Source organism: Brassica napus, chromosome A1, assembly GCF_020379485.1.
Source record: "Brassica napus cultivar Da-Ae chromosome A1, Da-Ae, whole genome shotgun sequence".
In the NCBI taxonomy this organism is placed as follows: domain Eukaryota; kingdom Viridiplantae; phylum Streptophyta; class Magnoliopsida; order Brassicales; family Brassicaceae; genus Brassica; species Brassica napus.
This window is the reverse complement of record NC_063434.1, coordinates 2,597,413-2,658,360: the sequence shown is the minus strand read 5'-3', so window position 1 is coordinate 2,658,360 and position 60,948 is coordinate 2,597,413. Positions and strand designations below refer to the sequence as shown.

Sequence of the window (60,948 nt, the reverse complement as noted above, 5' to 3'; positions counted from 1 at the left end):
TTATTGGCTAATCAAAGCATTCCTCATTGATAATCAGATCATGCCGATAATGGACAAGAAGGAGGCTGATATGCTGATGGAGAGCCTCGCCTTATGCTTTAAAAATTCATGGACAAAGGAACGCAGTGTGAGCTACGTAAGGAAGAAGTATGGTCGACTCTTTAAAGAAGACATCATCAAACGCGGGTTTGACATCTTGACCAAGAACAAGATTCGTGATCCCAAATACGGAGAGGTCTGTTCCTTTCTGTTAATGCTTATATTTGATAAATCACATCATTTGTGATTTTGAATTCTGATCATCAGGGAAATATCAACATCATCTCGCTGGTGGAGAAAGACATTCTTATGGAAAGTTTGGACTTTTGCCTGAAACATTCTTTTAGTAAGGCAAATAGTGTGAGCTATGTAACAAAGACTCATGCTGGCCTCTTTGAAGAAGACAAGATCAAACAGATGTTTGACATAATGAACAAGATCAAAATGCGTAATCTTCATTACCAAGGAGAGGTATGTTTGATAATCACATTCTTTCTTTCTTTCTTTCTGTTACAGTTTATGTTGATAATAATCATATGGATATTGATAATCACTCTAATCAGGCAATGTCGAAGAAAGATGTTCTCATTCAAAGCTTGGTCTTCTGCTTTAAGCAGTACTTCACTGAGGCAGAGACACTCAACTACATTGCAAAGTATCACGGTGGTCTCTTTGAAGAATGTATGATCAAACGGGTCTTTGCTACAATCAGCAGCAATACCAAAAACCGTGATCCTCACTATGAAGCAGACGTTGCGGCACGTTCTAGCTTCAGAAAGTTGCTGACACAGGAACATGCGTGGACCCAAAAGGAGAAGATGAAACTGATCGAAGATCGTCTTAGTCTCCTCTGTCAAGAGACTAGGGATTTGGTTGGGAACTTCTCAAGGCTGGAGAAAGAAATACTGGGCTTCTTTATCACAAAATTCCCTGAAGAAGTAGGTGACCCTTATGCTCGCGGTGGGATTCATCGTATGTGTTTCCACTGTCACTGCTTTCACTGCTACCAAAGATTCTTCACAATTTTTGAGAGCTTCAAAGGTGATTGACAAGGTGTTGCACGAACTTGACATCGCTGAAGGTAACCAAGAAATAACATTGGAGATTGAAAAAGAGGAAGAGGTTGTTGAGGTGGAGAAGGGTGGTGGAAGAAAAACACAATCGGGTAAAAGGAAGGCTCGTGGAAGGAAGTGAATGAGACTAGGTTTGTCTTTTATTCTCACACTGTTTTTTTAGCATTTATATGCATTCTAATACTTACACATCTCTTGTATATAAAGGACAATCAAGTTGTATATAAAGGGAAAAGGAATATTAATTCAGATTTTTGAACAAAACTTTTCAAAACCGATTGTAATAAACCAAATTATAACCAAATCGAATTAAACCAAACGAAACAGAGTTGACTGAGTTCAGTTATAATTTAATCAAAACTAAACCAACCCGACACTGAACCGAATGCCCCACCCGAACCGAACCAGACATTGAACCGAAATGCCTTTCTTGCGTATATATAAATCGAAGGTTCTTGTTTGTTTACTCGGCGAAGAAAGAAGGCAACTCGCCGCTGTATTTAAGACAGAGAAGTAAAAATGTTGAGGCGAGTGATCGGTAACATCGCCGTCCGGCGTCAGCTTCAACGAGCTCTATCCAGTAAAGCCGGTGGAGGAAGTGGAAAGCCAAGCGACGTTTCAGCTGCGGAGGACTCTATGCTCCTCCGTTCCCTAAAGGAACATTACCTCGAAGTCTCCAAGATGACTCCTCTGTTCCTCTTCTAAAGATTGAACCTTTTGGTTAAAATCCAGCGCCTTCCTTCACCGTTGGAGATTATGAAAGGATCCCTTGAGGGAACTGGCGCCGTTCTGAAGAAATCTGTTGGAAAAGAAGAGATCAGTCTCTTTGTGATGCGGTTTGCTCATGGAGGTGATGATGATGGGATTAACCACCTGTTCCTCCACGTTGGGGATTCACTCTGTTTCCATGAGGCCGAAGCTTGAGGATTTGGAGTTGTCTGATGATCCTGCTCGTTACACTGGCCCTTCTTTCGAGTAACTTCTCTTCAGACTTCTCTCGTAACAACGTTGTTCATTAGAATTGATTTAAAAGTTTATAGTTATTCCGTTTATGAATATAGAGATATGGACTAGTAGTACTAGTAGACTAAAGAAGAATCTGTGTTTGGGAACTTTTAAGATTGTCAGTACTAAGCAAGCTTATGTGATTCATTTCTGTTTTAAGCTGTCTTGTCTTCAGAATTATGTGGATGTGAACAGGCTAACTATGTTAACATTGGTAGTTTGCTCATTTTCTGGTGGTTTGAGGAATATGAACTTAGAATGGTGGTAGACGTGTTCTATATAAAGCATAAGTAGATGTATCAGTTCAGTTTGTTGTATCATGAATCTTCGTCGAATCAAGGATTTACTCTTTGGCTTGTTCTTTCTCAGTTTTAAAACAAGGATTTGTGTCTGCTTTTGAGCATTGTGTTTATAAAACACGGAGCTCACAGTTGATAGCAAAGCTTTTTTTTTTTACTGACAAACAAATGCTGGTAAATTGTTTTGACAGGGAGCTGGATGAGAAGATGAGAGATGTATTCCATAGCTTCCTAGAGGAGCGAGGTGTGAACGAGAGTCTCTTCCCGTTTCTTCAAGCGTTGCTTTATGTTAAGGATCATCGCAAGTTCGCAATTTGCTGCGGTGGTTCAAATCAGTTGGCACTTATCTTTTCAGTCTGTTGGTAGGTTTCTGCAGTATTTCTTTCATAGGCTGTTGCGTCGTCTATGTGTTTTATTTGGTCTTCTCCCTTGTGTTAAAGCTGGTTTAAAAAGTTTTTTTGTTTTGTTTATGCAATAAATCTCGTTGAGGACTTGAGCGTTCAAATGGTTCTGGCTTTTATTTTGCTGTGGATTTACCTCACATAGCCATTGTACTTGACTGATGTTTATGACTTATGCGGATGTTGTATTGTCTCGAAGGAAAATGTTATGTGGTTTTTCGTGTTCTGAAGGTCATCATATATCTAATTGTAACCTTTGTTGTTATAAAATTTTAGTGATATGTTTGCGTCCTGGTTGTGTGCCTATCTGTTCATTTGGTTTCTGAGTGAGATGCCTTTGCTTCTAATGTGGCAGGAAAGTGATAGTGAAGAAGACATTCTTGAGGAAGGTGATGATGATGATGATTTGGAGGAAGAGCATGAGACGCAAGTTCATCCAGAAGCAGAGCCTGAGGTGAAGTAAGGCGCCTGAAGTTCCTGCACCACCTAAGGAGGCAGAGAGGCAGCTTTCCAAGAAAGAGAGGAAACAGAAGGAACAAGCTGAGTTTGAGGCTTTGTCTAGTAGGTTTTTTGGAGTTGCACCCAACAATGGTCAAGGAAACTGTCAAGGTATCTATCACACAATTCTCCTCTACATTATTCATGCGAGCTTGCGTAACTTAATCACACAAATCTGCTCTACACTGGCTTTATTATTACTTGCTGAGAAAATCACTGGCTAATACTGATAACAGTTTCTTCTGCAAACACCTGACAGATAAGCAAGAAAAGAAAGAAGTCAATGGAGAGGGAGAGAAAACAACCGGAGAATCAAAGGCCTCGAAGAAGAATAAACAGGAGGTAAAAAATCTCAGGATAAAGTAAAGAACAACTCAGTTGCTGCTGCTGCAGGTGAGCAGTAGGAGGCTTCTTCTTCAATGTATATCAGTCTGGTGTATGTAAAATTTATATATATATATTCGAAATCATTTAATTCTTAAGTGTATCTTCTAAGTTGAAAAATTTGTATATGTATGTCTTAACCAAAGAGCCATTAACAATCTGAGAAACATGAATGAACTGTATTAAGAGACTCGACCAGTATTTTATTTATTTCCATTCCCTCTCTCCATCTCTTATTCTTCATTTTTTGACATTTGCCTTTTATTTATATATATATATATATATTTATTTATTTATTTGCTTTTTATAATACATTGAAATTTATTTGCTTTTTATAATACATAGATATGTATTTGTTTCCACTCATTCTTCCTAGATAGAAACCACGATGATAATGGATTGGTAATCATAAGAGTTCGACTTCTTGGATATGAATAAAAATGAGTGGGAGGCAAAAAGGAGAAAGAAGAAGTTCCTTAATATCGGCTCACTTTGTCCAGCATCATCACAAATGCCACACTCTATGGCTCCACCAATTTACCTTTAATTCTTCTGCAGATATATTTCTACTTTGCTTTACACTAATATATGATGTAACATTATCTCACTATTTATAAGTTAAAAGTTTATTTTGGTTTTGTTTCCTAATGAAAACGAAAGCAATGAATTCTTTTCTCACCAAACATTCCATTTAGGCAATAATTAGGCACAAATGGCAAACCCATCATTTTGTTTTACTTAAATTTATACCCACAAAACCCATTTGAGGAATTCGATAGAAACAAAAAAAAATATAATAGTTAATTATTTTACTTGTGCCTCTATTTCTATTTCATTTTCCTTGGTTGCTGTATCTATCGTCCATTACTTAATGGTTTCATAGCTCGGTGTTTTCTAGGTGTTGATGTTCAAGTCAGATGAAAAGTGAAGAATTTTTTTGGGATAAAATTCTCTTTCAAAGTTTTATACTGTAAACATGAAGAATTTGTGAAGATATAGGGAGAGATCATGAAGCATTAGATGGTATATGATTAAGGAGAATTTGAAACAATTCAATTTATGTTTCTTAGTCATCGGTATCTTTGCTGAGTGTTAATGCTATGCTGGTTAAGTTTTAACCCGTAAATTTGAACTGTAAAAAATCAGTAAAAATGAAGGTAGCATAGACTTAACCTAAATAAAACTAAGGTAAAGCCAAAAAATTTAAAGTTCCAATTTAGTTGAAAACCTTTATTCATATATTTATTCAAATATCCCTTGACAGAACTGTATTTTATAATGTTTCTTTATAAATTACCTTTAATTTTACTTACAAAAGGAGTTATTACCTTTATGTAGAAATGCAAGAAAATAGGAAAGAGGGAATCATTTAATTATAGCTATATAGTGCCAAAGTCACATAGTGATTCTTCTCCAATCAAATCTGAAATCTCTGTCAACAATGACAAGTTTGCACAAAACCCTCTTCACACATAATCCCACTACTTTAGACCAATGTAAGTTGTTGTTTTTCCTTGCTCTTAATTAATTTCTTTAATCATTCAAATTAATTGTGGTGTTATGTGAATTTTTCAGTGATGATGTGCCATACGGGGAAAGATAGCTCATGGAAAAAACTAGAGAACATAGAAGAAGAAGGTCCAGCAACGGTGGCGCTTGAAGTGAAGACGGCGTTACCACCGGAGACACCGACGGAGACGATGGAGTTTCTAGGGAGATCATGGAGCATTTCAGCCGTGGAACTCACAAAAGCTTTCTTCAACAATTCGGCTGCCGACACTAACTCTTTTCTTCTCTCTACTATTGTCAATACCAATAAAGAAGTTAGAGAAGATGAAGAAGATTCTACTTCCATGGCTTCTTCTCGTGACCTTGTAAGTCATCTCTTCCTACATTCTAAACCGGTTCGGCTGGTCTGGTTCGGTATGATGATGTTTTACTTCTATGAGAAATTGCACTAGAGGCAATAAAAAATATGACAATTAAAAATGACAATTTGAACTTTTTCCACAATACAAACAAAATAGATGGAAATAATATTCGTGTGATTTTTTAATATGTGATGGATGATTATATATACATAATATGTTTTTTAATGTGAATATCCAATGATTATATATACATAATATATTTTAATGATTTTTTGTTTAGAAAAGATAATTTCTTTAATATGTGTGTAAAGAATCAAACATTCATCTATTATGAAACAGAGGGAGTATCAAACAGGTTAAAGATATTACGACGATACTACATCTCTACTAGTACTAAGTATTTTTGTTTTAAATAAATGTATACAGTCAATAAAATTTCACCTAAAATAATTCTAGTATTGTTTTTGATTTGCTAGAGAGGAATTAATTTTTTTTTTTTGAACGTTCTAGAGAGGAATCTCATTAATATGTTACAGTTTACTAACTAAAGGTAGAAATCTTATTTTAATAAAAAGGCCTCAGAGGTTGATTATTTGTGTCTGGTCAAAAGTAACTAAACTTTGCGCATGGACATTTTTATGCGAATTTTGTATATGATTTTTGGGTGGTTGTTGTGTGTTTTAGTTTAGTAAAGAAGAAAATCGATTGTACTTAAAAGTATGACTTTGGTTACACTCTCATTACTTGAACATAAAATTTACACTAGTCAATTATTTTTCAGCTCCTGCCACACATAGGAAACAAGACCAGTCCTCCAATTTCTCCAAGAACCGGCAGAGAAATGAAGGTAAGATCTATTAAACCGGTTTTTGTTCGGTTTATCTTTTGTCTTAAATCAATCATGTCTTTATTAAAAGAAGTCCACGTAAAGAAGGAAAAAAGCTGGTTGGTTTCTGAACTTTGGTATATAAAAAAATTAACCGAGAGAAAAGAGACGGCATTATAATAGTTATGCCATGATGGATACATGCACTTGTTAACTCAATCCATTTTCTTTTCTTTTTGATATGGTAAAGCTGAATATTATGAGCTGACTATCTTTATTTCAAAATAACTTGAACTGAAATGAAACTGATATAGTCTAATAAAATAAAATTTTGAGGAAATTAAATATAATATTAATATAAACGAGTTCCCAAATCCCAACTAATGGATATGTAACACACAATAAGATTACAATAATGTATATATTAATGAACCTTATATACAAGTTTTAATATGAGTGATGCAGCATTTGTACAAGAGCATGGTAAGAGGAAGAACAATGGGAAGAAGACTCAAGGATCAGAAGGAGAAGAAGAAACAAGAAACCAGAACTCGCAACGCTGAGATTCACGCCGCAGTCTCTGTCGCGGGAGTAGCTGCTGCCGTAGCCGCGAACGCTGCATCTAACGCGGTTGCAGCCGCAGAACATACGGTTGAATCAACAGCAGTGGCTGCTGCGGTCGCGTCTGCAGCCGCTCTCATTGCTTCACACTGCATCGAAATGGCGGGAGAGATTGGAGCGGGTTATAACCAGATAGAAACAGCTGTTAGCTCTGCGACCAACGCTAGGACTAACGGAGACGTCATGGCTTTAACGGCTAGTGCTGCAACAGGTAGTAACTATTATTATATCACATATTATTTTCTTATTACCATGGAAGTTTTATCTTATGGTTCATAATCTCCTATAAGTCCGAAGTAAACTTTTAAAAATCCTAATTCAAAATATATAGCATATTTTACGGCTAAATTATTCAAATGATGAAAATGAACTCCGTGTGCCTGGTTTTGAATCAATATCATGGTTTGGTTCGTTATGGATAGTTTTCGCTAATTTTGAGGCTTATTGAGAGATTTTAGCGTTACGAGGAGCTGCGATTCTAAGAGCAAGAATGGAAAGGAATAATGAGAACAAAGCAATGTTATATGCAACAAAGGAGAACGTAGAAAGGGAAGAGAGAAATGTATTTGGAGCGATGACTTTTGTCTCTAGAGGAGAAGAGCTTCTCAAACGTACCCGCAAAGGTAACTTGTTATCCAAGAAATCCATTTTGATCATGTCAAGAAGCTAACGAAAAATATTTGGTGACAGGGGACCTTCATTGGAAGCAAGTATCTTTTAACATCAACTCGAACTGGCAAGTAAGTTCCTTTGCTTGGAAGATTGTTTCATCAAGATTTGATATATATACATTTTATGTTAGTGTTACGAAAAATAAAAACATTTTATGTTCTTTCTTCTTATATATAGACTCTTTCATTTTGAGATAGGTGGTACTTAAAATGAAGAGCAAACATGTGGGTGGAACTTTCACAAAGACGAAGAAATGTAAGTGTTAAATTTGGGTTTATCGATCATTGACTTTTAACTTAAAACTAGTGAACGATAAATGGACCGGTCATTACCTATATATTAGTTAATTATTTTTTCAACTACCGATGTTAAATTGATTTCATCCATTAACAGAAGCTAATAAGAAACTGGTTTCTAGCGAAAACCGGTAATCATTTTTTTTTCACCTTATTTAGAAACCTATCATTTTTGGTTGGGTGCTTTTGGATGCAGGCGTTGTCAATGGAGTATGCCGAGATATACCGGAATGGGCTTATAGAGGAGGAAGAGTAGAAAAAATGGTCGAGAGCAGAGCCTACTTTGGGGTAAAAACCGTTGAAAGGGTGATTGAATTCGAATGTGTAAACAAAAAAGAGAAGCAGATGTGGATAGAAGGGATTCAGCAGCTTCTTAGCTCACTAGAAACTGGTTCTATTGTGTTCACTGGAAAACATTAGGTGGTTTGAATCGGAAGGACTAAACTATGTTTGAAAAATTACATCATGTGATGAAGATTGAACTTTTCTGTTTCGCGTGTGTTGAGGAAAGCATGTATCCTTGTGTCCTGTGTGATTTGTCAAAATCTTTTGTTTCTTGTGTAATCAAATAAAATAATTGTGAAGTGGTCTAGTGGTTTGTATCCGGTTCAACGGTTCAATATTAACATTCCGGATCTAATTGTTACGACTAAGTTAATATCATTTGAGTGTTCCCACAGCAACAAACACGTTTTGGAAAAACGTCTGATTCTATTTTGTTATGCTCCATCTTCTATAAAGTATCCTTTTCATATGATTGTATCTTGAAAATTCTGATATATTGTCATCGTAGATGTCAAACAAACATATAACCATAACCATCATGTTGCTGGTTGAAAGGAATCGATCTTTAGGTCTCAAAACAGCGAAATAAGCATGAAGGATTTATTCATCTTTAATAAAAGAACTTCTACATAATTGACTTGTGGATGCTCGACGACAAACATTGCTTTGGACACAACATAATGGCATACTTTTCAATGGCGTAAAAAGACATGTATGGCTATGCAGCTACTTTTCAATTGGTCGTGTGTTTATAATGGAATATCTTTTTGTGTATATTGTGTCCTACGTTAAAGTCATATTCCTATTTTGGTTACGTAGACATATATCAATTACAGTGGCCAGGATCGACCAAGTAGGTATTGCTTGTAACCATCACCGGCACAAATTATTCAAAAGAGGACCACATAACGTGTTCGATATAGATCTTATGATTATCTTTTCCTGGGTCCTTTAAAATATTACACAATACACATTCAAGTTTATTGATCACAAAGATACATACGTACAATGTAGATCATGAAAGTAAGAAATAAATAAACATTTGTTCGTATGGTCAAGTAAATGGTAAGAAAAACAAGATCCATGCGGTACATGAAAGTGCTCCTCAATATGTTTAGTAGTTTTGGGCCTAGAGGTCGAAGGCTATTCCAATTTTATTCAAGGACTGTGGCTACATTATCGGTTTGGAGTTAGCCAGTGAGATAATCGACTACAAAGAAAACAGTAATAATAAGTTCGTCTCAATGGCTTTATTTTGGTAGCATTCTTTCGAGCTTTTGAGTCTCTATGTGTATATGTAGAGGTTGATGATGAATCTTTGTAAGAGTATTGGGGAGCTTAAGAAGTAGTGGATTGCTGTCAGTTTAGCCAAAATTAAAATTAGGCTTTTATTCCGAGTGTGCTTTGCAATTTATCTTGATTCGGTACGTGCACGCCAAAGTATCATAATAATCGAGAGTGAGGTTGAGTTCAAGACTTGAATTTAATTGATCTTGGTAACATATGATATCAGAACCCCGTGAACTGAAAAATGTTTTTCAAACTTCTTGAACAAACTATTCGACCATAAAATCTATAGATATTGAGAATGGATCTAGAAATCTATCGATGACTATGGTTAGAAATCTCTTAAACATCGTTATTTTAAGATAATTCTCTTAAATAGCATTTTTAAATTTTCATCACTAAAATAGCTTTAAAAATAACTAAAATAGTTTTTTTTTATTTAGAAATTTTTAATATATTTTGTTTTAATATTTGAATTTTCACCCTCAAAACTCCACTCTTTAACTATAAACCATAAATCTAGAATAATTAACCTTATGATATAAATGTATATTCATTTTTTAATAAAACTTTTGTTGGTCATTTTCCTACTTGCATGTTATTTTTGTGAAAATAAACTAAAAATGTATATAATAGGGAATTTCTCATTTAAATTTTCAAAAATGTTTTTATTATATATATATATATATATATTAATATCATAATATGAAAGTAAATTTGTAAAATCTACAAACAAATACCAAAAATTTTCATATAAAAGAATTTCAGAAGAGATTTGTAAGCTATATAATTAAAATATATAAATGAAAGATTTTTTAATATTCTTGATCGAGTGATCTTAAAATTATATTTGGGGAATAACATAGTGAAGACTACAATTTTTTTTTTTGCTTTAAAAGAAAAAGAAGACTACAATTTTTTAATGAATAATGTTAATATATAAAGTACACAATGATTACCAGGTATATACGAATGACAGTCTATATATTCTAATATTACTCCAATGACGTAAATGGAATGTCATTTACTCATTTGACACCATTTTTATATCATTTGTATGCAGTGTATAAACGAATTGCATTATTTCTAACGTGTTATCCTTTTTTTTCTAACCTGTTATCCTACATCAAACACCATTAAAAATTCAACCTATATACACAATTTTATATGTGTTCTGTAACTTGTAACAAAGCATGCAGAGGTAATTTAAGCTTAAGGGAAATGTAGTCAGATTGATTATCAAGTTTTAGTTTGCATTTCGCTAGTTTTTCTGGTATATTGTATTTTTCTTGCGTCGACTAGTCAAATTGTACTTTAACTATGACCAAAACTTTATATTATAATCCCTTGTTAACAGGGGCGGACCCACCTAGAAAGTGGGTGTGGCACGTGCCACATACTACTGTCTATATATGTCTTATGAAACATAGTACATTGAGCATTGTATAGCTAAAATGGTCCCAAAGTGTGAAGGGTGCCACACCCACCCTGGGTTCGAATCCTCTGTGATGCTTGTCTTTTTTTCAATTTTTCTACATTTTTAGCTACTATTGCATAAAATATCTTCTTCTTATTTTACTACCTAAAACTATTCTTTTTATTACTGTTTTATTTACTTTTTTAAAGGGGAAAATTTTAATTCTACCACAAACTTGAAATCACTTTCTAAATTTATTTTTAAAAGATGAATAATTTCATAAACCTTAAATGGCTGATGAAAAATGACTAAACTAACTTTACTAAATCATTTATAAAAATAAACTCCACCCCACCCCTTAAATACCAAATTTTAAGCAATAATACATAAATCCAAATGTTAAAGTATTTTTATTAAAAGTATTTTTTTTAAATGATATCAATCTTATTATATTTCAATCAATTTTAAATATTAATTTTTCAAAATAAAATTCATAATTTATTAAAATTCAAATTTAAAAATTATTTTATTAAGTTTATTTTTCAATACTTAAGATAAAAATAAAAACTAAAATAAATAAAATTTATAATAAAATTACTATGTGCATATACAATTTGATGATATGATTGAAAATGAATATTTAAAATTACAAAAAAAAAATTATGTTATTTATTCTGAGAAAGTTAATGAATAATGTCTTGTAAAACTATAATTTAATTTAATAATTAAATTATATTTAACAAAAAATAAATTTATATATTGTGCCCCATATTAAGTTATTTTCTGGATCCGCCCCTGCTTGTTAATATGGTGGCAGGGTGCAATAATTGAATCACGTGAGACCGTGTCTGGTCGCGGTTGGGACACGTGTTAACCATAGTAAAAAACGCGTCAAAGAGTTGTCAAGGACTCGAACAATGCAACTCAACAAGACAGCTGGATTATCTTGTCCGTACAACTTTTCTTTTCTTCTTCTTCAACTTTTGTCGACTTCTTCACTCTTTTTTTACACGATAGTCCTTTTTAATTAATTCATAATAGTATATCGTAGCTAGCATTCACTCAATTCATTTCAATTTTGGGCTGTTAAAACCTGATTCCAGATCATAGAATTTCAGTGGATGGGAAGGAAAAACAAAAGAAAAAGCTGACGTCGACAAATAAATATCAAGAAAAAACTATGTGGATTGTAGACGACGATGGCAAAATAGTACACAAAAGACAATGACTGGTGACGACAAGTTTTTTAATTATAAGCATATGAAGTAATATAACAATACTTGGTCCAGGTTTTAAATTCTACCAAAAATATGAACCGGAGTTCTTGCAGCAGCATGTAAACAACTGAATATGTGTTTAAAGCCTTTTGCATTTGTTAGAAAGTCGCAATAAAAGAACTCAAACTCTAATATCTGATCAATATCATCAGAATTATTCTTTCAACCTAAAGATCTTCATGAATTAAATCATCGCTTCTCTAGTTCTATGCAGGTTCCATGTAACGTTTGTGTCGATTTAAGTGTGTATTTGTGTGGAGCATATATGCAGGTCAATCAATTTGGTCGAATTAAATGCTATTATGATAGAATACTCTTAAAGTCTTCATTCATGGTATACATATAGTATCTGGCTAGATTATTATTAGTATAGAGTAAAAGTGTGAGAATTTTTTTTGTAGTTATTCTAATTCCCTCTAGCTTTTATTAGTCGAAAAAGAAAAAAAAATGTTATATTCATTCGTTTTCATAAAAAATAACCATTTTTGTTTTGTCTTTTCTTATTTTTGATAATATTTTCCTTCTCCTTTTCTGAAAAGAAATTAGAATAACACATAAAAATAAAGTATAATTAAATTGAATAGTTAATTTTCCTTCCTATTACTAGGGCTGGGCAAATAAACCGAACCCGAAAATTCGAACCGGACCCGATCCGATAAAAATGAATCCGAACCCGACCCGAACCCGACATAAATACCGAATGGATCCTGTTTTTTGGTATTTTGGGTTATGGGTATTATCCGAACCGAACCCGTACCTAAATGGATATCCGATAGAACCCGAAACATTTAAAATCACAAAAAGAACTTCTACCAAATATGATCTTAATTCTTAATATGTATCCAAAATACTTTAAGATATTATTGAACTTCTAAAATAATTATATGTTACATGAAGATTGATGGTGGAATGTGGCGGTTGATGCCTGAAGTTTTTAGATTTTGGTTTTGTTTTTATTGAATAATATTTCTCATTTCATGAGAACTTATTTTTTGTTTTATGATTTCATTTATCTGGTTTTCTTTCTATCACTAACTATGTTTATCTTTTGCTTGATTTTCAATGATCACGTTTGATGTTTTTTCTTATTTTTGAATCGATTTTACTTATGTTTTGGCTATTAAAATATGTACAAATCATGTATTTTAAATCCGAAGAACCGATTTCATTTATGTTTTAGTTACAAAATAGGTACAAATCAGGTATTTTTAAACTGAAGAACCGACTGGGACCCGAACCCGAAAGTACAATGGGTTATACCGGTTCTTTGAAGATTTACTAACCCCGACCCGAACCCGATAGAACCCGAACCGGTCCCGAACCGAACTTTTATATAACCCGAATGGGGTTGATTTTGATAAACCCGAAAAACCGAAACCCGAATGGATAAAACCGAAACCCGATTGGGACCCCGAATGCCCATGCCTACCTATTACTTACTTTTATCTCCTATAAATTACTCTATGTTACTGTACCTCTAATTATTCTCCCCCCGGTCAAACTCATAGTAAAATAGGTTTAAAAATAGAACATTCCTACTTTAAATTTAAACACCACAGTCATAATGACATGCCATGATGTGATGATTTTAATAATTTTTAAGAGATTAACAATGTTGAGTGTGCACAACACTTTTAGAAGACCTATATCATCAAAAGAATTTGGGTATTTCATTAACATTATAGATTTCTTATCATATTTACATAGATTTACTTTTTTAAATGTAAAAATACATTCATAAAGCTCAATTTTATTTTATTTTCAAAGCTATCTTACAACTACTTATTCAATGCATTAGTTTTATTGTAGAGAAAAAATCACTTGCTTAAAACTCACTGAAAATAACTTAACCGTTGTCATGTTATTATTTAAACAAGTTAAAGATTACTGGTTTTTGAGTTAACATGCATGCTTCTGTGACTTTATAAAAAATATTTAGCAAACTTTTTATGTTCACAATTGAAATAAGAAAAAAAGCTTTGGCTGAGAGATTTAAGTACTAAGTGAAGACCAAAGACATATAACGACATTATATATATGTATGCGTGTTTTATAAGCTATCGTGCATATTGGTTGATCATCGTACGTCTAAACTAATATGTTCAGAATTTGTATGGAGTACATTTTCATGGATATATACGGCTACAGCCTTCTCTTTCATTACATTCTGAACAAATTATCATACAAATAAACATTCGTGCAAAACTGCAAATATAGCTCTAGACAGACGAACTGATATTTTCTCAGCAATATAAGCAACAAAAAGCTTGAGAAGTCCGCCTTATCACTATTTGATATTTTCGACAGTGTTGATGATGTAATAATGGAGCAACTTTTAAAAAAAAACGAAGGCCCTTTTAGAACCCCACCACCGAAGGAGATATAGAAAACGACAACTTCAAAATATAATCTTTTGATTAGATCCATACTGCAATGATGGTATCTATATCGCATGATAAAAATTGACCTTTGGTGGTATTTGATTAACATATTAAACATTCGTCTCTAGCCGACACACAATATGTAATTTAGTGCTTCAGAATACGGATTACATTAATTAAAAAAAGCAAGGTGTTCCCACTGTATAGGTCGATCAGTGTAAGCTTGATGGTAACGTTCATGAAGTTTATTTATTTTGGATGGAACGGATTCATCAGCGGTTCAAGAAACGTGACATAATGCATGCAGTACTTGTTACTTAATTAGTTAGGAATTTATTAGTACGTCCTAGCCTAGGTTGCCGACTTAACCAATTCATTTATTATATTTATAGTAAAATATTTTGTGGATTAACAATGACAAATACTTAAAAGACAAACTCTTTCTACTTATGAGTTCTGTGAATCCAGTAGACTGCTGACTGACTATGTACTCTACCGTAGATTCGAATCCTTGCACGTTGCAAGTCGTACAAGTTAATACATTGAAGACAATCCGAGTCTTATTGTAATTCTTCTTCTTTTTTAGCGAATAATAAGACCAAATGTAGCTGCAGAAGAAAAGTCTAGGAACCTCTAAGTGTCACATCACAAAAGAAAAAAGTAAAAGCAAAAGATTAGAAAACACCGTCTCGTGTTTTGCGTTATAATTGAAAAGATTTTTAAAAAAACTTTCAACCAAAAATAAAACTATAGTTACATTACATTACATCCACACCAACCTGTCTCGTAGGTAAGCATGGGGCCATCTCTTTCCACCACATATAAACGAGAGTATGCAAAAATGTTATATATATATGAAAACTCTATATATATAAGTTAATTCTAAACATTGAAAGAAATCATTGAGAGATTTGGAAACATCCAAAAAAAACTAGACTTAGAAATTTCACCAAATAGTGATACAAACAAGAACAATCTTTTAACTCTTTATAACAATTCCTCCCTCATTCCGCGTCAGATATTCTTGAGTTTTATTAGATTCTTTCTTTTTATAGCAAACTCAAATCTCATTACAATTAAAAAAAAAGGTAAAAGCAGAAGAGTCCAGCTCTTTCCGACAGCTCGTGGAACACGACTTAACAATGGTGGATTCTTCTTCACTTGGTTCCGACAAGGAGAAGAAGGGAGGAAGTAAGCAGCCCGTGTATCGTGGAGTACGCATGAGGAGCTGGGGAAAATGGGTATCTGAGATTCGTGAGCCACGTAAGAAATCAAGAATCTGGCTCGGGACTTTTCAGACGGCGGAGATGGCCATGCGCGCTCACGACGTGGCGGCTCTGAGCATCAAAGGCTCTTCCGCCATTCTCAACTTCCCCGAGCTATCTGATTCTCTACCACGACCCGTTTCGCTCAGCCCTCGTGACGTCAGAGCTGCGGCGACCAAAGCGGCTCTCATGGACTTCGGTACGAAGCAGGTACGTCACGTGAGGGCTGAGAGCGAGAGTAACGAAACGGCGACGTCTGATAAAGGGTCAGAGAGCGAGAGTAACGCGTCGAGTAAAAGGTCGGAGAGTGAGAGTAGTGAAACGGCGTCGTCGTGTGTGACGAGCATTGACGAGGAAAGTAGAGTGTCGGACGATTTGGAGAAAATAGTCGAGCTGCCGAGTTTAGGAACGAGTCTAGACGAGTCGAACGAGTTCGTGTTTTATGACACGTTGGAGGATTTGGTGTTCATGCCGTCATGGCTACGCGGTGGTCCGGGAGATGATTTTACGTATAATAATAATGATTCTCCGTTGAACTCTGTTTTCGATGAAAGCTTTTCTTGGTAACAATTTTCCCTGTAAAATAAAAAAAAATTGTGTATTTTTTTCTCTTTTTGTTTTGTTGGTTTAGTTTCCATGGGAATCTCTATGTTCTTTTTTTCACATTGCGTGATGAGAGATATCTCTAAGATGGTCAGGTAGTGCTGTGGCATTGATAAATGATAATGTTGGTAGTTATGCTCCTTGTTTAGTCGGTGAAATGAATGATGATGAAATGTAAGTGTTTATATTATTCGAGTTTAGCCGAAATAATGACAGTAGTGTTTGTGTTTTTTAAACCTTCCAATTTTTTATATTCTTGCAAGATCAATATAAAATTCTACTATTTGAAAACAGTAACGTGGCCCGCGCTCATCCATCTTTGATACGCCATGTTTTCTAATTTTTGACATTCCCATTACGCAACAATTTAAACTTTGACATTTAATTAGCTGGAAGAAGTGAACCGTAAGGTACTTGATTATTGGAAAAACTAACTGATGTATGAGTGATGCATTATCTAGAATATGTATCTTTTAAAAACAGAGGGAGTATAATTTATACTTTGAGCACAATTAAATACATATCAAACATGTGCTACAAAATGAAACGTAACTTGTTGGGTAGGGGGAGGGTGGGTAGGGGGTTGGTATACTAAATTTATCTTAAAAAAAACTTAATTAACTAAATTTTCTTTTTTTTGAAAAAGGGCATTCATTAACTAATTAGTTAATTAGTTAAGCTATAACCATTATTAGGCTTCTGATCATGGGTCGAAACACCATTTTCAGTTGTGTTTATGTGATTTTCCCCCTAAATGATTTCTAAACTAAATATCTTTAAACTAAAGATTGTTTGTAAAACATCTCTGTAAGGTCCAAACATAGTTTCTTTTCATTTTGATATTATTATTACCTTTTCTAATATTAATGTAGGTTGTGTTTCATTTTATAAAACATCATATTATATAACATGCAGTCGCAAACGTGCACAAACAACAACCAAGATACAAATCCTATAACTTCTTGTTCTTATTTTTTTTTCTTAAGTTTGACAATGTAAGGTGATCCAATGATATCAAAGAAACACAAGTTTACTAATTGTCTCCTCCTACCAAAACGTTGTTACTCTGATATTTAAATGACAGTCAAATACCCACCGAACAAGCATAATGAATACAAAATAACGAATTGTAAAACGTTTCCACTATAATTTACCTAACATGGATATAAATTTGTAAAGTAGAGACAATTTGTTAAAAAGTAGAATAGAGTAACATTAACTAGGGCCAACAACTATATTGAGCGTACCAAAGTACACATAGACGTGAATATACCCATAACTAAAGACGTTCATGATCATCAATAATGTTTGTGGGTTGAAGTTCAAGAATCATGATATTAATATAGAAAATATCATACGAGTTAGAATTAAGCTAATGGTCGCAAGAACATTGATTTGATCAATGCGTATGATCGCTAATTATAATTTATATGGAAAGAGATTCTCTAATAAATTGGTTTCAAATGGTTTATAGAAATACTCACCTGGTAAACCGGCAGTGAGTTTATAAAGGAAACAGACGTCTAGAGTTTTGGATGGTTCCATGAATACGTGAAGGGAAACGCCCACGTGCATGTTTGATTTGTGGAAGGCAAATAAAATCTGCAGATTGTCCCATGACAAAATAATTAAGATTCATCGTGGAGAACCAAAAGAAGATAAGGACAGAAATAAATTCAAATCTTGATTGGTCCAGTTATCACTCGCATTGTCGTGTTCCCAATTAAATCTCAATTTTTTTTGTTTCATTTTCTGTCCTTTTAGAAAAGCAAGGTCGCATCATTGGCCGATGATAGTACTAAACAAGATAGGAGCTTAAATACCCACCGTCTTAGTAGCTATAGCAAGCATTTTAAGTGTGCATTTACGACTCTAGTTGATCCTTATATAATTCTGTTGGATCCAACTACGTTTGTTTTCTAAAAGATATTGTTGATTATGCAAAGTAAACTTTTAAAAAATATATTAGTCGGAACCTTGACTCTGGATGCTAGGAAATCAAAAGAAAAAGGACCTTTTACATGGTGTAATTGAAATGGGAACCTCTTTTTATATTTCTTCCAATTAATTGGTTGATCACTAGGTTTTTCTTCATCGAATTGATATATCTTGCATTGTATCTTGCATGAATTATTGCACATATATTGATATATATATCATCGTCGGCATGGGTTAGTAGGCCACGTGCTAAATCAGAATCCATCTTTTATGCGGCAATCTAATTTTTGCTATGATCGTCGCATGAAATTATTGGATTTTGGCTTTTAATTACTTTTTCTAGTAAAAACCCATGTACATTGTGTTTCTATTCATTGAAAGCGAAATCTTAACAATAATTTTCCCCATATTCAACTGTTGTGTCGGTGTTATTATTATTATTGTTTTTTTCTATTGGGTACTATATAATTTAGTATAGTATTTCTGCATGACGGCATGTAGAGATTGGTGAATCTTTATTTACAAAACGCCGTAAAACTAGTGTATGATATTAGAAGAGTTTATAATGATCCTTTTTTTGCTAAGTTAATTATCCAGAGGTATCAGGGTAATATACTGATATGATGGTACGATACAAAAGAAAAACAATAATTTCCATATCTATTATTTAAAATCTCAAATAACATTTTTCCTCAAAAAATTATTTAAATGTGACCAAACAATAAATAAAAATATTAGATTCTTTGTTTTTCCTAACAAATATCTTTTTTTTTCATTGATCATAAAATAAACTTATTCTTCGTTAAATTTAGAATAAAAATCATTCCTTCTAATTTTTATTTTTATTTTATTCATTTTTTTTCTATTAGTTTCATGTGTTTATGAGATAGTTGCCGGTTGAACCATATACAACATTGGATGCACACCTCTCTTCACGTTGTTTCAGCTAGTGATATCTTTCTTTTTTTAACACTGACTGTATTTCTTAATCTGAAGGTTAAAAACACACACATATTTCCCTAACATCACACACAACTCTTAAAAAATAATTGGAAGGAAAAAAATACCGAAAAAAAAAATACAAGAGAAAGAATATCAGCAGGTGCCAAAAACAGAGCATGAATAAGAAAACATGCTAAAGACTCGACAACCAACAGGTTAGTTGCGTCATGTCAGGACATAGATACTCCATTGGCAGTGGATTTCAACCAGCGAGGACCCCCATTCGCCAAATAAGATTGGTAGCAATGGTCTATTGTAACACTGATAACAATGCTTATAGCGACACTATTCTCGTCGAGAGAAACAAGTTCTAAACTACAATTCTCAAAAGAATTTAGCTTATCTTAATATCATTTTCCCTCTTTTATGTACATTATATTTTGGTTTGGACAGATAGTAACACTATTACCATTTATTAAAGTTATGGCCTGGTAAGGTGGTGTTTAAGCCGCCGAAACCAAATCCTTCACCTAATTTGTAGAAATTAGAAACTATGGGGGTGATTGGTTGGACTTTATCTCCCTACTTTAGCTTTATTTATTTTTAAATCACTAAATTTTACCAATCATGCTTTAGTTTTACTTTTAAAAATTAAAGTCTACATCAAGTTTTTATTTAATTTTACCAATCATGCTTTAACTTTATTTTTAAAGCTACAGCAAAAAAAACAAAACAAAACTTTTTATTATGTATTTTAGGCAAAAATGCTACATCATATTTTTATAGGCTGTAGAATCTGTAAAATGTAAAAAAAATACTATAATATCAAATAAATTATATAATCATAATAAAAAACTTTTATAAATATTTTAGTTTTGAATTTGAGTGTTTTTTTTAATTATTAAAATATTTAAATAATATAAATATTATTTACATATCACTTTTTAAATTACAATAAATTTTGATAATTTATTAAAAAATATTAATATAAATTATTTTAATTCATATAAAATAATAATTTTATATATACAACACATATTTTATATATTTTATTTTAAAATATCTACAGCCTATAACTTAAAGCTACAACAAATTTAACTACAACAAAAGTCTCTGCAGAAAAAATCTACAGTAACAACTTTACAGCTACAACTAATTTATCTACAGCTAAACATCTACAACTAAATTTTTTAAGCCACAGTCGAACCAATCATCACCTATATCGAAGAAGTAACAATAAGATGAGCTTGCTAAGACGCGAATATGGGCTAAGCTTACAGTTTTAAAAAGGCAGCTGCGTCAAGGGCCCGATATTTAGATTTCTATTTGATTAAATTGTAAAAGAATCATAAGCAAATATGGGCCGTGCTTATAGTCTTTGACTTCTTACGTGAGCTTCTTTGTAACTATTTTATCTGATGCTTTATTAAACGGGTCTTCAGATTTTACTTTCTTTGATTGCTTTCCGTTTACTTTCGTTTCTTCTTATTTGCAAATTCGAAAAGAGAGCTGACCAATGAAAAATTATGGGAAATTAATTAATCAATTCAGATAATATCTGCCAAAAGTTAGCCCTAAGGCGTACGTACGTTGAACCATTTATTGGAGCCACTCGAGTGATAAATGAAAAACGCCCAGCAAAGATTCAAGTTCCTACGACATTCACCTAACACAAAATTTTAGAAAATTTTGAACTAACCTGTTTTTCATTTATGATTATGATAGTATATATATACTGTGATGAATAAAGAGAAGCCCTAGCTGATAATGTTTGTGCTGTGTTTTTTACTTTTTACTGTTTTGATTTCACATACCGACAAATTTGGTAAAACTAATAAAAAATAATTATGCCCACTAATAAAGGCGCATCTTCATAGACTTCATTATATGTAGAACAATAGTAACATTATGTGTAAATAAGTTTGTTAACTGTGTACAACAAAACTAATTGTTATGTCAAATAATATAAACACCAAATATGTATTATTTGAAGGGAGCTAGTTTTAGTCATACACCTTTCCGTAGCACGAATTTATGATATGTTCTATGAATTTATAGTATTAATCAGTGGTAATCACGAATAAAATAAACAATACTAGACATTTTTGGTCAAATACACTGTTTAGTTTTCAACGCTAGCTTATTTTCCTTCAATCAGAGGATAGGAAACCAATATTTTGTCTAATTTGTTAATTTCAGCAGCTGACCAAAATACTATGCACTTGACAAAATGGCACATACTTTCTTTTTTGTTCGTTTGTTAACTATATAAATCTGTAGAAAATATTAATAAATAAACATCCGTTGACCCAACAACATTCATCACTAAGAGAATAACTTGATAAAGAAGGCAATAAGTATGTATTAAACAATAAATATGGAGCTTTGTTTGTGGGGAAACCTGATTTTGTCCGCCACACAACTGACCAAAATCAATTAAATAACATTATTTAGTACTCTTGGTTAATTACATTGTAGGAATCAATTGGGGCATGAAGGGACATTGCGCAATAAAAAAAAGAGCGTTGCATATAAAACAACGAGTTCTAAAATGCAACTCATCTCATGCACCATGACGCTTTAGTGATGCCATTTTTAGGGTTTAGTGCCTCATAGACAAATTTTGTATTTCGAATGCTTTTTTTTTAAAAAGTTTTCAATTACTAAAGGAAGCATTGGACCCTATATATACACTAAAGGAAATATGTTTTTCCCTTTTCATTATTATCTTCTTAGATGACCATATATCTGTGATATAGTGATCATTGACTCGTGACATGAATATCTATGAAGTCCCAAAAGGGTGCTCAGAATGTTAATAAGTATAGCTACGAGCCTAGATTGAGCTAACTGCATCTTTGTCTGTGCCAGATCGATTAGTCAAGGTTAATTTTAAAGTTTCTTATTTAGTGTTGTATTGGGACGTGGGTCGTATCTTTTGCTATCATTTGCGAACAGCAAACTAAATATCTGTTTTTTATAATAAAAAATAGAGTTGAGTAGTTACTCTGTTTACAGATTTGACTGTAAATTTCTCATTTATATTTTGGTGAAAGCAAGTTAATAGTAACAACGCTTAAGGTGCTGAGTTGACATTTCATATGAACATATTTTAACCTAGAAAATCAAGATAAATAGAATGATGTTATTCACTAGCATTTTAATGAAGAGGATGAGATAACCGATAATGATTAAAAGAAGTGATTATTCTTAAGACTAGAGACACATAACAGATGTGACAAACAAATGTGGCAAACATATGGACCCAAATTGCAGTTTTATTTTATAAGGAATCTCTTAGTAGTTGTCATGGGGCTTTGTACTATATAATTTAAAATCTGACATTTTTCATTTTCCCAATTGGGTATATGGACTAGGAATATACCATGTTCTCAAAACAAATATAAAGCACAATTATATAGCTAGCGACCAAAAGAAAATGTATATCTCTTTTTTTCCTTCTTGTTTTTGATGACAAACAATAAATCGGATATGCTGAACAATCACCGATAATCCTTACTAATAAAAGGAACCTTTTGAGGCTCCATAGAGCGTCCACATCAGCAAAAAAAACTTCTCTCAAAAGATGACACGTGGCATAAAATATAGTTTTACACTTTAATATTACTAATTTTGCAAATTATAAATAATATGTAAACATACATCATAAAAAATAGAAAAACTACATTAAACATATGTAAGATTACCATTTTTCACTTGAAAAAAAGACGGCTTATCTCCATAATGTAACATTACCATTTTATAAAAAAAAAAAACATTATATATAATTTTGAAAATAATAAATATATGTAAACATACAACATAAAAAATGGAAATACTACATTAAACATATGTAAGATTACCATTTTACATTTTTAATTTAAAAAATAATAATATGTAAGCATACAACATAAAAAATAGAAAAACTACATTAAACATATGTAAGATTACCATTTTTAACTAAAAAGAGACGGTTTATCTCCATAATGTAAAATTAATATTTTGTAAAAAAAAACATTATATATAATTTCGAAAAGAATAAATAATATATAAACATACAACATAAAAAAATGAAAATACTACATTAAAAATATGTAATATTACCATTTTACATTTAAAAATAACAATAATATGTAAACATACAACATAAAAAAATAGAAAAACTACATTAAACATATGTAAGATTTTCATTTTTCACTAAAAAAAGCGGCTTATCTCCATAATGTAACATTACCATTTTATAAAAAAAGAAAAAAAACATAAATATAACTATTTGACTATTTGTCCAACTTCTTCTATTAAACATTGCCGTTTTACATTAAAAATGTAAAAATACATTAAGATTTAAACATCTATCTTAAAATATAAAATATAGATATTAACTAAATATAAAGTATAAGAAAAAGAAAATACTCAATATATAGAAAAATAAATAATAAGTAAATTTTATAAATATATAAATATACGAATTATATATACAATAATAAGTACATGCACAATTTTTAAAAAATGGAAAGAGTACATTAAATATTAAACATCAATCTTAAAATGTAAAATATAGATATTAAGTAAATAGAAAGTATAAGAAAAAAAATACACAACTTAAAAACAATGGAAAAAGTATATTAAGATTTAAACATCTATCTTCAAATATAAAATATAGATATTACGCAAATAGAAAGTATAAGAAAAGGAAATACACAATTTAAAAAATGGAAAAAGTACATTAGTATTTAAACATCTATCTTAAAATGTAAATCTATCTTAAATTATAAAATTATTAGTAAATAGAAAGTATAAGAAATAGAAATACACAATATAAAGAAAAATAAATAATAAGTAAATATATAATATAAGAAAATACCCAATTTAAAAAATGGAAAATTACATTAAGATTTAAAAATATATCTTAAAATTTAAAATATAGATATTACGTAAATAGAAAGTATAACAAATGGAAATATACAATTTAAAAAAAAAGGGAAAACCTACATTAAGATTTAAACATATATCTTAAAATGTAAATCAATCTTAAAATATAAAATTATTAGTAAATAGAAAGTATAAGAAATAGAAATACACAATATAAAGAAAAGTAAATATATAATATAAGTAAATACCAAATTTTAAAAATGGGAAATTACATTAAGATTTAAAAATATATTTAAAAATTTAAAATATAGATATTATGTAAATAGAAAGTATAACAAATGGAAATATACAATTTAAAAAAAATGGAAAACGTACATTAAGATTTAAACATCTATCTTAAAATGTAAAATATAGATATTAAGTAAATGAAAAGTACAAGAAATGGAAATACATATACACGAAAATAAATAATAAGCAAATAATGTAAATATATAATATATGAATTATATATGTAATAATAAGTAAATACACAATTTTTTTAAAAATGGAAAAAGATCATCAAGCATTAAACATCTATTTTAAAATGTAAAATATATAATATAAGTAAATACACAATTTAAAAAATGGAAAAGTACATTAATATTTAAATATCTATTTTAAAATATAAAATATAGATATTACGTAAATAAAAATATATGAAATGGAAATAAACATTTTTAAAAATGAAAAAAGTACATTAAGATTTAAGCATATATCTTAAAATGTACTTCTATCTTAAAATGGTAGTAAATCATATAAAAATGGAAATACCACATTAAACAAAAAAAAATGTATAGTTTTTCATCAAGAAAGTCCCTATAAATCTCATTATTCTATCCACATCAACCTCACACTATTAAGGAAAATTTCAAAGCACTCGAGCAAAAAATGGTTTCACCATCAACTCTTGCCGTCCCAGAAACCTTTAATGACCTTGAATGAGATTTTTTTATAACAACAAACTTTTTGTTAGGTGGATTCATTATTGAGAAACCCGCAACTTCCAAAAGCCAAACTTATTCATGGGAATTGAATTGCTTTTCATAGACTCAAAGGTATTCTTACAAATTTAAATTAATCTAATCCATAATTTTATTGTTAATATTCATACTAACTCTTTCATGATCAAACTATTTCAGTTAATAACCATTCAAGCGTTTATCCCGAAACACTTCTTTCCTCGCCGAATCAGGTATTGGTTCATGTTGGTTTAGTATTGTTTTTGGTTTACTAACCGGTTTAGGATGGTCCTATTGTAAATATAATTTAAGTTGGTTTAGCATATATTATGTTTAAAATAACTTAAATTAAATAATAATAATATCATGCTTAAAATATAATTTTAGAGAGCTTTCAAATATAGTTTACAGAACATTATAGGTGATGAATTTAATTTATTAAATTCGTTTATTACTTAAACCTAAGTTTTTTAAAAAACATATTGAGTTATAAATATCAATGATGGATTGGTGAGTATAACATGAAGACAAAAATATAAATATCTGATTTTCAAGATAAGAAATTCAGCTTTTATTCAGATACTCAATATATAATATTTTAAATTATTTTTTAAAAATATACATAATTTATATATATAGATTAATCTTCCAAACTTAAACTATTATATTATATATGAATAATTGTTTTAAATAAAAATAATTTCTGATTTAAAATAAAAATAAAAACAATAAATTGTTATTTTCAAATAATGGATGTAATTTACATTATACTATCATTTAACAAGTATTAGATACGTTTTGATATATCATTATTTTCTATTTCCAGAACACAATAAATTGTTAAACATCAATATCATCTACGTTAAGTATACGAACAACACAAATTCAAACATCACAAAAAATATTTACATAACCATTATAATACAATAATTTAATCAAAAAATACAATTAAAAAAATTAAAAAGAATAGTTATATACTTAATATTTGAAAATAAAAGATATTTTTGCTAAAATTGTACTTACCTGGCCAAGGAGATCGACCATCTTTTTACGGATCGATCGAATGTTGAGCATGTGGTTGATCCGAAAATATACTGCAGTTTAATAAAATCTCTAAAACATTTATTCCAACACTCAAAAGATAGTTTTGCTAAATATGATAACTAGATAGCCAATAAAATTATAAAAAAATATTTAAATAGTAAAAAATATGTTAATTTAACGTGTTAAAATTTAAAAATAAATTTTAATTATGACATGCATTTAACATTTATATAAATATATATCATAGCCTAAATATAAATAATTTAACAACTTAAATTAGAAAAAAATAAAAATCCCGGGCGTAGCCCGGGTTAATCCCTAGTTACATATAAATAACACCTTTTATCATTATATATCGTGAGAACAAGTGTAAATTAATATTAAGTTAGTTTACTATTTTTGAAAAAATGTTAGATCAATCAAAAGATATTTACCAAATTCAATAAAACATGCATGCTAGAGATTATTATTTTTTGTAAAAGTCATGTGGCATAATGTAGATATGGAAGAAATAGTTTATCTATAATTTATATTCTATTAACAAGAAAATATATGATGGTGATGACACTAACTCAAATTATTCTGATACATGTCAATTTAGACACTTAATTACACTATCACAAACTATTTTGATACATACCACCAAACTTATTAACTGAAATGATATAATAAATGATCATGACGTATATAACAACCTACTGATTTGCTAATGGATATGGCCTAGCTATGGGTTCTTTTTGCATAATATTGTTGACAACAATAAAATCAAATGTACGAATGAATGACATTTTCATGGTGTAATATTTTTTTCTTTGTTAAACATGGTGTAATATAGTTCTTTACTTAGGTGACTGGTTATCTTTAGGCGTTAATTTCAGAAATTAATTATCTTCCTACGAATTTTCCAAAACGTTTGAATAAACCCAATACTCGTACAATATAACGTTTAACACATCGTAACAAAAGTTGATTTACCCTACAATCACATTCATGCATCTGACGGGAAAAATATATAAACGTTGACAAAAAGAAGAAGAAATTCACATTTACACGTTTATTTAGTTTTATTAGTGCCAAAGTATTTTCATTCATACTTGAAAAGTTTTCAACGTTAGTGTTAACTTACTACTCATCGTTCCCCACCTGCCCAATTTAAACAAATGTGTATCTCATAATAACCTCTGTAACTTCAAATCATCTAAAAACATATTTAAAATCAAATTCTTCTAAAAATTTATATTGAATACAGCTTTCCCCAATGTTTCTGCCACCAATAACTGCAAACGTACAAAACAATTGAGAGAAATTAATATCTACAAAAATATATCAACATACACATCAAAACTTATGTTAAACTGATTTTACACATCTTACCCTCAGCCATAGTTATCCTCCCAGCTTTTGGGCTCATGGTTAACTGTTTGCCTATTTTAAGTATTCTAAAATCCAGATATGGGTGTCTTTATAGAGTAGTGTGATTTTTAAGCTATGGCAGAAACGTTAACTGCGCGAGCAACAATTGGGCACCCTACGAGCGTTCTAGGCTTCAAGAAGATCTCCTTCAAGTCTGTTTTTTGTGTGTTTAAAGCTATCTCTTTAGATGCAAGCTTTCATGATTTGTTTTGCTTTTTATATATATATTTTTTTTAAACAATTTTTTGTTCCTGATTCAATATATTTCTTATGGCGGACAATTTAGTTAAGAAAGCCTTATATGTTTGTTCGGTTTCAGATTTCCACTCGATTGAGGGTTGATATAATTCAGTGTTTAACCAAATAAAAAATCCCTCCTTTCCCATGTCTACGCCTATTCATAAAAATTAATAATTAAATCAACCTGAATAAACATGCATTATTTATAATAAGTTCCCTTAAGCGAGGCCCTATAAATACCTCATATGTGTTTCACCAAACATTCACTTATAACCCTCCATTTCCTTTCTTGAATTTGTCCTGTGCCCTCTTTTCAATACATTGAAATCCACTAAAACTCTTTATTTATATATAAAACCATTCTTCCAGGATGGCTTCGTTGATCACAGCCAAAGCAATTATGATGAGTCATCATCATGTTTTGTCCTCAACTAGAATCACTACACTTTGTTCCGACAAAGCCATCGACAACCAACAAAGAAAAACAAAACTCCATATCTCTCACCGATTTTTCTCCCGCCGAACAATATCTGCAGCTGTAATCAACTCAGCGTCGCCTGTGCCGAAGAAAGAGACGGTGGAAGATGAGAGACGGTGTCATGTTGCGTGGACAAGTGTACAACAAGAGAAGTGGGAGGGTGAGCTTACTGTCCAAGGAAAGATCCCCACTTGGCTGGTTTGTCTTTTATCTTCATATTATATCCTCCAAATATATTTTAGCTCTATTCGTGGAATTTCATACAAATATGTATCGTGCACACAATACACACTCACACTGGCACATGAATATGTATATATTACAAGACAAAACTATTTTTTCTTCTATATAATTGCATGTAAATTTATTTATATTCTGTATAGTCTTATAGTACATGATTTCATTACTAAGAAGTCTAAAGGATTAGATTAATCAATATGTTTGAATAGATATATTACGGTGCTAAGGCATGGTTGGTAGTTGGTACACGTCTACGAGCGATACTCGTGACCATTGTTGCAATCTATAAACAGCGTACATTCAGTCATGTTCAAGTTAGACACCAACAAGTAACAATGTGTTAGCAAAAACTTGTAATATAATCAATATATTTATATTTATACATAATTAACGTCGACTTTTGTATATATTTAATTTGACATAAAGCGTTCAGAATCTTTTCCTTTTTTAGTTCTTATAAATCAGATAAGATGGTAAAAATGAGACAATTAATGATTATAAGGTAACATGCAGAATGGTACGTATCTAAGAAACGGACCGGGCCTATGGAACATCGGAGACCACGACTTCCGACATCTCTTCGACGGCTACTCCACACTAGTCAAGCTCGAATTCGACGACGGTCGTATATTCTCCGGCCACCGTCTCCTCGAATCCGACGCCTACAAAGCCGCCAAGAAACACAAGAAGCTCTGTTACCGCGAATTCTCTGAGACACCAAAACCGTCGAGAAGCAACTTCAAGAACCCTTTCTCCGGGGTCGGAGAGATCGTCAAACTATTCTCAGGCGAGTCTTTGACGGACAACGCCAACACCGGAGTGATCCGTCTCGGTGACGGACGTGTCATGTGTCTCACGGAGACTCAAAAAGGATCGATTCTTGTCGACCATGATACGTTAGAGACTATAGGGAAGTTCAAATACGACGACGGGTTGTGCGATCACATGATCCACTCGGCGCATCCCATCGTGACGGAGACGGAGATGTGGACGTTGATACCTGATCTTGTTAAGCCTGGTTACCGGGTCGTGAGGATGGAGGCAGGGTCGAATAAAAGGGAGGTTGTGGGCCGGGTTAAGTGTCGGTCCGGGTCGTGGGGACCCGGGTGGGTTCACTCGTTTGCGGTAACGGAGAATTATGTTTTGATACCGGAAATGCCCCTGAGGTATTCGGTGAGGAATTTGCTTAGAGCTGAGCCGACGCCGCTTTACAAGTTTGAGTGGTGTCCTAACGACGGAGCTTTTGTTCATGTCATGTCCAAACTCACTGGAGAAATCGTAAGTGAACGTTTTAATAAGTCACTGGATTGTTTTTCTTACCTTTTTTTTCATTCAGTTTTGGATTATGTTGGTTATAGTACATATTTAGTTAAGTTTAATCAAAAGGATAGTGTTCATGTATACTTAATCCTGCATTATTGGTACTTAGATGACGAATGTGGTAAGTGGCGTAACATGTACGGTTGCTTGATGTCATAATGAGCATATATAATCAGAGTCACGATTTTAGGGAAACATTGATTACTTTTGTTCTTATTACTATATGCAATGTTGTTCTATATTACTAAGCCAACTTTCAACGATTACTTTTGCCTTAGACTACAAAATCTTTTAGGTTTTACATGTGTTTAAGTGATACATATCATCTAAAAGGTCTTTTCTTCTTCTATCTCTTTATACTTTAGCCAAGAGTTTAGAATTTAGAGTGAGATCAAAGGGCTATTATTGGAGAGAAACATCCATATATTAGAACGTTTAAACGTTATTGATTTATTTCAGAAAACCAATAGAAATACATGTGATATAATTGATTTTTTATATTTACTTACATTTTTTACATGAAACTAAAGCATAATATGAATATGATATTCATTCGTGACCTAGGTGGCAAGCGTGGAGGTACCTGCATACGTAACGTTTCACTTCATAAACGCATACGAAGAAGATGAAACTGGGGAAGGAAAAGCGACGGTCATCATTGCAGATTGTTGCGAACACAACGCAGATACGCGGATACTCGATATGCTCCGTCTCCACACATTACGTTCCTCACATGGTGACGACGTCTTACCCGACGCTAGGTTGTATATATGCGTCAACTTTTTAATTACCATACGGTCCATACCTACATTTTTACTTTTGATAATAGCTGAATATGTTGATGTAATCTTATGCATTATTAACATATATACATGTGTTTAGGATTGGGAGATTCAGGATACCGTTGGATGGAAGCAAGTACGGGAAACTGGAGACGGCAGTGGAGGCGGAGAAGCATGGGAGGGCGATGGATATGTGCAGCATCAACCCTTTGTATTTGGGTCTAAAGTATCGTTACGTTTATGCGTGTGGTGCTAAACGACCTTGTAACTTCCCCAATGCTCTCACCAAGGTAACCTATATAGTATATACATAGACTATAGCAACACAAGTTTTTACTGATATTCTTCTAGTTTCTTTTTCTTATATATATGCGTTGTTGATCAAGATTTGTGAGTAGTAACTAAAAGCATCTTCATCTCTTAAATAACATATTAGCTATTGTATGAGACAGGTTGATATTGTGGAGAAGAAAGTGAAGATCTGGCACGAACATGGCATTATACCATCCGAGCCATTCTTTGTGCCTCGTCCAGGCGCAACCCATGAAGATGATGGTTAGTTCAAAATACATAGGTTTCGTTGTCTTTCTTTGATTTTTTTTTCTAAGATGGGTTTTGTGTTGTGAAAGGAGTGGTGATATCGATAGTAAGTGAAGAAAATGGAGGCAGCTATGCGATATTGCTTGATGGAAGCTCCTTTGAAGAAATAGCAAGAGCCAAGTTTCCTTATGGTCTTCCTTATGGCTTACATGGTTGCTGGATCCCCAAGCACTGAACACTACAAACTCAACAAAGATACCTTCATTATACAAAACACAGAGATGCGTAATATTTATTTGTAGAAATTTGTATAATTACTATATTATACATGTGCAGGTTTTTAAAATTGTTGTTGTACCTTGTGTTATATTGTTCTTACATCCCATATATGTAATATTTATTTATACAAATTTGTATAATTACTACATTATACATGTGAAGGTTTTGTAAATTGTTGTTGTCCATTGTATCATTTTTTTCATCTGATATATGTAATATACGAAATCAAATAAAAGTAACCGTTGGGGTGGACAAAGTAATTTAAACTGCAATTCAATTATTATTTACATCATTCAACTATAAATTAGTATATCCAATGGGTTGACACACTATATGACAATTTGCTCAGTTTTCAATTTCCCTTGCTCACAAGTCACAACATGTTACAACACAATGATGACAGCCACTTCTCTTCTATGCAGATAAAACATTGTTACACTGGTGCAGATGTGGAGCCACAACTATCCCCACCCAGTGAATCGGATACCATCACCGTCACATGTCTAGGAGCTGCTTCCGGTTCATTGTTTCCACCTATCCATTAATTAGCAAATAACATGATCTTCATTTTCATGGAAATTGGTTTTGAAGAGTAAGAAATAAAAACGAAAGGACTCTCTCTTTGACAATCAACGAGAAGGAAGCAGAGGATACACACGTCAAAAATAAATCAACTTTAGCTATAACTCAACGAAGGTGATTCTACATTCTACAACTTCATGCCTAAGGTGATTCTAAGGAAATTGGTTCAGTATGCTGGCCAATGGATTATTCCACAAGTGTCACAAGGTTTTCATGATTCAAATTAGAAGTACATTTCGAAACAGGCAGTGAAACACACAAGAACATATGAAATTCGGAACCTTTTCATATGATTTTCCCGGAACTAATATCTTAACAGACCTATAACAAAGCTTTGCAGAATAACCACAAGCACATGCAAGGAGTAAACTAGCGTAACTAACCTGATTGAACCGAAGTAGCCACTGATGAAGTTGCCGCTCCTCTCTTCATTTTTGGCTGCAAATATAAACAGTTTGTAAATGAATTTGACTTTTAGAAAACTTCAATATCTAGCAACAACTCTATAAAAAACAAGTTTGTAAAGTCAATAGGACTGTTGTAGCCTAGGTGAGTAGGCTTCACAAATAGGTATAAACGATTCTTTGCAGGTAAAGGACTAAGACTAAAATAATGAGCAGACTGGTTTTCAGTACCTTGGTGTTTTCTTCCATATATTTCACGACCTGAGAGATGCTTCCACAATGTCCATGAAACAGCGTGTAAGCCCACAAAAGAAGCTTCCTTGGGATGCTTAAATCAATGACTTCGACTCCTTCTGTGCCTGGAAGAAGTTTCCCCGCTGTTGCTAACCGAGGCAGTGCGAAATAGAGGTTTATTTCAGAAGGAAGTGTCACTGACGCAGTTTCTCGGAAGTAACTGTAACAACCTTTAAGCAAAGAATTAGCCATCTCCAGATTCTCCTCCGAGACTTTATTGGCAATGAGTACGTTCTTGATCTTCGACAGAACAGGTCCCCATTTTGCCTCCAGCATTTGAGATTCTGAGGGATTCTCAAACGAAGAATTCCAGAATCCTGACTTGAGATCAACACAGAGCACCCGTCTGTTTTCCAGAAAATCAAATGATGGATTTATTGCTTGACTTTCCGCTGAGGATACCAAGGGGGTTATTGATGCCAAGCTTGTTATCAGAGCTCGACACCAAGCAAGAGAAGCATGTCTACCAACTTTAGCTGAAAAGCTATTAGACAACTTTGGATTCTTGAAACGCTTTCTAATCTTTTCATTTATGGTTTCCAGGGTCTCAACCTTGTTGTCTAGTTCAAGAGATACAATGTATTGGTGTAGAAATCTGCAAAAGGAAAAATCAACGTTAACAGCAAAGGATGACATATATTCATTTCTAATGCAAAATTGGTTTACCTGTATAAGATCCTCTCTGAGGTTTCTGGATCTTTTGTTTCAGGGAAATTGCGTATGTCTGGCCATATGCTTCCTTGTTCTATAAAAAGGGAAAATATTTTCTCTAGCTGACTATCAGGATTGATTTTCGCTCCTCCAGACTCAACCTGACTCATCGAGGCAACCAATGCATTTATGTATCTCCCTATTGCAACTGGCACAAGGTCTTCAACGCATAGAGCAAACTGAGTTCAAAAATTTGTTGATTACGACATTAGCATTTATCCTATGTTCAGCTTATCATCCTATTGCTAAAATAACTAAAATCTATCGATTCCTTACCCTCTTATCTGATCGAAGAGAATTAAAGGCTCGTTCTAGTGTGTTGACGTCTCCAGTTTCCTCCAATAGTCTCAAATAGAACAGTAAGTATTTGCGGATGCAAGTAATGAATTTCCGAGAACTTTCTGGCAGGTTTACTTCAAGAGCCTTCTTGTTCCCAGCCAATCCTGGAGTTTTCCGCCTAAATAGAAAAAGAATAAACATATTTATGAAACAATCCCATAATCATATCTGCGAAGCTAAACTTACATGATTTTTTATCATGTTGTTTCTTAGAAGGTTATTCTAATCATCAGGAATGATGTCACCAGTGTTAAAGCCCCTTAATACAAAAATTTCAGGGCAAGTAAGAATGTGTCTGTACCTTCCCTTTTTAACCATGCCATCAATCTCCCACATATTGATTGTAAAACTTGACCGCGATGATTTGAAACAAAAGGAAAGTTCTTCTTTTGCTCTTTGCAGATCACTGCTCCCACCCCTTCTATACAGCCCTTGGGCAAGCATGTATCTCGCCTTATGAAAATGTTTCAGATCTCCTTCTACACAGGTTCCCAGTGCAGAAAGGCTGTCGTTATAGAGCATATGCCATACCCCTTCCATCTGAATTGATCCCTCTCCAGTTTTAGCATAACTTGCTTCCAAATTGCCATCTTGACCTTCTTCAAGTTGACGAGAGGATCCAAAAGTCGTTGTACCAATGATTGTCATAGCAGTATCCTTTATAGATTCATCAAAGCAATATGAGACGAGGACCTGAAAGGTCAATAGGGAAATTAAACAGTCCATCAGGACCTCAAAAGCAGATAAGTAAATCAATAGTGGACTGATTAAGCTGAGATTAGATTTAAGCATGATTTTTCTTCTAAAACCATGATGCTGTTGTTACAAACAAACGACGATTGTAATGCTGCAAATCAAAAAGAGAGAAAAACAGTATAGCGTTGTCAACAACAAACCTTTAAGGCCTCTAAGTTCTGTTTCCCACAAGCATTTAGAAGCTTCAAACGAGAAGCATGCATTCTATACACAGGATCTACTGCAGACGGATTCAATGTCATGGCTTGCTCATAATAGGATAACGAAATCTCATACGGGTGCCCAAGCTTCTCACTGAGTTTTCCCATGTAGAATGCATGTGACCAATCTTGTCTGTGCAGGATAGGTTAAAAAAAATAAAAATAAACAGCCTCTTAAGTAACATACCAAAATAAACAAACTATGAATACACATTACACAGTACACTAAACTATACCTATGTGCAAAGGCTTTCTTGAAATGCTTCATTGAGTTCTCACAAAATCTTCTCCACGTTGCATCCTTTGAGGGTAGCACAGACCGCTGATCATAAGACGGCACAACACTCTGAAGGCTGTCATAGTATACCAGCGCCAACAGCTCATGTATCTCAGACTACAATAGAGGATCAACACTTAAACATATCAATAACAGCAAGAGGATATTATAACATACTGCAAAAAACAAAACTGACAACTCTTCAAAAGCCATTCCTCCATCAAAATCCATTCCTCCATCAAAATCAAAGCTGTACAAGTACTTCCTGCAACTTATCCTCATTTTTGTATCACAAAGAGGTGTATAATCAAACTTTTAACTTGTACTCTCTACATATCAAAGTATTTTCAGGTTTAATGCATGTTCACATATTAGTAAAGGCTACTAAAGCTACACCCAGAAATATGATAGGTAGTGAATTCAAGGTAAGCATACTAACATCAGAAATATGAGTAAAAGGTTTCAGGAAAAGGGCAGATAGGAGAACAAAAAGTAACAGCAACATCTAATTATATGTTATCCAGTAAGTAATTAAGCATTATGAAGGTGGCAAATGAAACCTGTTGTTCTGGTGAATTCGCCAACGCCAAACTCATTAGCAGGCAACGTCTGCTTCTTCTTCTGCTTGTTTCAACCCTTTGCGAAAGAGCAGCATTCTTCCTCCATCCTACGACATTTATGTGCTTACTCCCATCATTTAGCAACAAATCTACTTCCTAATAGAGGTGAAAAAACAAATGGTAAATGTAAGCATTTATCAATACATGAGTAAAGCACCCTTCAATGAAAGACACATAGCCACCCTCTCTTATCCTAGGGTTATAACTCATCCCTAAAAGCTACCTAACGATAAGGAACCACTCATACCATTCTACAAGTTGAAACAAGAATTACAGTACCAACAGCGAATGAAAGAACTTGCCTCATCGTAAATATTGCCAAGCTTTTCCCAACTCTCAAAGCGCAGAGGATTATAGAGCAGATCATATTTGAACAGATTTGCATTCTGCTGTACAAACTCTTCTCCTTCCTTCGTGAGAACAAAGCCGGGCCATTTATCACTAGCACTAACTTCCTCAGACTGAGCCAAGAAATAATATAAATTGCGGTAGACATCCAAATAGGGGTCGGAACTGCAAGCAAGTTAAAACAACATCCTTATGTATTCCAACATTATAAGCATCAATGATTCAATATTTCTTCTTTGGCAGTGACCAAAATTTCTCTTACGAGGGTCACCATTTTTAACGGAACTAGAAAAAAGATTCTAGGAAAGTTATTCATTATGCTTCTGCTTGTCACTAAAATAAAAATGTGAAGCTTTCTAGACACAATAAGATATAGAGAATACATATAACAGTCGGATCATCTTATATGGTCATCTCTGCTCAGCAATATATTATAATTCAAGAGACAGCTGAAACGATATCAGACTATGGACGTTATCTTTGGCAAGAGGAATTCATAAAAAAAAAATGATTGGTTTATACCTGTGGAGCAGTGACACCTTGTACTCGCTGAGAGTTTTGCTGTGAATTACACATTTAGTTATGGTTTCAAGGAAACCTTCAGAACCAGCCTCGTATGAGAGTTTGTCTTCACATAAATCAGGGTCATCTAAGAATGTATCTATCACATTGCCAACTAGGAGATCATCTGGTGGTTGTGAAAAATGCTTTTTAATTGCTCTCAAGACTCTGCGGAGTTTAACTAGTCCAGTTCTCTGAGACAAGAAAAATAGGTATAAGATTACCAGAGACTATGTATGGAGAACTGCTAGCATCACATACTGTCATACGGTTGAAGAGTGCATACTTATAACTTATTTGTTAAACACCAGATATTAAGCGATTTTAGCTACATGAGTTACAATAGGTGTTTAGGAAGATCAATGAAGCATATGCTATAAGTCTACCAGAGAACAAATCAAGAACACGTATGACTTATCTACGGAACACAACTTGCAACACATTCCAGTTTCTGTGTGTCATGTCGGTTGCTCATGCATGCTTAAATCTATATGCATTATTTGGTAAACACCAGTTGACATGTGAGCCTAGTTATACTAGTGAACAGCTATTTTAGTAGACTGCAACGAAATATTTTACTCATACAGAAAAAAAAACTTGAAAGCCACGAACTTCTGCCGACACTGGGTAGCTTCCAGTGCCCCCACTAAAGATTTAACGCTGAATATCTATTCACCAAGTATAAGGAAAATAAATAGTTTGGCACGCACTTATGACACACATGCAAATGGGTCTACCAAGTTGAAGAAATTTTACTCACAGAAGAAGCCTTGGCATACGGTAGTATGTACTGGAAAACATCAACACACTGTTCCTTGGTCTGATAATCTCCCCGGCTAGTGTTTTCGTGCGCAGCAAGCTCATCTTGGTATGAACCATCGACTCTAAGATTTAGACCATACAGACAGAAAAAGCACTGATCTAAAGCGTTATTGATTAGCAACTCAAGTTCATCTTTTTCTTCTTCAGCAACTTCTTCTGTGTCTTCAGGAATCTTTTTGTTTTCTTGTTCTAACTCTTCTTTCTCCTTATCAATAACCTTTCCTTCAGAATCATCCTTCTTAGAATCGGTTTTTGTGTTTTCGTTTCTCTCAACATGCAAATCTGCGACAAATGATTGTATTTCATTTCTGCATAGTTTCCCCATATCATGTCCAAGGCCATCCGGGGAGTTGATACTGGATTTGACTTTCATGTCCACAGCCAATAAATGCTTAATTGCAAATCTGAGAAAAGATCCTTCCTCCCCCGCACAATTTTTACCAGCGCAGCAGAGCCCATATTCAGCTAGCAAATCATGGAGACATATGATCAACTCAACCTGAAAGAAACAAATTTTAGAAAGTCCAATATCACAAAGAAGCAGACCAAAATAGCTTTTAGTGTAATGACTGATAGTAAGGACTCTCCAAAAAAGCCATGACTTACTTGGCATTTAGTAGATATGGTAGAATCAAGGTGTTGAAGTTTACAAAATCCAATAGCTGCATCGACAAAGCAAGATTTCTGCTCTTCCTCAATCTCGTCAGCAATTTGAGAATCTGAATCTCTCTTAGAAAGTAAATGCCTCACGATATTTGACATGACTGTCAAAAGCAAAGATTGTATACCGGCTATACAATCTCTTGGGGCAACCACGGCATTCTGCACATCAGACAGACGCATCAATAACGGTGACAAAGTTATTATATTAGGATAACCACAAAGCTCTACAGATATTAATCTCTTGTACATTTTAGTGCCTAATAATTACACATGCAAATCCTTATTCAAACAAAGTTAGTGACCATGTGTATAATTTCTCGCATACCCTTGTGCTAGCATGATCAGTCTCATATATCCAAACACCAAAGCAAACAAGACAATTATCTTTTCAAACATTTATGCCAAAACAAATTTCATACTTACAGAGTTATCTAACTGGTCAAGAAAGTTCTTCACTTGAGCGATACAAACAAGAATTGCCTTGATTTCCTCTGCCACCAAGTGATTCCAATTCTCACTCAAATTTGTATTTGAGGTCAAAAAAGGTTCCCCCGTACCAGTTGACTCCAAGAGTACTTGCAACTTTCTTCTATGACAGTTCATATAAACCTCCACATCTATAGCCTTACTCTCCTGGCATGCTTTTATTAAAACTTCCAGTGCTGACAGCTCAGTAGAGGAGATCCCTTCTTCCATTTTCAAAGAGGATGCAGTCCAGATGTCTTTATCTGGAAATAAAAGTGACGCAAGTAAATTTACACACTCCGGATATAATTCTTTCTCCATCATCTCAGGCACGGTCTTTTCCAGCAAGACATCAATCTTAAGCAGATTTATTTCATGCATGACTCTATCGATGTTCAGCTCTCGAATTCTTCTGCAATGGGGCAGCTGAATTAAGACAGGAGATTCTCCAATACCTTCTTTGTCCAACAATGCCAAACACCTGAAAAGTTCTTCAAGAGCTTTAGATTTTTTACCCTCCAATATCGACAACCGTGCACTCAGCCAGAAATATCGAGCCCAGAAGGATCTTTTATTATAATCTAACACCTCCTTAGCAGTCTGATCACCTTCACAACTCTTAGATGACGAGTCAGGAAAATTTTTCTCCCAGGGATTAGGAGTCGATTCGATGGCATGATCAAGGGAAACAGATTCAATTATCTTAGAGAGATGGTATGTCACTTCTGCCATGCATGATGGGGATTCAGGAATATCTAATCCTTTAGATTCGAGGTCATAGTACAGCTCGGCAAGAAAAAGACTGCATTCAGGTTTCCGATCTAGGCCCCAGTGTCTAGTGAGCTTTTCTAACTCCAAAACTTTTAAGGCTGCATCACGACTCAACAGATGTTCACATTTACTTGCAATATACTCTAGAAGCAAGTGACCCATATGATAAGCACCATAATTTTCTGAAGTTTCCTTCACAAAATTAGAAACGACAGCGTGTTCAGAAACCGGATCAGGTTTGTTAAGGCAGTGAGAACCGACAGACGCTCTGCTGAATCCACTTTCAAGGACAAAAGTCTCAAGATACCGAAGGATGTCACTACTAGGATCCTTGCTATTATCACACTCTAGCTCTGCCTTCTCGGGTTTCTGGTTCCGAAGACGTTCAAGCCGAGTACTCCGCCTCTCTTGAGGGTGTTCTTCAGAAAACGCAGGCTCTTTTTCTTTAACCTGACCACCACTTTCTCTTTCGATGTTGCAATCCTTAACAGACACATTACTTGAATCTGGTTCCACACAATGATTATTCTTTTCCGGACCCTGCATTACAGCTTCTGTACTAAGATCTAATTCAATGGTGATTGGTATGTCAGCTGATATGCCCGCAGTATCACACGGAGGATGCACTATCCCAAGCAGAGTATCTAATAGTGCCACCCATGACGCTTCAGGAAGTTTAACTTGCACTCTTTTCTTCAACTTCTTGGAAGCAGCATTCTTGTCCTGATTCTTGTCAGACACCTTTCTTTTACCAAGAAACTTGAGCCGAACATGCCGAGGTTCAAGCTTATCTATACCCTTGGGCGCAAAAGGTGCTGAATCTGTTTCTTCAATAGAATGTTTAACATGCAGAGCACGAGCATGTGATGGCCAATGCCTCAAAATCAGATTTGCAACTGAAAGACAGGAAACTTCATCACGTATGGCAATGAGAACTTCTAGAAGTTTCTCCATGCAGTTCCCTGCACATTAGCACATTCAGTTTTCAGGGGAGGGTGAGTGAATCATACATGCAACAGTCCGTAAATCCAGGAACTGAGAGCAGTCATAGATTCGACATCTATTGCAAAAGGTATAAGACCAACTAGAATTCAATAAAGACCAATATCTGTATATGTTTGAGAGAGGAAGGAACAGCGCGTACAATTATTTGGGCTGCAGAGAAGTCCTTGTTCAAATGCCCATCGTGAAATACTCAGCAATCCCATAGAGCATGATAGAGTGCCAAGATGGTTCCACAGCACAGAATCTTTTGCATCAATGTCTATAGCTTGAAGATAACAGTTCAGAGCATCCTCGTAATGACTAGAACCCAGCTCAAGAAATACAGTGGCAAGATTCTTCAGAGCCAAAAATCTGCAAAATAGACAAGAATACTAATAAACAAAACTACAATTACTAGACATATGACCAAACGTAACTAGATGATTTATAAAATAAATGAAGCTCTTAACCTGAGATGATGGAGATGATTATCGTTTGTGATAGTCTCCACCTGCAAACAAATGACTTGCTCGGTTATAACAAACAGTTCCAACTATTCAAAGAGAGTAATCAAACACGTTATTTTACTTTGGAGTTAGCTATAATAGGATCCTTAAGGATAGACTCTAGCAGCTCCCGAGCCTTTTCGTAGTCTTTAGCTTGCAGCTTTAGAAGACCCTCATGATATCTTTGTGACAGATGAAACTCCTGACAATGGCAATAAACAAACAAACAAAAGAGTTCAACATTATGCATCACTCTCTTCTCTATTACCAACTAAAAAACTTGAGCTAATCTTGAATGTGATTCGGAGTTTAGGACTCATAACACAAACAATTAAAAAAAAAGGTTCCAACTTTATTTAATGAACCCAGAAATTGAAGTTGCGAGAGGAACCAATCAAATCAAAACAAAAACCTGAGCTTCTTTGCTAGGAGCTAAAGGCTCCCACTTCTCCTTGGACTCCGTATCATTGATCGCTGCAATCGAAAACTGAAGAAAAGGAATCAAATTTCGAAAACCCTAATCAATTAAAGGATTCACGAATTGAGAATTTGGCGGAAATAATCATTACCATCTTGATAATCACTGGTTTGGGTTTTGACAGTTACTCCGTGTTTCAGCAGAGTTCTCTTCTATCTTCTTCGGAGATTAATGACCATTAGGGTTTTTAATTTCATGTGATATGATGATGATGGTTTTGTTTCTTCGTTAAGTCTGTTCTTCCACTGTGAATTATTCCGGTAATGTGTCGAATGTAAAATTTGCGGAAAGAGGTCTTGTACTTTACGATTTTACTATAAAGTGCTTCTAACTTTTACAATTACGATTTAAGCCCTTTACTTTCACATCTGTCTCAAAATTACCAAACTAAGGAATGATATATATTTATGTATCTAAGTTGTATGAACTAAAGTTGGGTTATTCAACTAACTCTATAGTTAAGTTTGCTCATATGATTTTGAACTAAAATTTTGTTAAGTTACTATATAAATGTAGTCTAGGTACCGTTTCAAAAATTAAAACTTAATCTGATATTGTTTTATTAAAATTATCATTTGATTATCGGTTAAAAAACCAATCAAAAGTGTAATATTTTTAATTATTGAAAATTTTAGCAAAAAAAATATATTATTTTACAAACACATATTTTATTGCATGATACTATACTATATGACAAAAAATTTGATGACCACAAAACCTTAGTTATGTAAATCTTTATACACTAATTTGAATTAGGTCATTATCGGTTTAGGTGAATTCGGTTAGTAAATGAAACCGATAAAACCGGAAACTGTCTTTTAAAAAAAATGGAAATCGGGTCCAGACACCCTGGCAAGTGGCAAGTTCGACCGTTATAGCGAAAATAATATTATTTGCCTTTATTATATTTGAAAACGGTCTCAGTTTGTATTTTTATTTAAAAAGCTTCGAGCCCCGCTCCTATCTTCTTCTCAAATCTTGTCGTCCTCTCCGCCCTCAAATCTTGTCCTCTCTCTCTCTCTCTCTTCCATGGCGATCGCTACGGAGACACAACACCAGGAGGAGAAGGTAACTTTTTCGGCTATTTGATTCATTTGTGTAATTGACAAAGTTTTGAGCTTTATCCTTCTCGATCCTTGGTGCTTGAGTTTATCTATGTTTAGGATGAGATCTGGGATAATTCTTGCGTTGCTTGATTCTCTTTTTGGGTGAAAAGAAAACCCTTTTCCTCGATTGGATTAGATTTGAATTGAGCGAGATGCCCAAAGATTAGGGGTTTGAACATTTTTGTGGATTTGAAAAGGTAGATTCATGTTTTCAGTGTCGTATCATAAAGGGAGACATCTCATTCTGTTGATTTTATCATCAGGAGGCTTCTTCAGATGCTGCGCAAAAGAGATGGAATCTGAGTGATTTTGACATTGGGAAGGCTCTTGGTAGAGGCAAGTTTGGTCACGTTTATCTCGCTCGAGAAAAGCGGGTCAGTATATGCCTTTTTAGATCATTTGCTGTAGAACAATCAACACTCTTTTAGATCCTTACATCTCACACATATGTGAAACAGAGCAATCACATTGTGGCTCTAAAGGTTCTTTTCAAGTCCCAGCTTCAAGAATCTCAAGTTGAACACCAGCTCAGACGAGAAGTTGAGATTCAGTCTCATCTTCGGCACCCCAATATCCTCCGGCTTTATGGTTATTTCTATGATCAGGTAAGGTTGAACGCTTCCTCATTTTTCTTCCCCCTTTTGAGCATAACTTCACTTATTGTCTTCTTCTTCGTCTGGCTGCAGAAAAGAGTTTATTTGATACTTGAGTATGCTGCTAGAGGCGAGCTTTACAAGGAGCTTCAGAAATGCAAGTACTTCAGCGAGAGACGAGCTGCAACTGTTAGTTCCTTTACTTCCTTCCTTCCGCTGTTATATGCTTATACAAATTCTTTTGTTAGTTACTGAGATATGTTTACTTTGATAGTATGTTGCATCTTTGGCGAGGGCTCTCATCTATTGCCATGGCAAGCACGTGATACACAGAGATATCAAACCAGAGAATCTCTTAATCGGTGCTCAGGTTAGATCATTTTCTTACCAACTTTGCATTGTCATGTATCAATTTGATCTGCACCAGCTAATAGTAATATTCATGGGCTGTGAATATCAGGGTGAGCTCAAGATTGCAGACTTTGGTTGGTCAGTACACACGTTTAACCGGAGAAGGACCATGTGTGGCACGCTTGATTACCTTCCTCCTGAGATGGGTAAAACTTTTGAAGATTTCGCTTGAAAGTTAAATTCTACTAAAGATAATGTATTCATTCGTTAACATGACCTTTGGAACTTTTTTTTTCTTACAGTTGAAAGCGTAGAGCATGATGCAAGCGTAGATATCTGGAGCCTAGGGATTCTCTGTTACGAGTTTCTTTATGGCGTTCCTCCTTTTGAAGCTGTGGAGCACTCAGACACATACAGAAGGTCACATACATAATCTACATTTCTAATCTGTTTCTTCTTGTTGGTTTGTTCCTTGTTCTTGCTCACTTTTGTTAACACAAATGATCTATAACAGGATTGTGCAGGTGGACCTCAAATTCCCTCCTCAGCCAATTGTATCTCCATCTGCAAAGGATCTTATTAGCCAGGTTCGTAGATTACCTTCAGTTTTGATGGAAGTACTAAGTAGTCACTGAAGACTGATTCTGATATCTTACATAATTCTCAACTTTATATCATTATAGATGCTTGTCAAGGAGTCTGCACAACGTCTGCCACTGCACAAACTTCTCGAGCATCCATGGATTGTGCAGAATGCTGATCCTTCTGGAATCTACAGAGCTTGAAAACTAAACAGCTTTATGGATTCTCCTGTTCAAACGCTTTCGTTCTTGGCAGTCTCGAGCCAAATTGTTATCCATTTTTTTTAATTCTGATCATTGTAAAAGTAAGACAAGTAGAACAAAAAAAATCTACATAACGCTATCTCATACACGATATTAATAAACCATTTGTCCAACATTTGTTTTGAAATTAGTGTTTCCGACCACAGCATTTTATAACGATTACGCCCAAGATCATGGAGAAGTCCAGAAAATGACAAACCTTTGAAGACGTTAATATCAATATTCATCAATCTTATATATGTGTTTCTATATAACAAAGAAGAAAAACAAAGCACATGGTTGGTCTAGTTTCATGAAAAGGCGAGCATAAACTCTAGGCTTCTCTTTCCAATCAATAAGAGACCAAACATGACTTCACAAGAATTGTTTATCTTCAGCAAAAGAAAACACGAGAACAATGATACTGTCTCTCACCTAAATGATTCAATCTCGATGCAGTCAAAACTACAAATGAAGATATAAAACTCTGCCAACAGTTTTTTGGCTTCAGTTTGCCCCCTCTGTGGCTCCATTAGGAGGGTTCATGAAGCTTGGCTGGTTCGTGGATGACAGCATCCGAGCCCACATTCTGTCTGTAATCACAACTTTGTTCTGTTTTTCCGTTATTCGCTGCAAGACAAAAGGATTGACACTTTCAGAGCTGATGAACCAATGGCATACAGATATGTAGGCGAAAAGAAACTTACGTTGAAGGGAATGTAGGTGTGCCTTCCATTAACAAGGCCAGAGATGAAGCCGGTATAGCCCGCCATTGCCCCATGGACTGCGCTTTGGGCGAGGAGAGTAGAGTAAACGTTGTCAGATGCATTGGCTGGGATAGCTCTGATCATGTATGTCGGATCTGAAACATGGAATCAATCAAATTCATATTACAAGAATCTAAGTAGCTTGTGTTGAAGTTTGGGAGAGGACAAAACATACCAATGTATTTCAGAGTAATGTCCATTTTTCTCTGCTTCGCAAAGTGTTCCTGTTACAAAAGCCAGAAGTGAAGAAAGATTAAGAAATATGGAACTGAAGGTTTGATATAGATCTTATTTGCTAGAAGTTACCTTGATTTTAAGACTCATCCATAGTCCAACATCTTTAAGGAGCTTGTTCCCCGAAGCATCTTGCTGTTCAATGCTCTCGGCGACGAGATCTTGTCCTGCACCTTCAGCAACCACTATAACCATGTGGCCATTTTCTCTCAGCCGTTTTGCAATGAACTCGTAAAGCCCTCCTTTGCCTTCAAGGTAAAAAGGCGACTCTGGAATCAGACAGCAGTCAACGTCCCGGCTGGCCAGAGTCGCGTACATTGCAATGAACCCTGCAGTGTGGAAACAATAAATTAGATACTCTTGTAACTATTTTTTTGTATGCATAATTTGTATCCTTCGATGAACTTACCACTGTAGCGACCCATTAGCTTGACAAGTCCAATGCCGTTTTCCACACTTGTCGCTTCAACATGCGCTGCGTTAATAGCACGTTGAGCCTCCTCAACCGCAGTATCAAATCCAAACGACTTGTCAATAACCTGAATTAGAGATACGGTCAGAGAGAGTTACGTGCAAACTAACCAGATCGAGAGATCAACTACTAGATCAGGGACTTACTGGGATGTCATTGTCGATGGTTTTTGGGATTCCTGCGACAGCAACTTTAAGTCCACGACGTCTAATCTCCTGCAACATCAGTCAAAAAACATTTGTTTCACCCACTTAAACGATTGTTCAAAAGAACACCAATATTAAAAGGAAGCTACATCGTCCACTATATATACACCAGCAAATACACGTTCATTTTTCTCATAGACCATGGATTTTAATTAGACCGTTCTCTACATAAAATAATTTAGGTAGGTACCATCCGACAATAATACACAACAATTCAACTCAAAAGAAGCATCCAATTCTGACTTTTGAGTTCGATGTTCACTCACTAACCTTGTATATTGCAGATGCTCCCTTTTGGGTTCCATCACCTCCAATGATGTAAACCTATTCCAAGATACAGACAATACAAATGACTCTTATTACCAGAACTATACTCCACTCAACAGAAACAAATATATAAGTTCTTAGAAAAAACCTGATTTATTTCACGATCCTGTATGTTGTCAACGATCTTTGATGTATCATGGCCCCCTCGAGATGTTCCTAACATGGTTCCCCCGCGCTTGTGGATGTCACTAACATCCTTCGGTGTCAGAGTGACGGTGTTTTTGGAATAGAATCCACTGAACCCACACTGCAGCATAAAAAACATCTGAAGTCAACTCATATTCACACTGCAGCATAAAAGAACATCAACTGTTGGTACCGATATTGAAGTCAACTCACATTGACACCAAGTACTTCTGTGACACCATACATGTAGTGAAGACCACAGACAATCTCCCTGATTACTGTATTAAGACCAGGGCAAAGACCACCACATGTGACAATACATGCCCGTACATCAGCTGGCTTGAAATACACCTAAACATCAGCACATTTAACACCATTTAGATAGGGAAGCTGCAGAGATTATAGTGAAAAAAAACTCATGGAAGAGACGAAAGAAATACCTTTTGTCGTGGTCCAGCTCGTCTAAAATGTGTCCCTCTAGGAGAACCCTTGTGAACAACAATCTGATAAGGCATATAAAAATTAGCAATGTCCTAACAAACATAACACAGAGAACAAAGATGCAAAAACACGGCCAAGAGATTCACCTTTTGTGGGACTGTATCGTCCTCATCAACAAAATACTGCCTGGAAAATCACAACAGAACATGGATTCAATCAACTGACACATCATCTGTCAAACCAATGAAGATCTGTCAACTTACCTCACTACTGAGTAAGCAGGATTCGACTGCAACGGGTTTGGATAAGTCTGAGAAGAAAAAAAAAACCAAAGAAATCAGCAAAAAAGTGAATATCACCAATATAACTGAAACTTACAAGGCAGCTATAAAACATTCACATATATTCCAAAAATCTCATTTTTTTTAATATAAATTGAACACACAAAAACATTATAATCCAATCCTTACATTAGTCTTCTACATTGTATCGTTGGCCTGAGAGAGAGATATTTCATTTAACATAATAAATCTAGGGAACTGTATCAGATAGATCTGACCAAACATTACAACACGAGTATGCACACACACGCGCACCAATCTTATATCACTATAAGAATGTATGATCTCATCTACGAATCCAAAGTACTGAACTTTAAGGAAGCATCAGATTCGCACACGTGTCAGGCGGTGTAAAAAAGCACCGCCGATCTAGAAAAAACTTAGATTTCGAAGGAATAAAGCGTAAAGAGAGGAGGAAAGCAATACGGGGAGATCGAGAATGTAATCGGTCAAGTGAGGAACATCTTCGAGAACGTAGCCAGCAGCTCCTTGCACCAACTTCATCTCCTGCTCATCGACGCCATTCGAATCCATCTCTTCTTTCTCTTGCTCGAGACTTTGTTTCTCTCTACAACGTGAGTTTGAAGCGTGTTTTTGTAGATTCTGTTTATTCAGAGTGTTTTTGAAGTAAAGAAAGAGACAGAAAGAAGCGTTTTTTTATATATATGTAGAGACATCACCTAAATACCAGCGGAAACGGCGGCTGGTTTTCTCTCTTGTCACTTTCCGGTTTTCAAGATACTCCGTGTGTATAAAATTTTACAAATATCAATTGGGAAAAAATAATGGTTAAAATTTTGTAATGTCTCATCTTATTATTCTTTTTGTGGGGGTTTGGAAAAAAAATTCTATAAATTTTCATCAAAATTAAGAAAAATCACTGAATGAAAATAACTTTTCGAAAATATAAATCCTAGTATAAAAACTCTAAAATAAGATGACAAAAAAACTCTAAAATAAAGAAATAAATGAAATATTTTTTTTGGGAAATATTGGATACATGTTTGTAAAGTATTTTATTATTCTTTTGTTTTATTTTTTCTTTAAAACATCCAATAAAATTAAGAAAATTACTAAACCGGATATTATCGAAATTAATAGTTATAAGAACCATTATCTCAAAGGGCATATGAAAATATAAACTCATACGTCAAGAATTTAACTAAGTTAAAACTATAAGCAATTGAAAGTTTCCACATAAAATTTAAAACTATCAATCATAATGTGGCAAATCATTTTTAATTTGCCAATTCTAAAAATGTCAATATTAACAAAATTAATATAAATATATATAAGCAAACATAATGTATACAATATTTTTTGAAAATTAACATAAAAATAATTTAAAAATAATAATTAATTTAAAAATGTAAGAATTTCAAACAATTGCGACACTATAAATTTAAACACATGATTTCAAAGTTTAGGTTATATGCTGGGTTATGATGAAAGTGTTTTCTTCCGTTGCATCTGATTCTGCTTCCTCTCTTGCTCCTCCTCCCGTTCAATGGTTCAAGGTTTTCAAATCTCAAGGCTGATACTGTCCATTTCATCTTTTGGGGTCTCGTGAAGGATTGTCGAGCCAGTCTTTGTTGTGCTAAGGATGTTTGTTGTTTCCTGAACAGATCTGAGCGGTTGAAAATACGCATTAACCTCTTACATAACTCTGCAACTCTTTGACGCCCAAGGTCTCTGTTTGGAATAACAAATCTTTGGTGATGGAAGCATGTGAGAATGTTAGTTTAATCATTTTCACGTTCCAATTTTTATAATTTTCTACAATATCTTGAAATTTTTACAATACATTCAAAATCATCATGTACATATTTGACTTTTCCTTTCCAACATATCTTGTATTTTCTAGTTTTTTCAGTTAAAACTTTCAATGAATCAAGTTCTGTTTAAATCAAGTAATCCGTAAGTTCTTTGCTCTTACTATCATCAGTGATTTATAAAGAGAAACTGAGGTAGCTTGCGTGAGAGAATATTGGTTGTAACTGGTAAATCAAAAAAGAAATACATGGAATAGAGAGGAATGAAATAAGATGAATGGAATGTAGTAAAAATGGAATAAATTCATTCTATTTATTCCTTATCAAAAATGAAATGAATTCATTCTATTTATTCCTTAGCATTACTCCAACATGTATTTAACTCCAAACCGAGCATAATCATCTCGAAATAATGCTAAGCATGATTCCTAATATCCTTATTCCTCATGAGAAAGTTTTTAAGACCATTTCCAATTATTTATTTTACTTTTCTTCAAAATAAAATAATTCGATAACAAAATTATATTTTATTCTAATGATACTTTATTTTAGAGTGAAAAATAAAATGATGAACAAAAAGAATAAATGAATTATTCTATATATGGAATAAACATATTTTTTATTATAGAGTGAAAATAGTACCACTAAAGCATTTTTATTTCAAATTAGATTTTATAGTGAAAAATTGAGAAGGTCTAACTCTAGAATAAAAAAAAAAAAGTTTTCGAGCGCAACATATTAAAAAGACTATTATACCCTTCATAGGAATGATTAATTTTGTAGGCCGACGTCTCCATGGGCCGTAACAAGGGTGGAACAACAAGCCCATTTAGATTTAGACGGAGACTTCTCGTCTTCCTCCGTTAAACTTAAATCCATTTCACATTAATTTAATTTAGCCAGAATCTTCCAGTAATTAATATTAAATTAAATTAAAAATTAAATAAAAATCGGATCGGCTTCTACCTAATATCATCCCCCCCGAAAAACACAGCCTCTCTCTCTCTTCATCTCCCTCATCATACCCATCCCCATTCATCTCGATCCCTTTCTCTTCTCTCTGGCATACGATTTAACCTCTCTCAGATTCTCTCCTTCGCCCCCTTTGACTTTCATTTGACACCCGTAGTCTCTCGCTTTCCCCCCCCCCCCCCCCCCCCCCCCTCTTCCTTCGATTTAGGGTTTCCGCTTAATTCAAATAAAGTTTCGGTTTTTCGTTTTTATTTCCTTTTTTCGAATTTCATCCTGATCCGATCTCCCTTTTGAGTTAGCAATATGTGTTTCTGCTCCCCTTCGGCTTGAGATCGCTTAGGATTGTGTGTGGTATGATGGTGGGTACTCAATCGGTGAATTCCCCTAAGAGCTATGGGATCACGAAGCCTCTCTCGCTTGCTGGCCCTTCCGCGGCTGATTTTAAGCGTAACCTCGAGCTTGAGAAGGTAATAAGCTTATTGTTTAGTTTGTCGTTTCACCGATTGCTTAGCTGAATCCTGACGTGTTTGTTTTAAAGTTTTTGGTTGACGAGGGACTATATGAGAGCGAGGAGGATACTATGCGGAGAGAGGAGGTTCTCGGGCGCATTGATCAGGTGATTCACCTTGTCTTGGTTGGTTCATTGTTGTTCTCTGTTTACGTTGGAGTGTAGGTTTTCACAATCCTGCAATGGCCCTTGAGCTTAAAAACTATGTCTTTTTATGACCGTTGATCTCTCATGTTTGGTCTGCTTGTCCTTTATTTGCTCTTTCAAGTTCTCTTTATTTGTGATCCAGGCGTGTTTGTAGTGGTAACTCTTCTCATCTAATGTTTTGGTTTAATACTTTTAGATTGTGAAGCACTGGGTGAAGCAGTTAACTCAGCAAAGAGGCTATACGGACCAAATGGTGGAGGATGCAAATGCTGTCATTTTTACCTTTGGTTCTTACCGACTTGGAGTAAGTGATCCTTGCTTTTATCTTAGTGCTCGCATAGACTTATGATTATGGACTACCTTTTCAACATCCCAAAAATATCCTTGAGAGTTAGCTCTGTTTCTTTCTATGCAATGCAATTCTATTTTTTTTTTTTTTTATCATCTCTATTCTACTCTCTTGAGTCATGAGGCTGAAGAAGATAACTTGTTGACTTGCAGGTGCATGGGCCTGAGGCTGACATTGACACTCTGTGTGTTGGGCCATCTTATGTTAACCGGGAGGTGACTCTTTTGCTATTTTACCTCTTTTTGATGCAAAAGTTTGATTTTCTTGAGTCTTTAACACTTGTTTGTACAGGAGGATTTCTTTATGATCTTGCATGATATGTTGGCTGAAATGGAAGAAGTGACTGAACTTCAACCTGTTCCGGACGCTCATGTTCCGGTCATGAAATTTAAGTTTCAAGGAATATCGATTGATCTGCTCTACGCTAGCATATCTCGTTTAATTGTGCCACAGGTAAATTTATCTGTGAATCTAATGTATCGTTTTCTGCTGATATGTGATTACCTTATGTTAGTCTTGTAGATAATATGTTATATTTGTTAGTGGTTGCATGTCGATGGGGGTTGATAATGTACGCTTTCTTCCAAAGACCGATATATTAAGAAATTTAGTTTAGAAGTTTCAGACTTCGAAGAGAACCGTGAAGTTTTGGTTGCTATTTTTAGCATAGAAGTTTGATCTATAGTTGGAAACTTAGCCCTTTCACAATTGCTGGTAGCTGCTTACTGAATCAAATCTCTTCATGAACATAATTTATCAACAGGATCTCGATATATCCAACTCTTCTGTGCTGTGTGATGTTGATGAGCCAACCGTTAGGAGTCTTAATGGTTGTAGAGTTGCTGATCAGATTCTTAAACTCGTTCCAAATTTTGAGGTATACCTGCAAAATACTGTTCATTGTGTTAACATATTTAAGAACGATTGTTGCCTTTGCTTATCTTTTGTGCAATTATAGCACTTTCGGACAACACTAAGATGCCTGAAGTACTGGGCTAAGAGGCGTGGAGTCTACTCAAATGTAAGATCATACCTTCTTGAAGTACAAATCTATTGAATTTTTTCATAAATCCATATTTAATTTAAAAACTTTCATATTTAAGTCGTCGTCATCTTTCTCATTTTATGCAGGTGACTGGATTTCTGGGCGGTGTAAACTGGGCACTTTTGGTAGCTCGTGTGTGCCAGCTCTATCCGAATGCAATTCCTAGTATGCTTGTTTCTCGGTTTTTCAGAGTATATACTCAGTGGCGGTGGCCAAACCCGGTTATGCTTTGTGCTATCGAAGAGGATGAGCTTGGATTTCCTGTTTGGGACCCTCGCAAGAACCATCGTGATCGCTATCACCTTATGCCAATAATCACTCCAGCTTACCCATGCATGAATTCTAGTTACAATGTCTCTCAAAGCACTCTTCGCGTTATGACAGAGCAGTTCCAGTTTGGTAACAATATCTTGCAAGTAAGACAGCAAATCTTCTCTATTGTTTCCTCAAACATTTATTCAGTATCCTATCTTTAAGCATAATTTTTATAATGCAGGAGATTGAATTAAATAAGCAACACTGGAGCTCTTTGTTTGAACAGTATATGTTCTTCGAGGCATATAAAAACTACCTGCAAGTTGATATAGTAGCAGCAGATGCTGAGGATTTATTGGCTTGGAAGGGTTGGGTGGAGTCACGGTTCAGACAGCTTACCTTAAAGGTAGATAACGTCCTCTGTTCATTACAGTAGTAAACCTGCTGAATCTTCAGTGTTTATTTATATTTTTGGTAGTAAAAAATATTGAATGGTTATCAATCTCTCGTCACTAATTTAACTTTGCAGATAGAAAGAGATACAAACGGAATGTTAATGTGCCATCCCCAACCAAATGAGTATGTCGACGCGTCTAGGGAGTTTCTTCATTGTGCCTTTTTCATGGGCTTGCAAAGGGCAGAGGGAGTTGGTGGTCAAGAGTGTCAGCAGTTTGATATCCGTGGTACGGTCGAGGAGTTCAGACAAGAAGTAAACATGTATATGTTCTGGAAGCCTGGGATGGATGTGTATGTTTCTCATGTGCGTAGACGACAGCTTCCATCTTTTGTTTTCCCAGTTGGTTACAGAAGGCCACGGCCTTCTAGGCACCAGAATCAACCGGGTGGAAGAACTGGTGAAGATGGTACAGTTTCCAATTCTGTGGTGGAGAGGCATGTGAAGAGAAAGAACGACAATGAAATGATGGATGCTCGGCCAGAGAAACCTGAGAAGCGCGCATCTCTTAGTCCACACAGTTTAGACATTGTTTCTCCTGACAATAGTGCTATCACTACTGGTTGTACCCCTCCTTTATGTAACCTTAGGAGGTCACCTAGTGAGGGAATTGAGGCTGCAAATTTGAACACTGATAGTCCTGAACTCGCAAACCTTGCTCGAGATGAGTGTAACTCTGGCAGCGAGCAAGCTCTGGAAGTAGATAGTATGGCTCTTGTTCAGAAATGCTCTGATCCAGCTGAGGCTTTTGGAAAGTGTGTGACACCTGATTCTAGTGATGTGGTAGCAACTGAAAGTTGTCAGGAAGAGAACTTAGATCGTGATTTGAGGTCTGTATCGATCAGTGTTGTCGATGAAGTCGAGAGGGAATCAAAGTCACGTGGTGGTACGCGGATAACTGGGGAGATTGCGGAGAGTGTTCAGCTGAGTAGATCTTGCGGGCAGAACCGTGATTACGAGGTGAATTTTTTTGTATGTTTAAGGGTTCAAAAGTGTTGCCTGGAAATTAGCAATCTTTTTCTTGAACGAACGGGGAATAGTGATGATGTTTTTTTTACAGGGATTCGAGTTTGCTGCTACAAAGCCAGATCCTTTTGTGGGAAAGGGAAACTTGTACTCTCAAAGTGGCATACCAGAAGACCTTCAGGTTTGTAAGCTACCTCAGAGTAGTTGCTTTTGAATTATTTACATTTCTTGCATTAATATGTGAGCATCAAAGCTCCACACTACATTGGAATAAAGTGGGATCCCATATTCGGTTTCATAGTCAAGAGACATAGGGTGTAGCGAAGTTTGAATTTTCATGGTAGTGTCCTGATCCAACCTCTTTTTCCTACTTAAGAGGTCAATATTTCTGCTGTGTTTTCACTTGCCTTGTGTTGGCAGGTCCTGCCCTGCAGTGCTTTTTGTTGTGTGTGTCAAGCAACTGTGCTTGAAAATAGTTTTTCTTTTCTCTCTTTCTGTAATATACACCTAACTAACGTATGGTGTTGCCCGTAATCTTGTTTGTCTTAGTCAAACTCTTTGGTCAGCGGGATGGAGAAGGCAGAAGACGGAGCTAGGTCAGACTCTTTGCAGAAGTCACAGATAAGGCAAAATCATGATGTCTTTATATTATTGTTTTTTTTTTGTTTCGTGGTGCTTTTATAGCAGCAACAGGTTGAGCTTAAAGTCCACTGTGTGAACGTCCTTTAGGCTATTGACGTGATTACCAAGACTCAAAGATCAACTTGCGGTGGACAGACGACAGAGTGCAAAAACCTTTGGTAAGTTAAATTTTTATGAGAAAAAAAAAGTAAAAAAAGGACATTTAAAAAAATCCAAAAAAAAGGAAAAAATGGAAGGAAAAAAAAATTAGATAAGCAAGGAACGTTTGGATGGATTTGTTTTGTTGAGTGGAAGATCAAAACTCAATATGCTTCACAAGGTGGTGGGGCAGTGATCATCACTCATATTAAGACTTCTGGAGAGAGGTGTTGATTTATTATGTTGAATGCCTTGTCTTTTTTTTTCGGTTGTTTCAGACACCTGTTTTGGTACTTTAAGATGGCTGACCCTCTTTGAGGTTTGACTTGGATCGTTGTGTTTTCTATTCCCCGTTTTATGTATATAAGAATGTGTTCCCCTATGATTAGATGAGTAGTACAATGCAAGGCCTTAAAAAAAATTGCAAAAAAAGGTTCTGATCTGATATCAAATGATTAGTGTGTAAACTTTACTTTGAAGACTCGTTTAATCTTCATTTTGATGGAAATGATTGAAAATTGATCGATTAATTGGAGTACACATGGTAGATGAGTAATGAAAGAAAGGTTATCAAATTTAATGTTTTCAGATAATGCTAATTCCACATAAAGATTGATATCAGATTGAATATCAATCTCATTAACTTCTGTCTCGTCACGTAAATAAGTGAGCATGAAAACCGGTTACATGGATTCATACAAGAAGTAAGAACCACATGTACGTTCCTAATTTCTTCTCTAAGACAGCATTTATTGTGGACATACATGAGAAACCTGTTTTGTGGACTTGTCTAAAAACTATACAACATGCCAAAGATTTGAAGATTAAGAAGAAGAAAACGACCAACTTAATCACAGATGGTGAACACATTTCAAATGGATAGCTACTTCTTAGTTTCATTTAGTGATGGTTAGCTTTTTAATCATATCAACATCCATTACATGACAAAGTGTCCCGATCTGAATATTATATAACCAAGATATTATTCCAAAATGTTTTTACACATTTGGGAAAGATATTATATATCAAGTCCGCATCATGTGCAAAACAACATGATTGGATATGCATAATATAGAAGTTACTCATCTAAATGAAAATATTAATTTCATTGGATATTCCAAACATGTACTACTGTGTGTATTCTTCCCACACAAAGTTAATGTTTAAAAACATTAGTGAAGCTTTTACAATTAATGGCAAAACAGAATATAGATCGAGTTCTAAGATCCAACCCTCTAGATCTTTAGTGGGATTCGGTGGAGCGATGCTATACTTTGGAGAAGCTTTTACAGTAACTTTTGACTTGTTAGCTAGACTCTACCAATCTTACTACAATATTGGCTTATGCAACGGAAGTATATGTTATTAACTTATTATTATAGGAACTAAGATAGATTCCCAACGATGGATTATTTTCCACATCATTTGGCTGACAAACTTTGTCGTTTATGTCCATGTGTAGCTAAAGCATAGTAAACGACAAATTAAATGTTATCACAACATACAACAAACTCAATGCATGTATGGATAATATTTTCCTCCCGAAGGGTCGGTACTATGACATTCTATAAGGAGCTAGATATAAATCGTACTTTAAATTTGTCATGAAGATATGTAAATATACATTCATATGTATGCGCCAATATACACAACAAGAGCTATTTTCGAAGATTGATTTTCCTATAACTTTTTTCCAAGCAGATCTGAATTAAACACGTTCATGGATTCATTGATTACAGAAAACAAATGAAAGATAAAAAATGAAAACTATACAGGGAAATATTAAAAAGTCAAAATAAGATTACTAAAGTTACATATTACAGTATTTTTTTTCCCATATGATTTGATATTTTGGTGTAACGAAAGGTGACGCTAAAACATGTTTTAAACCTCCTGACCCATCATCCACCTCTGCAACCTCAGCTCTCTATGGAACCTCTGTATAAACTCCTCCGCCGCTCTGTCCACGTGGCAGCTGTCCATGGTTCCCACGCTGCTGGCTACGTCGGGAAACACGGTCGCTGCACCGTGTCGTTCCCGATGAATCTTAGGCAGCGTGTTGTATCGGATATACTCGTGGCGTTGGCGTTTGTTGATAAGCGGTTTGCGAGACCCGCTGCGTCGTCCGTCGGTGGTGGTCGAGGCGTAGGAACGTCTTGGTGGGGTGCTGCTGCAGCTGAACTCGTAGTCTAGCTGCAGCGGTACAGGTGAGATGAAGGAGGATCGGACATCGTCGTGGTCGGAGGGACGGCATGTGATGTGGGAGTGGGAAGTCGAAACGGCTTCGTTTAGAGATTTGCGTAGGGTCTTGCCACGTTTCGCGAGTAGTTGTGGATCGAGTGTTGTTTGGAGTTTGTGACGTGAGGCGTCTGAGACCTTCTGGATGGTGTAGAGGATTAGCTTCGCGAGTCTTGAGAGCTTCTTGGTCGTGGCTGGTGAACAAACATCCATCTCATGTGTTTGCATATGTGATATGTGTAAGAGAAAGATAGAAAGAGACAAAGAGAGAAAGAGAGGGGTTTGGCTTCAGGATGAAGGGATGTGATTTAAAGAAACTAAAGTGGGATTAATGATGAAACTTATGATGGTCTTTATATAACGGAAACATTATATTTATTCCGCTATTGGAGTTTTATCATGTATTTATTCCAAGGTAGGGAAAAAAGAAGTTGATGGGTCCAATAGTTATTATCTTAACCGTTAAAAACATTCTTGATTTTATTAAAGAGACTCTTCTTGTTTGAGTCTCCCACCATGGTTTTGTGATAAACAAAAAGAGAAGTACATGCAATATAGATCATAATATTGATTGTAATTTCAAACTAAGAATAAAATTCCACGTATATTCTTTGTACCGTGTTATAAGAATTGACAATTTGATAGCACTGATTTTACTGATAAAATAAAACTGTTTTTGATATTTCAGAAAATAGGGACCTGAATTTCTTGTAGCTGTTATTTATTCAGTGTTTAGCTTTAGTTGAAAATTAAATGAGCATATGAATACACCATTTTTATTCAATACTTATTGTAAACTGTTAAAGTTATGCGTTATTAAATTTTAGGATATCTAAACAACTAGTATATTAATTAAAATATCAAATCTTCACAATTTTCATGTGGAAACCCAAATTAATTCCATTATATGTTTTCTTACCACATCATATCCACGCATAGTGCAAACCAACATTAAATTAGAGTGGAATCAATCAAACTCTGATCACTAACTAACGGAGCGAATCCTCATAAGAATTCTATTTCGCGATATAATTTATATTTCATCAGAATATTGCGTTGTCCAAAGTAAAAATGATAGTAAGAATTTCTTATATAAAAAGATCTATAAAGAATGTGAATGGATTTCCCATGTGTAGAATACATAAATCTATAATATAGAAACTACAGCCCGAACTTTTTGAATCCACATATGAATTATTAAGGATGAGATCTATAGAAACTTCAAATTTCAAAACTAGAAACATATGAAATTGATTGTAAAGTATTTTTAAAATAGAAACAAATAGAACCGTTAACAGTCATTTCTTTATAGTTTATGTAATGCCTAGTACATGTACATCTAACATGTTTGGCCATTGGAGAAAATATCTGGTAAATACAGATACTGAAAATTTGATCTTACCATCAATAAAAGCGACTCGACTACTTAATATATAAATTCACATTTAAAGCAAAATAATATTTAAATAGTGTAATGATAACAGCTGCATTATACCAGTTTTATTTGAACCGTGTCTGTCTTTTTGGATTTTAATAGTTGGTTTCCTTTCTTTTTCTATATCTTTACTTTAATTAAATTTCTTTGTCAGGTTAACAATAAAGAAGGGATGGATATATTAAACCAACTTCCTTTCTCTCTGTTTTGTAATTTGTATTAGTCTCTCTAAGTTGTTCGCATATGCAAAAAGTGTAATACGGGTAGGGTTCCATTGGTCATATTTTGATAATATTTTTATCAGAAAAGTTGATTTTGATTGCTTTGTCGAAAGAGTTAAAAAAATTATCGATAAAATTTAAATAATTAATATTTTTTGTGAAAAAAAGAAAACAATGAACTGTTTGCTTCCAAGTTTCCAACTTGGATGTCTCCAGCTACTAAGTTTCGTATAGATACTTCGACGGTCGACACTATTTTATATTACTTCAAAACTTTTGTTGCAACTTATGTTACTACAAAACTTGAAATATTTGTTCATATCCTGAAAAAAAAATAATCAATGAAGTATATAATTGATGGTGATAATATATCTAACAATTTAGAATAGATTTTTGAAAGTAAAAGTTGCAATAACATGACAAAACTGAATTCGAATCCAAAAGTATGCTTTTATAAAAATAGGCCAAACGGTATTTTTCGTTCTTTTGGTTTGATTAAACAAGAATAAATACTGTATGTGCATGAGAATTTTTGTTATCCAAGAGTCAAGTAAAATCTTTAAACAGATGAATAATGATGACACTTTTACCTGAATGGATATGTTAATTGTGAATAGTATGATTTTGTTGACTCTTATGAGTAAACCCTCACGCAAAGTTGAACATGTAACTTAAACTTTTTGGTGGCTTTTCACTACCTGTATTATGCCTAGAAGAAGTGTCAATGAGCTGGAGATATAAAAACCACATTATCCGACCAAGAATTAGGCTTAGATATTGTAAATATTTAGGCATTTTGTTGAGCAATGAGTGCTTAATTATTTGCACATAAAATTGTCATCATTAGTTATTACAAATTATCCTTCTTTTAAAATTTCCTGGATAAAATATTATATTTTAAGGTTAGGCAATCGATGGGCGTTGTGGACTCTGATGGCTATGTTAAAATGAATTAGGGTCCTACTGCTTGGGGAAAAAAGAAGAGAACCCTTTTTACATTTTCCAGTTTGATACCTTCTCAAGCAAGGGTTAAGAATATCTTATACTCATATACCCTTAAGAAATGAATGATATTACCTGAATATATATATTAATTTATATCATGCTTAGTGGAAGAGGGTACCGAGAGAAAATGTATATATTTCATTGATTTCAAAAGTTCTTTATTAGACCATCAAAATATGTGTTCTACATGGACGATTATCGGATCGTTTCTCGGATTATATAGACGATAGTCCACCGTCACTTTCCTTTCCATAATACTTAAAAATCTTTTATTTGCATATACAATTTTTCTCATGTATTTATGTTTTTTTTTTTTTTTTTTTTTGAAAAAAAAATAATAATAATAATTCTCATGTATTTATGTTCTTGCTTCTCTTTAGTTCTAACCGGTACGTTTGTGTTGCTTCATAATTGTATTAGTATAATCCATTCAGCCTTGTGTTTTAGTTTTCCTGGTATTTAGCTTTGTCTTTCAAATATATAGATCGTGTATCAGATTTAATGATCAAGCTTTTCTGGGAATTAAGCTCAAAGAAAATCAGTCAAGTTTTAAGAGCTTTGTAGATCTAGATTTTTGAGCGGTTGGTGAGTTCATAACTTCATAAGCATGTACACCGGATAATACGCAAGTTTATGTTGAGTTTATTCAGCACTTCCGGTGGCCAACATTATCCTTTATATTTTAATTAACAAAAGCTTGGTTTTAATTTCACTTTGAGTACACATATTTGTAAGGTTGCTGTACACTTTCGGTTAGCTAATGATGGCTAAACTATATAGGATCCCTGTTTTGCTACTATATAATTGTAATTTATATATTAGTGGAGTATCTTTGCAGTGTCGGATAGTGGGACTGAAAAGTTTTAGTTTGGAAAGAAATAGAAATTACAATTACAATATAATATAAACAGTTACATTGAATCTTTTTTATTATAAACAGTCACACTATCATAGTAATCTATAGTGAACCAAAGATGTAGAAACCCGACAAAAATAATTGGAGATTTTGGGTTGCGTTTGTGGGTTACGTAAAGAGATTTGGACCATGCATGCGTTGTGATTAGACTTAGTTTTGGGCTTTGTAGGTTTATTGGGTTGTACTTGGTTTGTAATTATAATTAGGGTAAAATGATAACTAATAAACTCTCCACCACGCTTGACTTTGAGAATAAATAGCTTCGTGCTACCAAACTCCTCTACAAATAACATTGCAACGAAGCAACTACCTTGTACTAAACAAAACACCAATCATCAAAGTCGTTGGTCAGATGGAACCAGAAACGGTGGTGTTTAAGTGGGAGGGCAAACAAGCCGCTCAAGTCAACGGCGTCACGGCGGAGCAAGCCTGGTTGGTCGTTTCAGATTTCTGCAACGTCCACAAGTGGTTCCCAACTGTTGATACGTGTAGCCGAGTCGAAGGAACCGATGGTCAGACGGGTCTGGTCCGATACTGCGCCTCCACCGCAACCAAGGAAGACGAGGAAACTAAATGGGCTAAGGAACGTTTGGTCGAGATTGATCCAATCGGACGGTGTTTGAGCTATGAGGTCCTCGAGAATAACGTGGGGTTCAGAACTTACGTGGCTACGGTCAAAGTAATGAAAGTGGACGGTGCAGATGAATCGGACGGTGGAAAAGTCTGTCGA

The 60,948-nt window shown here is 34.3% G+C and overlaps 9 protein-coding genes and 1 pseudogene across 13 annotated transcripts in view; 7 read left to right on the top strand and 3 right to left on the bottom strand.

Moving 5' to 3' along the window:
• The first annotated feature begins 1,435 nt into the window (after nucleotides 1–1,435).
• LOC106371187 lies at nucleotides 1,436–3,166 on the top strand (annotated as a pseudogene).
• A 1,831-nt stretch (nucleotides 3,167–4,997) lies between these two features.
• Nucleotides 4,998–8,577, top strand: LOC106371179 (VAN3-binding protein). Its single transcript, XM_013811216.3, has 8 exons — nucleotides 4,998–5,195; nucleotides 5,275–5,573; nucleotides 6,352–6,417; nucleotides 6,862–7,228; nucleotides 7,476–7,640; nucleotides 7,708–7,757; nucleotides 7,887–7,944; nucleotides 8,182–8,577. The coding sequence occupies exons 1-8, from the start codon at nucleotides 5,141–5,143 to the stop codon at nucleotides 8,403–8,405; spliced, it is 1,284 nt and encodes a 427-aa protein (XP_013666670.1). The 5' UTR covers nucleotides 4,998–5,140; the 3' UTR covers nucleotides 8,406–8,577.
• Nucleotides 8,578–15,508: 6,931 nt separating this feature from the next.
• On the top strand, nucleotides 15,509–16,730 carry LOC106371169 (ethylene-responsive transcription factor ERF043-like). The gene has a single exon (XM_013811207.3). The coding sequence runs from the start codon at nucleotides 15,775–15,777 to the stop codon at nucleotides 16,462–16,464; it is 690 nt and encodes a 229-aa protein (XP_013666661.2). The 5' UTR covers nucleotides 15,509–15,774; the 3' UTR covers nucleotides 16,465–16,730.
• Nucleotides 16,731–28,198: 11,468 nt separating this feature from the next.
• On the top strand, nucleotides 28,199–31,786 carry LOC106371158 (carotenoid cleavage dioxygenase 8, chloroplastic-like). The gene is made up of 6 exons (XM_013811197.3): nucleotides 28,199–28,623; nucleotides 29,179–29,943; nucleotides 30,550–30,746; nucleotides 30,868–31,057; nucleotides 31,220–31,322; nucleotides 31,397–31,786. The coding sequence occupies exons 1-6, from the start codon at nucleotides 28,318–28,320 to the stop codon at nucleotides 31,540–31,542; spliced, it is 1,707 nt and encodes a 568-aa protein (XP_013666651.2). The 5' UTR covers nucleotides 28,199–28,317; the 3' UTR covers nucleotides 31,543–31,786.
• A 42-nt stretch (nucleotides 31,787–31,828) lies between these two features.
• On the bottom strand, nucleotides 31,829–41,621 carry LOC106365719 (calcineurin-binding protein 1). Its single transcript, XM_013805228.3, has 19 exons — nucleotides 41,459–41,621; nucleotides 41,302–41,376; nucleotides 40,972–41,091; nucleotides 40,854–40,894; nucleotides 40,544–40,755; nucleotides 38,587–40,361; nucleotides 38,107–38,322; nucleotides 37,439–37,999; nucleotides 36,640–36,872; nucleotides 36,072–36,282; nucleotides 35,710–35,865; nucleotides 35,109–35,266; nucleotides 34,813–35,005; nucleotides 34,218–34,609; nucleotides 33,854–34,034; nucleotides 33,533–33,756; nucleotides 32,804–33,461; nucleotides 32,552–32,606; nucleotides 31,829–32,120 (listed from the first exon to the last, which is right to left on the bottom strand). The coding sequence occupies exons 1-19, from the start codon at nucleotides 41,459–41,461 to the stop codon at nucleotides 32,020–32,022; spliced, it is 5,565 nt and encodes a 1,854-aa protein (XP_013660682.1). The 5' UTR covers nucleotides 41,462–41,621; the 3' UTR covers nucleotides 31,829–32,019.
• Nucleotides 41,622–42,277: 656 nt separating this feature from the next.
• LOC106365633 (serine/threonine-protein kinase Aurora-1-like) lies at nucleotides 42,278–44,410 on the top strand. Its single transcript, XM_013805117.3, has 9 exons — nucleotides 42,278–42,435; nucleotides 42,737–42,847; nucleotides 42,932–43,078; nucleotides 43,160–43,255; nucleotides 43,341–43,436; nucleotides 43,527–43,623; nucleotides 43,720–43,837; nucleotides 43,932–44,004; nucleotides 44,101–44,410. Exons 1-9 carry the CDS (start codon nucleotides 42,397–42,399, stop codon nucleotides 44,200–44,202), a joined length of 879 nt encoding a protein of 292 aa, XP_013660571.2. The 5' UTR covers nucleotides 42,278–42,396; the 3' UTR covers nucleotides 44,203–44,410.
• Nucleotides 44,411–44,462: 52 nt separating this feature from the next.
• Nucleotides 44,463–47,813, bottom strand: LOC106365546 (ATP-dependent 6-phosphofructokinase 6-like). The gene is made up of 13 exons (XM_013805004.3): nucleotides 47,582–47,813; nucleotides 47,078–47,124; nucleotides 46,961–47,000; nucleotides 46,814–46,876; nucleotides 46,587–46,724; nucleotides 46,336–46,494; nucleotides 46,191–46,244; nucleotides 45,861–45,929; nucleotides 45,652–45,781; nucleotides 45,315–45,571; nucleotides 45,184–45,232; nucleotides 44,949–45,103; nucleotides 44,463–44,871 (listed from the first exon to the last, which is right to left on the bottom strand). The coding sequence occupies exons 1-13, from the start codon at nucleotides 47,687–47,689 to the stop codon at nucleotides 44,749–44,751; spliced, it is 1,392 nt and encodes a 463-aa protein (XP_013660458.2). The 5' UTR covers nucleotides 47,690–47,813; the 3' UTR covers nucleotides 44,463–44,748.
• Nucleotides 47,814–49,884: 2,071 nt separating this feature from the next.
• Nucleotides 49,885–54,785, top strand: LOC106365247 (nuclear poly(A) polymerase 4). Of its 5 annotated transcripts, none has more exons than XM_013804842.3 (13): nucleotides 49,885–50,366; nucleotides 50,438–50,515; nucleotides 50,751–50,858; nucleotides 51,056–51,118; nucleotides 51,195–51,356; nucleotides 51,667–51,780; nucleotides 51,862–51,924; nucleotides 52,035–52,364; nucleotides 52,445–52,609; nucleotides 52,733–53,617; nucleotides 53,718–53,804; nucleotides 54,173–54,219; nucleotides 54,308–54,785. In XM_013804842.3, the coding sequence occupies exons 1-13, from the start codon at nucleotides 50,253–50,255 to the stop codon at nucleotides 54,339–54,341; spliced, it is 2,250 nt and encodes a 749-aa protein (XP_013660296.1). In that variant the 5' UTR covers nucleotides 49,885–50,252; the 3' UTR covers nucleotides 54,342–54,785. The 5 variants fall into 5 exon arrangements, with proteins under 5 accessions (XP_013660296.1, XP_013660244.1, XP_013660355.1 ...); XM_013804790.3 differs by having other exon boundaries at nucleotides 49,893–50,366; nucleotides 54,173–54,249; nucleotides 54,353–54,785; XM_013804901.3 differs by having other exon boundaries at nucleotides 49,897–50,366; nucleotides 54,311–54,785.
• Nucleotides 54,786–56,107: 1,322 nt separating this feature from the next.
• Nucleotides 56,108–57,104, bottom strand: LOC106371149. The gene has a single exon (XM_013811189.3). The coding sequence runs from the start codon at nucleotides 56,867–56,869 to the stop codon at nucleotides 56,288–56,290; it is 582 nt and encodes a 193-aa protein (XP_013666643.2). The 5' UTR covers nucleotides 56,870–57,104; the 3' UTR covers nucleotides 56,108–56,287.
• A 3,345-nt stretch (nucleotides 57,105–60,449) lies between these two features.
• Nucleotides 60,450–60,948, top strand: part of LOC106371137 (lachrymatory-factor synthase) — a 1,777-nt gene continuing 1,278 nt past the window's right edge. The window contains exon 1 of the mRNA XM_013811178.3: nucleotides 60,450–60,948. This exon is cut by the window's right edge and continues 1,278 nt beyond it. Within this exon, the coding sequence (XP_013666632.1) occupies nucleotides 60,571–60,948 (378 nt within the window). The 5' untranslated portion in view covers nucleotides 60,450–60,570.

Excerpts from the sequence above, each read along its gene's own strand:
- LOC106371179 (XM_013811216.3), top strand. The coding sequence starts at position 5,141 with ATGACAAGTTTGCACAAAACCCTCTTCACACATAATCCCACTACTTTA. Across the intron at positions 5,196-5,274 it reads TCCCACTACTTTAGACCAAT|TGATGATGTGCCATACGGGG; the intron begins GTAAGTTGTTGT and ends TGAATTTTTCAG. Across the intron at positions 7,229-7,475 it reads AACGGCTAGTGCTGCAACAG|CGTTACGAGGAGCTGCGATT; the intron begins GTAGTAACTATT and ends GAGAGATTTTAG.
- LOC106371169 (XM_013811207.3), top strand. The coding sequence starts at position 15,775 with ATGGTGGATTCTTCTTCACTTGGTTCCGACAAGGAGAAGAAGGGAGGA.
- LOC106371158 (XM_013811197.3), top strand. The coding sequence starts at position 28,318 with ATGGCTTCGTTGATCACAGCCAAAGCAATTATGATGAGTCATCATCAT. Across the intron at positions 28,624-29,178 it reads GAAAGATCCCCACTTGGCTG|AATGGTACGTATCTAAGAAA; the intron begins GTTTGTCTTTTA and ends GGTAACATGCAG. Across the intron at positions 29,944-30,549 it reads CCAAACTCACTGGAGAAATC|GTGGCAAGCGTGGAGGTACC; the intron begins GTAAGTGAACGT and ends TTCGTGACCTAG.
- LOC106365719 (XM_013805228.3), bottom strand. Across the intron at positions 41,092-41,301 it reads CTCCTAGCAAAGAAGCTCAG|GAGTTTCATCTGTCACAAAG; the intron begins GTTTTTGTTTTG and ends TGCCATTGTCAG. Across the intron at positions 33,757-33,853 it reads CTCTTCGATCAGATAAGAGG|TTTGCTCTATGCGTTGAAGA; the intron begins GTAAGGAATCGA and ends TTTTGAACTCAG.
- LOC106365633 (XM_013805117.3), top strand. The coding sequence starts at position 42,397 with ATGGCGATCGCTACGGAGACACAACACCAGGAGGAGAAG. Across the intron at positions 43,079-43,159 it reads ATGGTTATTTCTATGATCAG|AAAAGAGTTTATTTGATACT; the intron begins GTAAGGTTGAAC and ends GTCTGGCTGCAG. Across the intron at positions 44,005-44,100 it reads CAAAGGATCTTATTAGCCAG|ATGCTTGTCAAGGAGTCTGC; the intron begins GTTCGTAGATTA and ends ATATCATTATAG.
- LOC106365546 (XM_013805004.3), bottom strand. The coding sequence starts at position 47,689 with ATGGATTCGAATGGCGTCGATGAGCAGGAGATGAAGTTGGTGCAAGGA. Across the intron at positions 47,001-47,077 it reads CCTGCTTACTCAGTAGTGAG|GCAGTATTTTGTTGATGAGG; the intron begins GTAAGTTGACAG and ends GTGATTTTCCAG. Across the intron at positions 45,782-45,860 it reads CCATCGACAATGACATCCCA|GTTATTGACAAGTCGTTTGG; the intron begins GTAAGTCCCTGA and ends TCTCTAATTCAG.
- LOC106365247 (XM_013804728.3), top strand. The coding sequence starts at position 50,253 with ATGATGGTGGGTACTCAATCGGTGAATTCCCCTAAGAGCTATGGGATC. Across the intron at positions 50,859-51,055 it reads TTGGTTCTTACCGACTTGGA|GTGCATGGGCCTGAGGCTGA; the intron begins GTAAGTGATCCT and ends GTTGACTTGCAG. Across the intron at positions 51,357-51,666 it reads CTCGTTTAATTGTGCCACAG|GATCTCGATATATCCAACTC; the intron begins GTAAATTTATCT and ends ATTTATCAACAG.
- LOC106371149 (XM_013811189.3), bottom strand. The coding sequence starts at position 56,869 with ATGCAAACACATGAGATGGATGTTTGTTCACCAGCCACGACCAAGAAG.